This window comes from Ptychodera flava, chromosome 13 (assembly GCF_041260155.1).
Source record: "Ptychodera flava strain L36383 chromosome 13, AS_Pfla_20210202, whole genome shotgun sequence".
Taxonomy (NCBI): domain Eukaryota; kingdom Metazoa; phylum Hemichordata; class Enteropneusta; family Ptychoderidae; genus Ptychodera; species Ptychodera flava.
The window spans coordinates 13494320-13566408 of NC_091940.1; the positions used below are offsets into that span (position 1 = coordinate 13494320).

At 38.1% G+C, this 72089-nt stretch overlaps 4 protein-coding genes across 4 annotated transcripts; 1 reads left to right on the forward strand and 3 right to left on the reverse strand.

Moving 5' to 3' along the window:
- Positions 1 to 353: 353 nt before the first annotated feature.
- On the reverse strand, positions 354 to 11508 carry LOC139147498 (amine oxidase [flavin-containing] B-like). The gene is made up of 17 exons (XM_070718612.1): positions 11254 to 11508; positions 10941 to 11035; positions 10144 to 10281; positions 9116 to 9220; positions 8492 to 8687; positions 8219 to 8256; positions 6979 to 7042; positions 6607 to 6695; positions 6004 to 6087; positions 4334 to 4409; positions 4026 to 4113; positions 3573 to 3626; positions 3350 to 3407; positions 2872 to 2969; positions 2216 to 2327; positions 1504 to 1566; positions 354 to 1152 (listed from the first exon to the last, which is right to left on the reverse strand). Exons 1-17 carry the CDS (start codon positions 11306 to 11308, stop codon positions 949 to 951), a joined length of 1617 nt encoding a protein of 538 aa, XP_070574713.1. The 5' UTR covers positions 11309 to 11508; the 3' UTR covers positions 354 to 948.
- An 11861-nt stretch (positions 11509 to 23369) lies between these two features.
- LOC139147502 (neuropeptide FF receptor 1-like) lies at positions 23370 to 38709 on the forward strand. The gene is made up of 3 exons (XM_070718616.1): positions 23370 to 23855; positions 36425 to 36969; positions 38237 to 38709. Exons 1-3 carry the CDS (start codon positions 23633 to 23635, stop codon positions 38468 to 38470), a joined length of 1002 nt encoding a protein of 333 aa, XP_070574717.1. The 5' UTR covers positions 23370 to 23632; the 3' UTR covers positions 38471 to 38709.
- LOC139146930 (tripartite motif-containing protein 2-like) lies at positions 29740 to 34043 on the reverse strand. Its single transcript, XM_070717792.1, has one exon. It carries the CDS (start codon positions 34041 to 34043, stop codon positions 31755 to 31757), a length of 2289 nt encoding a protein of 762 aa, XP_070573893.1. The 3' UTR covers positions 29740 to 31754.
- An 8059-nt stretch (positions 38710 to 46768) lies between the features above and the next one.
- On the reverse strand, positions 46769 to 48964 carry LOC139147012 (tripartite motif-containing protein 3-like). Its single transcript, XM_070717863.1, has one exon. The coding sequence runs from the start codon at positions 48962 to 48964 to the stop codon at positions 46769 to 46771; it is 2196 nt and encodes a 731-aa protein (XP_070573964.1).
- Positions 48965 to 72089: the final 23125 nt, after the last annotated feature.

The window sequence follows — 72089 nt, forward strand, 5'->3', positions numbered from 1 at the left end:
CTGACGTGGGCCAGAAAAGCACAATATTGGTGACGTTTCAAAGTATGTGTCCTTCAACGTCCTAGTTTATCCTTGTGTGGCGACCAAGATACTAAGAAAGCTGACACGTCAGGGGAAGTAAAATTTCGAAAAAATATAATATTCTCATCAAGCTTAATACTGAATTCGCTACGTCCGACATTGAGGGTGCACACATCACGTACTATCTGCATGACCTGGGTTTGACCTATAACAGGCTATGACAGTCCCTGTCTGGTACCTCAGCTCCAAAGGGCTCTGTTTTTATTGGTGTCGGCGGACTACCATAGGGAAATTTTAATATACATATGCCGCAGCTGATCACACATACTCAATGACACTCAGTAACAGCAAAGCTTTATTTCTAGTTTCAGAGAGACTTGGAGACCTCAATTCAATAAACAATTTTATACAGATAAGAATATAGTTTGCTGCATAATCATGTAATAAAACAGATGAAGATTACGACATAAAAATAAAAATAAAAATGGCATCTATAGAACGTCTGTATTAGAAAGTTCAGGCATCCGGGGTTTTTAAAACGTAGCTTAGATTCGGCATACTTAAAATGTATGTCTTTAGTTCTTAAGGGGTCACGTACGACTGCTGTATAACAGTTCCAATAATGTAAATCCAAATTTTATGTGGACTCGACGTCTGCGTGACCATAAAATACACGACAATTATACACAGAGGCATAGGCTTATAACAGAACATGAACACTGTACTTGCGATGACGTCTTTCCTTCCTTTGCCTTCGAAACTGCAATTGCCTTTGTAACAAGACCTATCGGTTTACAAGCTATTATTTCGATTTATAGAAATTTACCATATACATCATGTGACTGGACAGTAAATTTCAAATATTGCCTTTTGATGTACATTCAAATTTTTTGCTTCAAAGTCCGACTTCGGTTTGCTAAACATCTTCTAGCTAGACTTAAAAATGTTCATTACTGAGTCTGCAATATCTCCAAGGACTTCCTTCAGTGTGCTGAGAATGCCTGGATTCTTTGCAACGATGAGGGCGCCAGACAGGATAATCGCCGACGATATGAGAAAGTTGAGAAAAGCTGGCACGGAAGGGAGCATCTTCTCGATCTTTGAAATGTGCAGAGGTGTAGCAGGCACGTCCTTATCAACAAGACGGAATAGACAACAACGTGAAGTTTGCCGTTTTGTAAAATTGCGAAATAAATATATATCAATGGCCTCGACAGAGAAATCCTGTAGTTTACATGAAGGCAAAAGGATGGTAGGTTATATCATTTCGCCGGTTTGAAGGTCTCTCTCTCTCTCTCTCTCTCTCTCTCTCTCTCTCTCTCTCTCTCTCTCTCTCTCTCTCTCTCTCCACACAGTATTAAATCTATTGAGGCTATACTGGGTTAGTATTATATGGGGAGATACCTCTACTGCATTTCCAAAGGGATTATCGCTGTTCACATGTACGTAATCTGTATTAGCATGGCTCATTTAACAACTCACCAGTGATTCAGGCTCGTCTTGCCATATTTCGTCTTCTGAAATTTTCCCATCAGCGTGAAGCACCTGCATCAGTCAAAGAAGCACACAGGTGGTCTATTTTAACCATTCCATTATTTTTATGTCGTTACTTTTATTGTCCATTTTTATTGTTGTCGTTTTTCACTTTTAAATGTAAAGCGCATTGAGTTTTTAAATATGTAGTGCGCTTCATATGAAATAAAGATAATGATGATGATAACGACGACGACGACGACGACGACGATGACGATGATGATGATGATGATCAATTGCCCTCATAGAGATAACAGGAATGGCGGCCTTTTGAATTTGAAGTTTCGGTAAATGTTAGGTCATTTGTTTCTCTAGTACCAAGGTTTGCATGGTGACCTCGATTTCATCATTGATTTCGAAAGGAAATGGTAGAAAGTTCGTTTGACCAAAACTTTAATTCATTCAATTTCAAGGCGCATTTACCATCTTAACATTGCTGTACATTCCATTTTAGCCAAAAGTCGCCTATAATATTCTGTAGTCTCTTTAAAATATTGCAGTTAATTTCGCCCATCTACAAACAGAAATTTTAATTCTGGACCACATCACTTATGATTAGCGGTAAAATTTGCTGCCATCAATGGTAGCACTATAGCAAATGTGTTAGCAAAATAAATCAACAAAACGTGTACGCACGCCTTCACAAGACTGATGGTCCTACCTCTCTGGCTGCCCTTTCACCGGCCTGTATCCCACCTTCCATATAGCCGGTCCATTCGGTCGCCGTCTCCGTACCGGCGAAGTATATCTTACCGTGGGGCTCTCTCAGTACCCTGATAGAGAGAAAAAATCCTTGCAAGACTTCCAAACTCATTACACAGACAAAAATAATATCTTTAAGTAGAATGCGCCCAAGGACTTGGACAAATATTCGAACCTTCGATTTTTTACAACACATTTATGTGGAGACTAATTTTTAAGTTCCTGGCATAATATCACCGGTTTAGTTCTGCCAAAATTTTATTTTTCCAAATAGAGTTAACACTGCCTTTTCAAAAATGTCGGTAAATATTGGGTTATTTGTTTCTTTAGTACCAAACTTTGAACGGTCACCCCTGATTTTTGTTCTTGATTTAAAAGAGCGTTGTTTAAAGTCTGATCTCGGAAAGTTTGAGCAACAAAAGTTTAAGACTGCCAATTTCAAGGTGAGGGGCGAACTACCTTAAAATGCATAGATGTATACATGTAGATAGTTTCACTCTGTCTAATTGGGCGTTTGTCTGGACAATTAAATGGGCATTTGAGAATACAATATTTGGAATCAAGAGAGTCAGTATTCTCTTAGCTATTTCACGTAAGTTATAATAGATTGCTCACCTTCCGAATTGCGTGAGTACTCCCGGTGACATCACACTAACATAGCAACCGCCTGAGAATTCCTCTGACAGCCAATCGTGGTCGATGTAATTCACAGGCTGTTGGAGAGACACAAAATGGTGTTAAGGCCCTGTGGGCCTTTCAAAATCCACTTAGACACCATTAATGTCACAAAATAAGACAGGCAAGCCCAATCTCAGTTGAGCGACATATTTGTTCGCCGACTCTGAGGGCGCTGTCGGTCATAATCACCATCGCTCAAGTTTGCAAAGGAAGTGATCTTAAAGTACATTTACAAGTACACAAAAAGATTCCATGGTGATTCATTCAGTAAAGCTCATAACGAACGTTATCACAAGAATGAAAGATGGTGTATTTAAAAGTCTTGTCGGTTTTATAGGACTGTAATAATCTGATTTTTAATAAAATATTACATTTACTTTGACAAGTTGTAACGGATTTTGTTTCATCAACTTACGTGTAACGCTTCCTTAGTTTCAAACACGTCGGCATAAAACTCACAGAGTTTCCTCTTTCTGGAGAAAAGTCAAGAGAACAAACAAAGTTTCATAGCAATTATACGCCTCAACTGAATTATTGGTCGACACAATCATTTGAAAATTTTTGCAGGGATACTTTAGCGCAATACAACTTTATCAAAATTACACAATTTAAAGAGATTGGAATGCCTTGTTTTTTACCGTTCTTCTTTGGTCAAAACCGACATCTCACGCGCAGGCTTTCCAGTCACAAGTCTGTGGAAAGAGTAAGAAAAGCGGTGAAATTACGGCGAACTCTGTATTCAGCGGAACATGACAGAATAATTCATCATTATCTAGGCTTATCGACGAAAACTCCCTTGTCGGAATCTTCTCTTACCATTTCACCATCATGGTTTAGCCCAAAGCAAATGTCTTACATGGTGAGTTTGAACCTGTTTACCGGAAAATGGGGTGGCACGGTGTATACTCCTGGAGGGAAAGTAATACGGTGTTTTTCCCAGAGCTTTTTACCCTCATTTATTGATCCATTCTAAACATCGGGCTTACGCTAGACTGAAAAATGTGTCCCTCAAAAATGACGGACATCACATGTACAGACTAATCTACCATACGCGACCAATGCCATATATCGGAACCATTTTTAATACATACCCGATGATAGCTGGATGTGAACCGTCTGGTTTTGTATCGTCAAACGCAGCAACTACAAGCCCGTCCGTTGCAGCCATGCCGCAAAAACCTGTAATCAATGTGGTAAAAATGAAAGAAATCGAACGCAATTTACCAATAAAGACATTCGGATAATTTATACTTATTTCCAGGTTAACTATCGGGTGACCGTTACAAACGTCTTCCATAACATGAAACGTGTACTACTTGTACATTTTTTGTACATTTAGATTTAGTTCAATGTAAATAGAGTATATCACTTTTAAGTTACGAACTCAGCATTAACCTACCTTTTTCCCTCCAAAATGTTTTTTCGTAAAAAACTACTGTCTTGACCACAGATCCCATCGGCACTCTTTGAATAAGCTAGAAGAAAATACATATGCTTTCTTTATACCTCTTTGGCTGTGTACGGAAACGAAATCCCATTTCGAAAAAGAGCATTTATTTTGTTTCATCTGTATATATTCTGTGGCTGTACGTAGCCTGCCATTAAAGTAACCGTTGATAGATCGTTCAGTACGGTTTTCGGCTATTATCATCGCTACAATAAAACTTCTTTCGTTATGTCACAGTTACTGCGGAAGAAAATTTAAATCCATGAGATAGCGTGCCCAAAGATAAATGATAATCTTATAGTATTTGACAATCAATATAAGTCATACTTTCCGCCGTATAGTTAACATCCTTCTAAAACTGCTGTATTGTTTCCGAAACAAAATAAACCTTGAAATCAATTTAATAAAAGTAATCAGTAATACATGATGAAAAAGCACACATCTCTGAAACTATTATGAAAATGCCTCGTGTATGTCTGTAGTGCATGTTAAAGTTGTCACTTCGTTAAAGGTATCCTGTCACCTGTTCCAATTTTACCACAGTTACCATGGGAAGAGAAAATCTAACCAATCACAGATTTTAAGCGGGTGGCCGCTTTTTAAAAACAGCGCCCTAACATGGCATTTTGAATACCAAGGAACGCCCTTTTGACCATATATGGGCATATTTGGATTACAGGTGACTGTATACCTTTAATATCATATAGGGCTCAGCCAATGTTACTTGTATTGATTCATGATAAAATATAATTAATTGTTACTTCATATACATTTATATGACAACTATGCCCACTTTCCCTCTGATGAAAACAGTTCACGTACGTACACTGACGTACACGACGTCAAACCCTGCAGCAGTGCAGGAATAGATTTTCTGTAATGTGAAAAAATGTTGGACAAAAATTGGCAATTTTTACCATGATAACAGCCTATTGCGTTAAACAAGGGACGTATTATGCCATCGTTACCATTGCAATGGTAACCGCACTGCCCACCTTCCACTTGCAAGCTGAAAACTAGAGCGTTCCGTCTAAAAACGGGCAATTTTTGAATCTAGTTATTGACACAGGGGGCGCTTTTCTAAAATTCAATCCCAGCACTCTTTGCGTATGCCTCCGTTCATATGCACGACAGTTTTCTCCCATTTTCTACTTTTTACGCGTGATATTAACGATATTTGGTATCAGCGACGAGGTGGATAATAACACTAACTGGCTAACAAAAGATATATTTTATAAATGGCATGTTATAAAATAATAATTTGCACGTTTTGTGTTTGTTTATTTACGAGTACTTAAAAAAACATGGCGGCGCCCATGAAGGTAGGGTACACTTCCGGTTAGTCGCATAGTATATTATGAATAAGCGCATGCGTAGTCAGTAAGCCGCTGGCGCGACTAATATATGACAGCGTCGTCTCTTGAGTCAATTTTGTCAGTTTTCTTTTAATCTAAGTTTTTTCCCCACACTTCCGCATTTTCTTCATTTAACGTCACAGATGAACAACACGTCTAAGCTCGACTTCAAGTCGCCAAGGAAACGAGTCGTCCGTGATACAAACGACTCCCTGCGTACTTCTCCGTGGAGAGATCACGGATTGTGTGGAAGACGCCCTCACTCACCTGGATTTTGTGGGGTGACAGTGGAGGAGCAAACGCTATCCGTCCAAGCAGTGCTGGCGACAGGGCGGCGATCACATACCGTGCCTACCAAATGGAAGATACAGACTCTCTGATTGTGCCTTAATTTTACATTTTTACCAAAATACACGTATCAACGTGGCTGTCATGCTATCTTCGACTCCCTTTTACTGTGTGTTCCGCACTATTAATTCGCGGGAAAGCAGTTGCATGTATAACTGACAATACAGCATCTGTGACAACCGTTTACTACGATGGTACTGAATACGTATTTCAACATAGTGACACATTAGAACTTATTTTAGCGGAGAAATACCCGCATTATGTAGGACATGTGACCTTCCTTCTAGGTTGAACAATCTGCAAACCATTGGCAGTGTTCCATAATGATATAAGCAAAATCAAATTCCAAAATGAAAACCATATAGCCATAAATCAATGAGTCAAGTTCACTGCAACTGACTAATCCGTATTTACCGCTGCGGTCGATAACCTAAGACGGTGGTGAACAGTGATCCTTCAAGGTGCGTTGACCTTCAGTTTCGTAGAATTTGTTGTGAAATGATAAGGACGATTGATTCGTACCTTGAAGAGCTTGCCATCAGCCGTGCCCACTGTAACACCATTCTCAGTCTGTTCAATCTTTATCACCGGGCTTTTATATATAACCTTGTCTGAAAACAAAGTAACAGAAAACGAAAAGAAGGGAGATGACGCTGACATAGGTTTTCTGCCAGTTTACAATGGATGAAAACTTTTTTCATTATCCTGTTTGATTCAAAAGGTTGCCACACTCTCGTTTCGATATTGAATTATTATACATTACGTCAATCGCATATTGCTTCCTTTCTTTGCATTTTCCTATAAATGTAGTTTGGAGAAAGACCGTAAGACATAAGTGATCATGAGTCAACAGATTCTTCCCTCTCTGTACACGGCAGTGGAAGGGTTTCTCACCTTTGCCAATCACGTCAGCGATTTTCTCGCAAATTTGTTGACTGCCACCGACAAATTTTCTCTCCTGCAAAAGTGAGTGAGGTCGGGAACTTCAAACATACAAATCAGGACGATTATTATCAACGCAGTTACTTTTACTTGTTTAAACCCGTCTGGAATCACGTCCCCCCCCCCCAAAAAAAAAATAAAACCAAAAAATACACGCACTTGTATATGTTTTCGATCATCACAATCAATGTGGTCAAACCAATTCAGGAAAAAAATTGAGGGGAAAGGGCCTACCAGTAAGGCTTATCGTTCAAATCGTGAGATGGAAGCTGCAGTGATTAAAGAGGCACTCCCATTTTGTAACATTTTTAAAACACATTTTTTTAATGCCAACGGTCGATATTTGACTTGGCGACTGCGCGCGGATCGCGAGATATTGATAAAAACATGTCATTTCCCCGAGCGTATTTTTCACATCCCGAAGTTTTACGATCGTTCTAATTTTGATTCGAAATCCCCCGAAGCTTTGTTGTTGTGCTGATTGACGATATTCTATGGAGTCTACAATAAGTTCGAACGACGCAATTAATTTACTTCCTACTGCAAAGACTTTCTATACAGCATTATGCCTTCACCTCAGGTAAGTTTTTAAAAACTTCTCCTTAGTTTTTTACGTTTCCATTATTCTAAATCGGCTGTATTATATTTTTAACCGATACCACATAAACATCGGGTTTTACATGTCAAATATTAGCCGCCTCCGATGACTACATTTTGTCGTCTGCCACACAGTACGCCGCGCGCGTGGTATGCGCGCGTGGCATGCGTTTATGCATATCACGCGGCGGCCGCTATGTATCAACCGCACGTAACTGTGCTAGTCACCTTTGCCAATTCTGGTGGAATCAGCAAAAATTTTTTTCGTTTATACGCCAAGTCAGTAAGACTCAGCTTTCTCCCACAGGCCATGACCGATCGCCGACACCAGTGGTACTGTGGCGTGCAGCAGCGTCAGCGTAGACTCGTACTCCATAGCTTAGTTGACAATGGCCCCAGTGCTGAACGTTCGATGTTCGGAAGCTGAATTTAGGTGGGCCACCGGAATTCAAACTTTTACTTATTTGAAGACATGTTTTTATCGATATCTCGCGATCCGCGAGCAGTCGCCTCGTCAAATATCGACCGTTGGCATTAAAAAAATGTGTTTTAAAGATGTTACCAAGTGTGAGTGCCACTTTAATGTTGGTCTTACCTGTCCCCCGTCTTCGGTCTGTGTCACCCGTAAAACCCCTGAAATATAGTAATGTACGCCCACATTTGAAAATCACTCAAAACAACGAGTTGAGCTATTGTCCATGCCTTTTGTCTGACATCCGGTACCTGATGTTTGCAACGTTTTTGTCAGAAAGCAAATAGTCTCTCTCTCTCTCTCTCTCTCTCTCTCTCTCTCTCTCTCTCTCTCTCTCTCTCTCTCTCTCTCTCTCACACACCCACCACACACATACACACACACACACTCACTTACCGTGTCCAACCCTCATGTACCACAAGAAAAACAAGAACGACATCTCCTCCGGCTCCACGGCGTTGACGGCGCGAGAAATCATGCACACAAGGTTTTTGGTCTGATTGGTCCAACAGACTCTATCAAGCCATTCTTTGACTGTGATGCTGTCCCACTCCTTGGCGTTAACACTTTCCCAAGGGGATGACAGTGGCACCTGCAGATAAAACAACATAAACAAAGGATCAACGTCAGACTTGTCGGTGGACATATACTTCATGAAAATTGACAATTGCTGCCGTGCAACATTTGATAATATATTTATGATTTTATGGCGGAAACACGTGTAGTGTTCTTCGCAAAACAGTATGATATGATAATACAAAATATTAAAGTATCTCCAGCAAAACGTATTATAGTTGATATTGAATGAATTTAAGACTACAAATGGTTATAAACAATAACATTGGTCGTTACACACTTAAAGCACGTCTTAGAAAGTTTGACAATGAGCATTTCGACACGAATTTGGAAGTAGAAGAAGACTATTTTACATACGAAGCAAAAAGCACTGGCAAATACATACAAGACATTATGGCATAGCATATTTCAAATTTGAAACCGAGCGTCAAAGACAATACTTACTGTTTCAACCAGTTCGTCCATCATTCTCCATACGTTGTTCAGGTCCAGCGCCACAATTGGGTTGTACACGGGCGGAATGAGCCCCTTGTAAATCCATTTGGAACCCTGAAGGAACAATATGGGTACGTTTCAACTAACCTGACCTGTATTACCAGAAAACCAGCTGATCCTACAAACACTTTCCATAATAAATGTAAAAAATTCCCCTGGAAATTTGTTTTAAATATTTTGCTATTTTCCTTTAAGGAAGGGATCCACCCTAAACATGATAAATTCTCATTCGATAAATTCTCAGGCTTATTTTTGTCGTACATTTTTCTCGAATTGGCATCACACGTCTTGTTATCTTGCGCAATATTATCGTCTTTTTGTTATTCTTCAGTACCTCTTGAGTTGGATCCCAGTAAAGCTTATTTTGTTTTGCTGGGCGCACTTCCAATCGTCTATCACAATTGTCACCATTTCATACTCTGTTCAAATAAATATCGTTATATATTTCAAGACAACGAGCTGAGAGCCATTATGTCGATTATATAGAGTCAATAATGTCAGCAATGGCAGTTAGAGCTTTGGATTGAAAAGTAAAGAAATGCAACAGTTGTACAGACTGGATCTTTTCCTTACAATAACTCAAAAGTTGTGACAAGACATTGGGAAGACACCGAAAACTTGTAAAAAGCTTCATTAATTCAAGTCTTCGAACAGTTATGAGTTATTTCGAATTGCTCACGAAACTGAACGATAGACATCGGTGTATGAATCGAACTCCACGTACCGAACTCCGAACTGTACCAAATGAAACTGTAGAGGGCGTGACAACGAAATGTTTCGGAAAGCCCGTTTGCCCCTTCTATTTAAGTTTGTTCAAAATTGGGAGACGACCATCACGTGTATATAGGGCAATAAGATGGCCTTCGTATACATGTAGTTTCTGTTTTACAGTCTCAGTTAATGAATTTTCAAAAAATACAACAAAATTGCAAATTTACTCCCAGGTATGTTTGCGATGGCCGCTGTAACTCGCTTACCAAGGACTTCAAGATTGTCCGCTCTTTCATGTTGACTTTGTAGTTTTCCACACCGAACTCTTTGGCCATTCTGAAAATTCTGTTCTGTGTGGGGCCTACGTAGGCCCCACCCATGTCAGAGTACTGGAAAGCTGGATCCTATGAAGACAGATCAGCGACTTAATGTTTACATCAATCGTATACCTGGTCATGTGATAAATGTCCGCGAATATTGTTTTCGTCAGGTGAGAAAACTGACGTAAGAGCTAAAGCATCATGTTTGAGAGAAAAACAATGATTTTCAGCCTTCGAGTTTTATTGAGAGTTTACATGCCTATTTAATCACGGACAGAAGAAGCTAGACTATACACTGCCTATGATTTAATTAAGATAGATTTCAAATTTCACGAACTTGTGTCGCATTGATCCACTTTAAATTCAAGAATGGACTTTGAACTCATCTCACCTTATCGTGGAAAATACCGAAATAGTTGAGGTTCAGTAAACATTAACCCTGACATTGAAGTTTTTCAAAGCACTCTATTTCTATAATAATTTTCTGCAGTCGATAGTAATATTTTATGACTGAATTGGGCGAAATTTTATGACTAAAACAAGTGACGCAATCGGACAAAATCAACAAATGTGATGTAACTATGGTGAATGGTAACTGTTTGGGAGCCGCATTTCCCCTAAGTCACTTGACTTTGTTTGTCCTTCGCCAATCCCGGGCAAAATTTACTCATTTTAGACACATATAATCCAGCGTCAGGCTCCGTGAACTTGTCACGGTGGCCTATAATTGATACAAGGCATACCTTGACCGTGTAGAGTCTTCCACCGACCCGGTCCCTGGCCTCCAACACCAATACATGTTGCCCTTCTTCGTGCAGAAGTTTGGCGGCTGACAGCCCTGTATATAGAAATGTATATACAGCTATACAAAACAATGATCAAACAAATCAGTGAAACGGGCATTGACATGCCTCGAAGAAACATCAGCAGTACGTATTTATTTGGAACCAACATTCTTAAGCGAGAACGTTTACGTTTTCGCTGTCAGCTGCTAACAATCCAAATTATCTGTTCTGATATGTAAACCTGTCCACGCGCGGCCGGACGATTACTCACCACTGATTCCGGCGCCAACCACAATGACATCGTAGGTTTTGTCGCTGTCATCCATCTTGTTTTACGGTATAGGGACAAGCCCGACTGCTCTTTGCACGTAGGCACCTTGCGGAGGCTGGCTGATTTCAAACGACGTCAATCGGTTGGACGAAAACGGAAGGCCATATCACAAGCTGCAAAGTCCAGGTCTTCCAGTCCTGCACTGCACAGTTTGTTGTCCCGTCTTTATCGATCGACCTGTGTCATGTGAACAATGACCTTTACCCTCTCACCTACTTTAACTCCCTGACACCGGGTTTGTACAGAGTTTACGCTTTGCGAACGAGTTAGTACACTTGAATCTGAACCTGGCTTAATTCATTTATTACAACTATAAGATGCATCATATCTTGAATTACATTCACCAAATTAAGATCTAGGCTTCAAAATGGGATAGGGTTGTTTACTAGAAATATAATTTGTTTTCTCGGCCCAACACTAATTTATATCAGAGCGACAAACTGCTATTGAGAGAAGATTAAATATTCGAACTTAAATGACAAACAGTTTTATTAGGCGTAAGGAAAAACATTGTATGTTTCCGTTAACAAACCCTTAGGAAATAGTGAAGGTCGGTCGGAAACTTTTTTATTTTACATATTTATTTCAATGTGACCCACAAAAAGCAGCAAAATGCGGCAATATCAGGGCCGACTCGCAGCGATTTGGAAGCTGTTATCCCATTGGTTGGGAGAATCTTACCATTGTAATCGAATAATACAAATAAACTCCCTGAGTTGCTGTGAATAGTGACAATCGACCAATAAGATATAACCTTGCAAACACGCTGCAAAATCATGCATGGCTATGAAAATGGGATACAAAGGTTTAGGGTTGGAGTGTATTAAATAGGGTAGGTCGGGTTACCGAAAATACATATTTTTTTATTCGGCCCTACCAGTCCACATCGCTATATATATTCTATAATTTGTGGCCAAGATTTTTTTAACTGATCTGGATGAGTTTCATTCGTTCATTCTCTGAACGTACGTGAAGAACCCATTCTTCTAGCATGCCAATACACGGTTCTCAAGATGTAAATACTTCACAGTAGTATTAATGGAAAGTCTAACGACCTCTGAAAAACGTTAACACATCAGCGAACGTAGACTGGAAGATCCGTCGCTCGAGGGCGCTCTTTAAGAGGAGGGGCGCGTAGGGAGTGTCCTCGAGCGACGGGTCTATCAGTCTACAGCGAACCTAGGATTCGTTAATTGTTTATTAACAGTTCTATAGCACCGATATCGAGACCTCTTTGAAATAGCGATTGAAAATGTTTATTTGAACACCTTATTCAGCCGTTTATCTTAGAGGAACTTTTTTCTTGTTTTTTTCCCACCCGATAAATGGTTTCAATAATATTGAATATATGAAATATACTACAGAATTGTATGCGAACAATGATGAGGTGCGCATAAAATTAAAAGTGCCAGCGGGCAATTTGTTCATTATGATGAACTAAGCGTTATGGATAAAAGCATCGCATGTGAATATGAAAGGAAACAGATCTATTCACAGATTTGTCTAAAAAAAAGATAATCAACGTTGGCTTGAAGAGTCTTTCACGATGTCATCGACCGTTACACACTTTGGCTTCAACGAGAGTTCCATAGACCGAATGCATTTTTTGTGATACTGCAGAAACCTAGTGTTGGTGGAGGGAAGAGATAAGTTCTTTGAATAAAAGATGAGGAAGATTTTCCTCGCTTCGTTTTTTTCTGTGAATCCTCTAATACACAATCATATTTTTATAACTTCAAAATGATTGGTTCTCTGTGCTACATATCAAGAAAATATGCCGCCAACAGTGATGAGTACTGTTCACGTGATGGAAGGTTAATATGGCGCCATGCACAATAAAGGTAACAATGTTTATGTTTAGCCTTTGTCTCATATTATGGTTAACAAACAACAAGCGTCGACAAATTATTTGTGACTCACGTTCTGTTACTTTAAGCATGGGTGTATCTATTTTTTACACCCATGCTTTAAGCATATCTAGAATGGTCTCCCTTTAACTTTATTCTGGGGAGAAAGGATCCTTGATAACGTCATTTTTAGTGTAGGTGAAATAATAAACGTTTCACTCGCAACAAGTTAGATAGACCGAGTCATTTCGCCCTTCATTCACATGTTAATCTGTTTATATCACAAATAAGGCTGTGTTATATGCTATGCTTGACTTTTGTGACAGCAAGGGTTCATTTGTTTCGCCTTCGTTTGATCGATTTGATGCTCAGTGACTTCCACTGGCAGGGCAGCGTCTGATTGGGCTATTGTGCTGCACGATGCCGGCAGCAATAAGGGGAAGAAGAAAATACTGTCGTGCCAAGTCGTCTCCTTGATTGCACCAATAAATGCCATTGCAGGGGAAATCTACATCTATAAGTGTTTGATATTTACAATAGTTCCGCTTCAGATATGGAGGATGAGTGGAAAGTGAGATCTCAACTCGATGGACATAACAACCGTTCTAAATGTTATCCGCAAGGCATGCTTCAGCAAAGCCAGCTAGAAAACCGTCTTTGTCATTGTCATTGTAAGTTTGACGTTGTATATAAAACACATTAGTAACGTGTTCCGCTCTCTCTCTCTCTCTCTCTCTCTCTCTCTCTCTCTCTCTCTCTCTCTCTCTCTCATATTATCGCTCCTTGCCATCAGCTCTCTTGAAATTATCGTATCTACGAACGGTCTTCAAGCATAGCTATGAGCAGAGGAAACTTTCGTGGGCCAATATTTTAAACTGCATCTAAATTCTTTTTGATCATTTGTGACAGTGTGAGAAAATGTGATCTCAAACAAATCTTATAAAGGGCGATGTTTGGACCTGCCGAGTCTTTCAAGCGAATCTTATGTTTAAAATATTTCAATGTCTCCCACACCTTTATCGATAGGCTGGGAGCAAAGTTCTATCAGAGTGGATGGATTCAAGATACTGCATTGATCAGCGATTGAAGACGATTAAAGAATATGTTTATCCATGTAGACCCTACCCTAATACCGTGCTCAAGTGGCTGTCCCAAGGCTGGGTCGCTAAACAGATCTGCCAGAGCTGAATGATTCAGAACTAAGGAGTTCCCGCGAGATTTAACTGGGATGAAAACCGAAAGTCTGTTGGGATTGAGACATAGTATTTTGCACCTCGGAAGTGAAAGACTTAAACTTTTACTTAAATTTTCTTAGAGGAATCTTTAGACCACTCTCTTTCAAAATCAAGAATGAATATTTGGAGTCACCGTGCAAATTTTGGTACTAGAGAAATTACCCTAGATGTACAGATATTTAGAATTCAGAAAGGCCGCTATCCCGCCTGTGTTAACTCTATGGAGAAAAATAAAATTTTCGAATTTCGAAAAACTAAACCTGTGAAAAGTTTTCATACACCAACAGCTTTAAAATGAATCCCCACAAGTGGTATATCAGAAAAGAATTGTAAAAGTTTGAGAGTCCGAATATCTGCCCCCTCCCCCGAGGCGCATTCTACCCTAATACACTGGTTGAATGCAACTATACTGTGACACACATTGACTTACAATGAGAACCGAGACTGAAAGATTCAGTCGTGTTTTAGTCTCCGCCTAGTCTAACCAAATTTTGAGTTGGCACAGAGACCAATACATTCCATGATTAATCTTTCTGTCTAACCACGAGGGTAACAGCATACATTTGTTTCTCCAGTCGCCGCAAAACAATCTATTTTACGGGACCGTAGGCTGAGCGAAACACTTTTCTTGGCGACTCACTGGCCCGAGGGAAATTAGCTCGTCCATGGCTATAGGCAACATTTTATGTAGCACTCCATCCAATTTTCTCACTGAAAAATCAGCCATTCACTCTTTTTTCACCCATTTCGGTTACGGACGACACCAGATTCACCGACATCTCATTTTACGTGTTCCAAAATGCGCATGCGTAGAATGCTTTTTCAAACTTACAAAGCTAACTTTTGTCCGAACTGATAACCGGTCGGTTATAGTTTCCAAAAATGTATCGGCACCAAAATCGACATATACTACGTAACCGTAAAATGACGAATCACGACCGAGATTATTAATGATGTGTATACAACATTTGTTTTCCTACATCAAGTCACTGGGAAGTTCCAGGTGTACTCTAGCTTATATGACCGATAAAATTATGGAAAGCAAGTTGAAGGCCCGATAGCTGTATCTTTTAGCATTATTTTTTGTGATTTTATTTCCAAACTAAAACAAGTTCATTGGAATTTGCTCATTGAGGGGTGTTTATACAGGTAGAATAAATTGTCCGCCATCTGACCACATATGCAAATTTTAGCAAGATAAATAATAAATGTTTGCCAAAACATAAAATGGCGCCCTCGTGCGAATAAAGCAAAAACACAGTACGCAGTGCATATATGAATTGGAATCTTCACAGAAACAACAGAGTAGTCAAATATAATGCATAGTGCTGAATGATTTCCACTGAGACATCATATGCTACGTTTTCTTTGTAATATTACTAATTTTTAAAAATGGCGGGAAATCAAAAGAACAGTTAAAATTTAAATTTACTTGTCCAATGTTTCAGTGGTAAAAGACTATATCCTTTAAATCTGTAGAATTTAAAGAAAATCAAAGGAAATAGAAAGCTTCTTTCAGGTCGACAAATTTACTGAGTTATAGCTACAGGGGCTTTAATCAAGTGAACACTGTAGAGTCTAAGAAGTCTCTTTTAATTGAACCAAAGACACGAAAGATTTACTATCGGTATGGCCTCATTTATGTCTTAAAGTGTACTATGAATTGTATATCTCACAATCACTTTCCCATTTTTAAACGTGGAATTCACTGTCCAAACCTCAGCTTCAAATATACATTGCAGAACAGTGATTGCATATTACTATTACCACAGGATTATAAGAAATGGAGTTATTCTCTGATAGTTGAAAATCTAAAAATTAAAAACACGTGATCAATACACTTTCGTCATCTTTAGCTGACCTAATTTTCAGAGAATCTTTATCTTCGGGTCAATCATCTTAGAGGCGCAAGAAATGGACAGGCAGGCCGATCGTAGTCAAAAGTTGAAGTCATATATACCCTCTGTATCTTGTTATCTGTAAATGAATCCCGATGTTTTTAAACTAAGCAGCCCGAAAGTCTTAAGAGAAATGGATTGCAAACAAATTATTCATGAACTGATATCACTCACAGTGAAGTTTGCTTTGCAACAGTGTGTTTTGCGCTCTCCCTCGCCCTTATCACTACTTTAAGTGTGCAGGTAAAAGACCTGAAGCTGAGCTTAACAGGGAGGAAAATCGTCGAGGCGGACACGCGTCTAGCTTCAGACATCTCTGGAGGTAGGTCTGTGGATTGAGAGGTACTGAATAGAATAATGTAGTTATCAGTATTCAGCTTGTCCTCCCTTAAGATTACTAATGTAATGTCAAGGTGGGAGATTTGTTACAGGAAACGAGTACTGAACACTGTACCGGTCCTTTTTATGTATCAATGTACAAGGTTTAGAGAGAATTACTTTCCTTCGAATGAAAAATAAATGGATTATACTTTCAATAACTTATATAAAATATAAACAGCACTGCCGTATTGGATGAATATCATCTGCCAGCATTGGTGTGAATATCTCAACCCAAACGAAATTCTCGGCACACTCGACGCGCGTCTCCAGCTGGCACTAGTCGTCTTCGTCATGTAATTGGCGCCTTGAAACTGAAGCGTGCCTGAATCAAAGAACACACCGCCGTCTCTTGTTGGTGCCAGAAGCAGTACGCTGACTAATTGAATACCATGGTAATCAAATTATCAGCTACTGCTCAATCATCAGTCACTTGCAGACAGCATCGCCATTTTAGAATAACAGTGAATATAATATACATTAGACAAGACTGTAGTCCAGTATTCACTATTCGAATACCATACCGTCCATACCTACCTACCTTCTTACTTACCTACCTACCTACCTACATACATACATACATACATACATACCTACATTCCTACCTACCCACTTACCCGCACACCTACCTACCTACCTACCTACCTACATACATACGTACATACCTACCTACCTGCCTACCTACCTACTTACCTACCTACCTACCTATCTACTTACCTACCTACCTACATTCCTACCTACCTACTTACTGAACACCCACCTACCTACCTACCTACATAAATACATACATACGTACATACCTACCTACCTGCCTACCTACCTACTTACTTATTACCTACCTACCTACCTACCTGCCTACCTACCTACCTGCCTACCTACCTACTTACTTATTACCTACCTACCTACCTACCTGCCTACCTACCTACCTACCTACCTACCTACCTACCTACATAGATACATACATACATACATAGATACATACATACATACATACATACATACATACATACATACATACATACATACATACATACATACATACATACATACATACATACATACATACATACATACATACATACATACATATAATTTAGACCCTAAGGAAGAAGAAGCGAAGGGCCGCCGCTTCTACCTGTATGATAATACTTAGCCTTGTCGTGGTAGCAACACATAAAACATTTGTGCCGCTTTGAAAATTACTGATGCTTTGCTCGGCCAAAGTTGCCCTCCTAGTATGAATCCTCCATAGGACCAAAATAATATCGTTTACACGTATGTGCTGCTAGGAAGATCAGAAAGGATGGGGGCGACGGATCGGAATGCTACACGATGGGTACATTTGGCGTTCGTCCACAGTCGTAGAGGAGGATCAGAATGGAAATCTTGCTCTCTTTCCATATCATTAGTGTCCTCAAAAAGGTCAATTACTTATTCTATAGATAAGACCGAATGTCTTGCCATACACTTTATTCATTGTATACCATGCATATATGTTAGCAATAGGGTTTTAGACTCTTTGCCGGGATTCTCCCCAAAATGTGCGTCGAACATAGTTCCAAATGAGGGCGCCTTTTCTGCGACTCTTGCCATCTCATCCTGTCGCGAGAAGCATAGTCAAATTGTACTACCTGATTTAATTTTGAAGTTTCGGTACTAAAATGATGCAATTTGTCAGGTAGGCCAAGAACAACTCCTAAATTGACATGCTCCAGTCAACACAATTAACAGCAGATCTTTGAAAAACAATCGAAAGTGCATGTTTTGTGTCGCCATCAATTATCTGATAGCCATTATAATGTAATAAGCAAATCATTATTATTACAAGCTCTGCCCTCCTATTATATTTGTTTTATTTGAAGGATGTGACGTAGGTTAATAACTTCCAAACAAACCCAATAGTATGATTGATAGCTTCCCTGTGTGGAATGTAATGAAATATTTATTGAGAGTCCTTATGCATTTCAATTGACGTGAATTAGTTGATCCAGTTAAATGTCACCGACAAAAAATTGATGTCGACTGAAGAAAACGGAGACATGACATCCTTGCGTGGTTTCATATTAAGGTAAGTATGCGTCTCGAAAGTGAAAAAGTTCAACTTGTGCTCAAACTTTCCTCAAAGAATATTTCAACCGTCCTCTTTCAAAATCAAGAATAAAAATCGGGGGTCACCGTGCAAATTTTGGTTCTTGAGAAACAAATTACCAAAGATTTACTGATATTTGAAATTCAAAATGGCCGCCGCCCTTGTGTTAACTCTATGAAAAAAAATACAATTTTCTTAAACCAAGAGCTTTAAAATGAAGCCCCTCAAATGGTAGATCAGAAAAGAATTGTAACAGTTTGAGATTCTGAATATCTGTCCCCGGGGCGCATTCTACATTAAATAGATAGGTCAGTCCAGCTTTAGTAATTGTCTCTCTTGGATGTTATGATGGAAGCCAACACTTGAAGGATATTCAATAAGTTTAATAATCCTACAATACTCTTGCTACAAGTTACAGATAGAATCGCTTATGTTACGTTTCGCTCCTTCAAAGAGGATCTTCGCCTGGAATCTAAAAACAAATAGAAACAAAGTATATAAATAAGTTAAAAATGAAAAAACAGAAAAAGTGGAAATCAAATGGTGATTGAAAATTGCGTAAGATAGGATAATTCCTAGGGTCGGCAAAATAAATAACTCTCAGTTTGGAGGTTAGTATTGATGGAGCGAGCCATTTTATCAAATCAGGATAATTCTTAGTTCAGCAGTGAACAAAAATAGCGTCCTTTGATGATATTAATAAATATGTTTAACAAAAAAAGCTTTTTATATCACAACTGGGCTTAGTTACTCGACGTACTGCTATAGTACCTATAAGCCGCTTTGATGTGTACATACGGATACTTTAATTTTCATTGAAGCAGATAAACTTAGACAGACGTGGGTTCTCAAAACCTATCTAATGTCTACTATTCAAATTTAATATTGATAATCATGGCCAACAGGTATTAGAAATATCTCACTTTCTGTAAGCCTGTATTCATATTTTCTTTTAAGTCGTTCCTGTATTGACGTCGGTCATATGGTTTGAGCATCAAATGTTAAAAAAAAAACGCTGTCTCCCAAAAAGAACAAGCACTACTTGTGTACAAGGAGAATAAAGCAGAGTCTGCTCGAGACTGCTTCTCAAAATTTGTAATCTTCCGTTGGCATCTTCTGTACATATAGAGACGATTTGCCTGACTTTATGGAGAAATATCCTTTAATACAAATCATATTGATTCATGTGTAGCCTCAGGTAGTGTGCGACGTCATCCGGTCTTTCTTCGCCATTTTCCCTCTTAGAAAGTTACATCAGCCAAACGATTTACTGCATTTTTGGTTGTTTGCTTATTTCTCATCTGGATATCCTGGGTTTTGAATCCATTTGGGCGGCACATCACAATAATATATAGCCTTTCGACAACATCACCATAACATTCTCTCGTTCATGCTTAGTTGCATTCACTTGTATGTCTCTTCACACATACGCATGAGTTTTAACTGTGAGCGGTTAATTCAAGCCAAACGTACGCCGTTTTGTAATTATCGACGCCGTCTCACGGGAATATATGCGCATTGAGGTAGAAGTGACTTTTTCTCTCGCCAATTCTATTCTTCACGAGTACGATGAGTGACTTTGTCTTGTGTCTAATCTATCGGGAACCGATATAGAAACTTGATCAACATAATCTTTCTATCAGAAAACAACTAGCCTCCCATGACTGCAAAAATTTGAATTTGAAACAGATGAATAAAATTTCACTTTGATGCCTACTGACCTGACATTATAAATTTACTGTTTACAATCAATATCTTATATGGACACCTGTTTTACAAAGTCAAATATAATTGTACCTGCGTCGCGCTATTACGAAAATGGTGAAGGTCATGGTTAACTTGTGCGTCCATTCGATTGTTCGACACAGACACAGGGGTATTGCAGGCAATATTCGTCAATGAGTTATGATCATTTAATATCATGTATTAAACTTCTTTGTTAGGGTCTATGCTGTGTCGTATGAGTGTTCCTATTACTTTACCCTGGCTATCTCTGCATCGTATTTCAAAGAAAGCAGTCCAGAGCTGTTAATTACTCCCCTAATCCCCTTCATTAATTTGTTCTACCGATCACCAACGTTGAGGCTCAGAAGGCCTTGACCCAATAACTCGTTAGCAGCTCATAAGCTACTAACGAGTAATTTGGTAAGGGCGATAAGCACCCCCCTCTTGCGTTGATGATAGGCAGAATAAAACTAATGAAGGGAATTAGAGAGGGCAATTAAGAGATATTGACTGTTTTGTTTGAAATACAATACAGAGATAGCAATAGTAAAGTAAAAGGCACAGTGAGACTGACAACAATAATGTCCACAATCATTCTGTACAAACAACGAAATAACGTTTTTCAAGTGACCGTATTTGTACTTTGGATGAACAGTTCTCTTCGCAATTTACCGAATATACGCATCATTGGTTGGCTTTCATTTGCTTGATTAGTTTTGGGTTTGGGCCACGGTTTAATCGAAAGGGTTAATTTATGCAACGATTCTGTGGAATTCAACGTGCTGTTCTTTATATTTAGAGGTTACCCCAACATTGTCTGTTATTATATCGATCAGCATGAGTGTCATTTGTGCTGCGTCAGACACGAGACAAAGTCGAGTGTCTGATGCAGCACAAATGACACGAATGCTGATACGACACAAAGAACTGGAGATATTTGGGTACTAACCGGTTAATCATATACCCATGCCAAGAATTCTACAAACGATAGGAAAACCCATAAAAGTTGAGGTTTTACTTTTACTCCACCTTGTGAAAATATTAGTGAAAACAGGCTCTGTAAAGTTCAGGCCAACGGCCTGGTTTTCGTAGAACCAGCACAAAGCACGACCAATTCTCCATATCTCAATGAACACCATGATAAAAGATGCCAGGTCTCAAAAATAGTCACACGAGAAGAACTTCGTATAAAACGATATGTTACTACACTCCTTACAGATCAAAAACTTTTCCACGCTTTCCCGATTTTGATCGAGCTCGATCGTCGTTCTGTACGGAGAGAAGCGGCCATTTTGTTTCTTTACACAGAGAGTCGCCAAGTCAACAGGTGTCGGGAACGCGACATGACTTACACGCCACACACGCCCGCGCGCCCACTACCTGTTCGGAGGCAGACCCTGCCGAGCGAACGGTACAGTGTTTGCTAGAGCTTATCTAGAAACAAACAAGAACCACAAGAACTTTAATAAAATAATCACGGGATAACATTACAAGATTTAACATATTATTCCCATATTCAGCCACCCGAAATATCTTTCTTCCTCTCAGCCCTTCAATTCGGCAACATCGCATCGTAGGTGGAACTCAAAACGGCAGACATTATTTTTGTTTACTTTATTATAGAAATAACGGGCGACGCGCTGACCATTAACGTTTATTTGTAGGCAAGGGCGAGAGGAAAACCTTGGCTTTCCTCGAGCCCGCGCCCACAAATAAACATTAATGGTCAGAGCGGAGCCTGTCCATTATATTATCAGCGAACCCGAGAAAACCGTCAAAATTTGCGAAAATTTCCGGAGCGAACGACAACTGGGCCCCAGAAACTGGGCCCCAGAAAACTGGGCAATACGCGACGAAATGTTTTCAGAAAAAAGTATCTCAACTTGACATACAAGTGCTCCAATTTATTTTGTGATTGATTATTATTTACGTTTGTGCTGTAAAGTCACGATACTTTGAGTTGTTAGTCTTATTATTCATATTTATATTCACGGGCATGTTAAACAAACCACTATGAGTATTTGTGGTCAGTCACATGGTTCAGCTCGACCAATCAAAATACGACGGGCAGGGCATGGTAATATAATGTCTATTATATGGCAAATGTAGTTCGGAAACACTCCAAAACTGATGACGTTTATCGTGCATATCTCGACGTTTACCGTAAAATATCGCTGCTGATATTTACGGTAAACATCACCAGGGTGCAGTGATATGGACATATATTATTAGGTATATGATAAAGATATATTTTGAACGTCTGACAGCGCCTCGCTTTGCAATTTTATGGAGAACGAAACCACGACAGATATTTTCTTAATTAATTAATTAAATACCATCGGGAAAGTGCAGTCGTAAGGCACGACGTTTTGATCCCATGGGAATTAGAACAATAATCATAGGGTATCCCGGACTTTTTCCAATCCAACGGTGCGACTTTTGGTTAAATTGAACACGACGCAAAGGTATCTACGACTAATTATCGTTCAGTCGTGATCCATCACTGTGGCTGACACTCTTTATTCATTTACACAATTATCAGGTCAAAATAAATTCCCGTTTCCATGCATACCGACTTTCGAGCAAAAAAAATGAAGTAGTTTCGACTTCGTCACTCGGGAACAATTTCCATTAATCCTTAAAACCCAATCGCTCTTTCAAACTGTGTTATTAATTTCCAAACAGCAATTTGCAATTCCTGTGCGGCTGAAAGGTATATGTCAAATCCTTCCGCGCTAACGTGAAGCATCATTCGTCATGAGAAAAAAAGCCTGCTGATTTGCAGCTGGCCAGGTAGATATATCTGATAGGAATTCTACTGTGTATAATTCAATGATAACGGTACGATTTGGCCGACCAATTGACTAACAACCTTCGAGATGCTTCACATTAGCCCAAAAAGGCAGGTTGCGGGAACTCACTTTCCGTGTACCAATACGCCGTCGTAGTGTAGGCGTTGCCATAGTTCTATAAATTACCGACTTAAGTTTGTGGCCTGGCCAGCCCTGAGCGTTGTCACAAAGCGGGCGCAGTCTCGGGCCACGTTCTCTCCGATTCCTATATACGAGACTCGACTACACGGGCAGCACCTTTGAAAGATCAGTGTTACTATTATTCGCGAACGTATCCACGGATCTGCTTTTCAGCATGGAGAAAGAAGACCTTATTTTTGTCGTCTTCATATCGATCTTCGTCTTTGTGTCGGTGGCTTTGAATGTCGTCATAATTTTGGTCATTGCCACGAACAAGCATATGCAGACCGTGACGTACGTGCTGATAACGAACCTGGCCGTCAGCGACTTGCTGTTTGCTGGGATCGTCGTACCGCAAAATATCCACGATATCTCCCACAGTAGTGATTTCTACGAAGGTGAGTCGAAATGACAAATTTAAGGAGTGTGAAAAAGATCACATTTCTGACAAGTCTGGCAAAGTCGGGGTTTGTCAGGTTTGTCTCGAAATGGGATAGACCATTGCACGACTTTGAGTGTTTCGCTCATCAGTCAGTGCCATTTGAGATGACGAGCGAAACCCTTCAAGTCCGTCAATTTGTATAAAAGCGTTAGACAGCAATGTATATTCTCGAAGAGTCGTTTTTATTAATCGACTTGGAATTCTCTGGTTCCCGGATAGTTTACATGGCAATTTTTATACAGAGGACACGGTCTTACTGTGTTTTTAATTACAAATATTGACATTGTCTGCATGATTGCGTACGATGTAGGCTGCCGAGAATATACACCATACACATACGATGAGAAGAGATAGTTTTACAGTCTTACTTTTCATATAGAAATGCACCATACCCTTTTGTTTTATCTATTATAATAATCGCAATCATACAAATCCATAATCCAATGACAGTAGGTCAGACTTCGCAAGACAATAGTTGTAAACATAGACACGAAACAGCACAGAACAGACAGTAAATAGACGGTACACAAACAAAGTCATATTCATGAAAGAAAGATATATGGACCTCTGGCCAGAAGACCAAGAAGTGATGTCAGGTGTTTCGAAAATAGTAAGCGCATCCTGCCCCACATGTGGCACCCGCCATATATCAATCTTTAAGTCAGATAGGTAGTGGTCACTAACTAAGGCCCAATGTCACCGATGCCATCAGTGATCATTTGTCGAAGAGAGATATTGTATTTATCTACAAGCTTGCGATACCTGCCAAAAAAGCGTTTGAATGTAGTGACAAGTCTTGCTCTGGTGTAACCTTGATTTAATAGTTTGTAGGAGAGATGGCCATGTCTCTCTACAAAATCACCATATAAACTGCATGCTCTAGCATATCGAATAAGCTGGGAAATGTATACCCCATAAGCTGGTGAGAGTGGAATATACCGGTACACTTTCCCTTTCATTCATTTTATATTCCATGCTAATATAATCACTCTTGGTTATAAATTCTGTCGCTACGCCGGCTTGAGTCATGGATCATCGCCGTATTTCGTCGTTATCTCGTATTGAATCATTCTTTTCGTTCGTGGGAGGGTGAAGAAAGCGCCTCATGGCCTTTAAAAATAAAACTCAATCACTCGGCACGGTATTTCCATAATATTTTCAAGTTTCCAATCAGTTTTTACCACACTGTGGGATCGAGGCTATCAATCCAGAGGGTGAAGTCGATGTGCCGTCAGCGTTTCTCGTGATTTACTGCATGGAGATTATGCCATGATGACCGGCTCGCTTTCCTGCGGCGTTACATCATGTTTTATCGTCTGTCAAGGAATCGGTGAAGTGATACAAAATTCATTTCTGCATTTGGTCTACTGTGAACAGCGAGGAATGGTCCGGTTCCTGATAATACAAGTGTCGTTCCCTTACTGCCGTAGATTGGTGGCTACTAAACGTACTACTAAAAACTAACTTCACCTGAAAATAATACTCGCACCCTAAAAAGAGTGAAAAATATTCCAACTAGCGCCATTTAAGGTCAAGTTCATGCCAAATTTAAGAGGCAATCAAGGTCCAAGAAAAGCGCCCTCGCATACGACAGTGTTGTCTTAAAGTTTTTACACTCCCGCCACGAATGAAAAAGTTAAATATCAATGAACTTTTTTCCTGCACCTTTATGACAGCAAATATTTAGACAGCAGACTTCGTGAAGATTTTATGAACTGCCGTCAGCTATTTTCAATTGAGTTAAACTAACGATAACAAGTTTTTTAAAAGTTATGCTCGAGAAATTAAATGGGAGAAGGCTTGAGAAAATGTAGCACATCTTAAACTTAAAAGCCAACTAAGCTGCCTGCGATATCTTGCGTATTTATGATGTAATTGTGATATAAACAATCGTTCGGTGTTCGGAAGCGTTCACAAAACTCCGACGGAATCGATATATGCAGACTGTATGCGCAGGAAGAAGACTTACAAGAGCAACCAAGCTTTTCTGTGCATAGCTTTTTAAAAATTCCTACCCTTTGTGGGTCTTTCAAATGAAAACATAAATGTCCTGGGACAATTCCTTTAGAAGACAAGGTAAACTCACTTTCACGCCAGAAGCTTGACTCTTTTATAAAGAGAGATTCTGTGTTGTGTTCTATCGTTTCCATTTCAAGCACTCATTCACAGGTTGCATGATATATTCACACGCAAACCTGCTGTTCAGTATGTTTTGTGTCAAGTATGAGACTGTGCAGTTTAGCGTCGCAGAAAGGACTGAAACGGCCATGTTTCAACAAATGACATATGAATATTTTATGTTGGCTGCGGATCATTTGACACAGCCCACTAGACTTTTTGTCAACAATATTACCGAGGGCAAAATTTCGTCTTTTTCCATTATACGTTCTTACCTTTCACATGGAGACAATAAAGATATCGAAACAAATCTTGATGAGTTACACCGTCTAAGATGTTTCAGATCGTAAACGCATTCATAGTCACCAAACAGACATTAGCTCTAAAGTTTTCATAATATCTTCATTATTTTTTTAAACAGTGAACAAAATATTCTCATTCTTCTCGCCTTGGATAAATTAAGAAAGAATTACCCTTTCTAATACTTCTCAATTTATTGTTTATAATATCTAGTACTATCTTGATACATGAACTCTTGAGCATACACAAACGATAGCTGGCAACAATAATATAAAGATGTTACAGATTGTGTTAAAGAGCTGAATGGTGGAAATACAATAAGAAACTGTTCTAAAGGAAGAAAATACTGAAAGATGCATCAATGGCTTAAAGCTTGTGGCGCTTTGAAATACACCATTCTTCTAAAATGGCGCCAAACACGAATCTATGGTGGCGCCCCATTTAGTCAAATATTGCTACGTAACTAAAACACGTCAATTGGAAAGTTATTTATTCGACATGGAAATGGAGCGAGTGGTTCTGAGTGCTGCAGTTTGCATGAGTAAGAGTGTCGACATCCATCAGCCAATACCATGACCTAATGTTCCGAATAAATGAACAGCACAGTTGAATGACTGCTTCTCGTCACAGCATATATTATTTCCTAATATTTTTCTTCGTTCAGCTCGGAAAATACGAATGACGTAATGACCGTGTCACCACTCGTCTTTGGCTCATGGTGACAGGGTCATTACGTCACGAGTATTTTCCGAGCTGAACGAAGAAAAATATTAGGGAATAATATACTTATCACATACACAAGCCAAGAATTCGTTATTTTTTTTGCAAAGTACAAGAAGTTTTCCTAACGATTCCGCGTTTAAACTTTTGAACTACTTTAGGAATAATATCAATACGCCGTGTGCAAGTTGTGAATTATTTCTAGTCGTCCGTCGCGTGATTGAGGAACACGGCGTTCACGTTCGTATACGGAGCAAATGCCAGACGACCTCTCGGTCTACACGTACCTTTCGCAAAGTAATACACTATTTCAAAGATAGCATATGTCTACAAATTTACATCAGACGCTGTTTTCGAGAACAGAATCCCCTAAATCTTGACGGCGCGAACACTGTGTGACCTCGTGCCTGACCTATAGGTGGTTACCATGTTTACGCAACACACGGTAATGCGACCATGACCAGCTCGAGTTCGTTGTTTCCGCAACTTATTCACGTGTTTCCTTAGGAATATACAGGCGGTACACTCTTGTATTTTCTTGTTCGGATTATTATTATCGTAGTCTATTTTGAAAATATCGATTTCGCTATATGACTATTGGAGGCCTGGACACTGCACTTGACCCCTTTATTGCAGTGGAAACCGTATGTCTACCGCATGAAAGTACACACGCTATATACGTCGAAAAGTTCAGGCGGCGGCAGGGTCAATACGGATACAAACGCCCATATTGGCGACAAAACTAAAACACAAGGACTCAAAATTTGCCAAGAGGGTGTATTTTGTCAAATTCTGATAATCTTGACTATTTTTTACGATATATTCACGTCAGGCACATTTTTTATCAGGATAAATAGCGGCAGGCCGCAATGATGTTTGTTTACATTGACGAGCGAGAACGAAGGTCGACGCAAAAAATAGGTCCGACACAACAAAATTAATGACACAGACGCGGGTTGTCTTGACGTAGAACGACTGGAGTATTAATCCCGTATTTTTTGTTCAGAGACGACAAACTTGGCTTGTACATTCAGTTCAATATACAATGTTCACAGCGCAGAAAAATAACGAGACGAAAATTCTTTCCTTTTATTGTATATAGATGTCATACAGTCCAACGAATACACATGAGGCAAACTAATACAAAGGAGATCGTTAAGAATGCAAGCTCTATTTATTCGCTTTTGGTTTGATTTTTCGTGAATTGTCCTTCTAGAGTTTAAAAAAAATTCGCAGCAAAATGCAGTGGTCACAAACTTAAATGAAGCCGAGATGTTGATTGTTGGCGAGTGGTGCGTGCTTGCTTCCATACGACCGAACACGTAAAATTGGGGCTACGGAATCGATTAACAATCCAAATATTAATGATCTATTGTCCAGTTTCAACAAGCCTAGCATTTCACAGCGATTCTGGAAAACAACGCAGATGTGGCAGAAGATTATGGCTGTGGTCTTGCGATTCAGTACATGCAGTTGCAACAGGTTTACACGAAATGTTTTGAATAGCAACTGTCCTATATTGCAACACAATATTTCGCAAGCACTTTTTGTCTCTGTATTGGAATTGGAAGATGTAGGGCAATGATCTCTCTACAATTTGTAGTAAAGTGTGCATAGTCTTTGTCATATAATTTCTTTCCACACAAAACGATACAAGAAAATTGAAACCGTGGGACACAGGTACATGAATTACTAAATAAGTTTCCAGAGGTTAGCATATACTAAAGACGACAGGGTTCAACTCACACGTCAGTCCGTACCCTTTTAGCATAACATATTTTAACAATGAACATCATAAACCAGGGTTGGACGGAATGCGCCACTCTCTGAATTTCATATGATAATCTCTATCGTTGCTGCCTAAGGAAAAACATTTTCATAATTTTGATTTGCAAATTCTTTAACCTTTGGTCTGCAGAATTCCTTTTGTTTTTAAAGTCGGCGTATTTTGATGGAAGAACTGCGCAGACACGAGTTTCCCTAATATTGATCTTTGTCTTTGTGTCGGTGGCTTTGAATGTCGTCATAATCCTGGTCTTTGCTGAGTGCAAACAAATGCAGACGGTAGCTTAAGTCGGACCTTGTCTCATGAACATTTCCACATCGTTGACTAATTTTGTTCAGTATGTGCTATTTGTGATGACGAGAGAAGCTCTTCAAGAATGTTAATTTGTGTAAAACTGTTATAGGGCAGTGGATCCCCACTTTCTCGCAGTCATGTTATTTATGTATTTACAATGCTCTAGCTCGAAAATATTTTATACCTCAAATCTTTTGTAAATATCATATTTAAACTAACTTACAAGCAAACAATATCTGGTAAGTCCACGAAGCCACTTGAATGAATCTCTACCAAAAAACCCCCCGATATTGTATGGATGTGGCGTATTTTGCAAGCCGGTGAGTTCAGTCAGTGTGTATGTTACCCACAAAGCCCAATATCAAGTGCGTGCATGACCGTATATTGCGCATATCTTACGCCCCTTATCGCAAAACATGATATGTCGAGACATTTTGGTAAAGCATTTCATATTTCAAAGGAAGGCCTCGTAGCATTCTATAACTACAATGATACGGATTAGCGCAAACGGTATCAGTAAGTCGATTCTAACTTGCCATCTGTTCGCAGCGGAGACTGGCAGTAACAAATATTGTTTTTTTATTTAAAATGTTATGAGAAAACACGCTCTTTCGATTACAAGTTTGATTTATACTTAATTTATTCGCCCCATCAGTCGTTGACATCTATGTAACTATTTAAACTTACACAGTGGGCAGCGAAAATTATTGCTACATTGTGGTTAATACAGATCAAAGTTCAAATAATTCTGAGTCAGATTATCGATATGCAAACTGTACAAGGTGTACCATAGCGTATTGTACGTTTCGGTGTTTGCAAGTTACGACGATAGGTCAACAACGATATATACTTTCAAGTGAAGTAACTTTTGCATTGTGCATGGGATAGAAATAGTTTTCTCGAGAAAAAAAAAGGCCCATTGATTTTATGTGATGAAGGCAGTGGTTTCATGTATGCGTGAAAATCAGATCTAGTGATGCGCAAACTGCTTATAGTTTAAGTTACTGATAAAGAAGATCAGTAAAAAATAATGTCGTTATTTTTCATAACATTTATTTATGCATTATAAAAAGAACGGGCACATGTATAAGTATTTCAAAAGGCACAGTTTCACCCCAAATATGTAGCTGTTGGATCGAACAGCATTCTCCATACGTATTGCTAATTTGTTTATGATTATTTGTTGCAAATGTTATTGCTTATCATGATCCATTCAATCAACATTCAATTTAGACATGTGCTACAAACCATCAAGAGCGAACATTTCAAATTTACATACCATTGTAAAGATGGTTAAATTGATGACATCAGTAGCAATGGGTACAATGTTGTGGTAAATTTTCTATCAAAATTATATCAAAATTCGGTACAAAACTCTAAAATTTCTTTCGTGGTTCTTTTCATCCTATGAACATTTACAAATACGATTTATACTTAGCTCGATATAAAATGACATTTAATGATGCTTGGCTAGACATAAAAAGGTGTGTTCTATGATTCGACTTAAAATAGATCAACAATTAACCATCAAAGTTACACTTTCAAGGCTCCCATGTCGTATGGTTGTGATGATGAAAACGTACAACTAAGAAGATTTTTCTCGAACTTGTCCATGGCACCTACAATCAAATATGTAAATAACTGAAAATAGTACATCTTGACTTTTTTCACAGTAAAAAGAAAGTATCGTGCAAATTTTATCATCATTTGCTCAAAAAATGAAAGCAGACAGGCCCTTTAAGCTAAATCTAAAAGTTGTTAAACTATCTTTTTACGAATAATAAAAGAAAGAGAAAGTTGCCCTAAAACTTACATATGCAAATTTCATCATAACATTCGAAATCAAATTACCCTTAAGAACCCATTTGTACCGATTAAAGCTATGACTATGAGCTAGTTCTGAAAAATATCTTTCCAAAAAAGTGACAAAATTAGGCCCACATATTTACATATCCACATTTCATCATCATTTGCACATGTCAATAACGTCATTCTAAGAAACCTAAAATCTAAATCATGACCTATCCCACGTCATTCCTAAATAGAAAGTTTTGAAAAAAAATTACAAAAAATAAATTATCAAATATACAAATATCCAAATGTTATGCTAATTTGATCAAAGATGTAATGCACTGTCCCCTCCAATATATAAACTAATTATCATAGAAAGACTGTGTATGGCAAATCATAATTACATATTTTTTCTAATTCTGCAGGCTGTAAGTGTACGATTCCATTCAGATCTATGTAATCATCAAACAAATCCCCATTACAAAGCTTTTCACATATGATGCAACAATTTTTGAGTTATTAGCTCCACAAATTCAGTTTACAGACGAACGGGTAGCCAGACAGACTGACTGACATACACAGACTGACGAAGAGATGATATTTGCTCTAAGTTTGCCTCCGGCACACAGGTGCCAATAAACCTTACAAATTGCAGACAGTTTACTACAGAAACGTTTCTCCTGTACTTATCTTACTAAATTACTTAAGAAACACTTCCTTTATTCAGAATGATAAATGTGTGCCAGAAACACCCATTTTTGCTCAGCTTATTGAACATAATTTCATCTCTGATCATTGTTATTATCGTGATCTGAATTAAAGCTGGGCAAATATCGGGTTATCACCTCACTGAGCGAATACTTCGATGGAGTTACCAACATAGTCAGACACGATGACCCTCCCGAATGGTTCATCGTCAGTGACACAGACACCACTGACTTTTTTTACCTCTCCATTATCAATACGACAGATGTAAACACCTTTAGGATCGAATTTCAACACTCGTTTGTTTCCCCGATCACACACATAAACATTGTTGTGTCTGTCTGTGGTGACTCCAAACGGATTTTGCATTTGACCCTGGCCATCACCTTTACTTCCGAAGGCAAACTGAAACTGCCCGTCTGCATCAAACACCTGGATGCGATGATTACGATAATCGCTGACTATGACATTGCCATCCTTGTTAATGCAAACATCTTCGGGAGAATTAAAATATCCGTCTTCATTACCCTTACCACCAAATGATTTGATTTGGTTACCATCTTGATCAAACGTATGAATGCAATGTAAACTATCATCAGCGACATAAACACGTTTGTTAGTTGGATTGACGGCAATACCTCTTGGTGTTTTAATCTTTCCCTTAAAGCTTCTGATAAATTGTAGATTCTCATCAAAGACTAACACTTTCTTATTTTTTATGTCCGTGACAAAATGCAACTTCTGATCTGCTGATATGCCAACATAAAGGGGTTTGTGGACTTTTGAATATTTTCCATGTGTAATCTCCATTTTACGGTGGAAATCTTTATATGGAGACAATCGTGTAATCACTTCCCTTTTAAACTCACACACCACAGTATTCCCTATCTGATCCACAGCAATCCCATATGGGCCATCTATTTCCACCAAACCCTGACATTTTCTGCTTAATTCAAACAACAGCCCTTTCTTTGGAATCACCTTCACTCGTGAACTACACACTGATCGCTTCCAGAGGGAAACTAACACTTCGTGTTCACCTTCTATCATTGTACGACCCTTCACCGAGTACGTTCCGTTTTTGTGATCCTCTATTGTCATCGTCTCCCTCTGACTCAGTGGACCTATCATCTCAGCTTCGATCGCATCTTTTAGACCCTTTAGGTCTACCTCAAGGGTCAGGCAAACCCCGAGGCAAACGTCATCACCGCAGCGACAGAACTCCGGTATTTCCGTTAGGGAACATTCAACCAGGTGAATTGATCCAAGTGATTTTGTCTCGCAATAGTCATCACACGGCGTAAACATCATTAACTCATCAGCAACAGGATCAGACCCTGTCTCGACTTTATACAGTTCCTGTGTTTGTGCGTCCACGTTTTTCTTAGCAGACATCAACTGTGCAGCGTTTCCATACTGTATCAGATTTTCAGTAAATTCACGTGCATTAGCAAGGTCATTTGCAATAATATCCAAAGCTTCCAGTTGTGCAGTCAAGTCATCCTTTCTGGTTTCATATTTGTCCTTAAGCTGCTTCATCAACAGTCTGCCATTTTCTTCTATTCTCCTAGTGATTTCTTTTATTGTCTCTGTCACGTGATCTTGTAATTTCTTCTCTTCTTCAGAGAAGCTGGCGTCTAATTTATTCACCACCTTCTGAATTGCAACTTTCCAGTCGTCATTCTTTTTCTCTTTCACTTTCAGTTCTTTTATCGTCTTTTCTACAACCTGTTTGTATTCTCCAGCTGCGTCTTGCAGGTATCTATGTTTGTGTTCAGGAATGCGGTGATCAATCACGGTACAGTCTGAACAGATTGGTACTTCGCACGTATCACAGTAGAATTTGACCTGGTTATCGGTGTGCCGATCGCAGTAAATACCTGCCTGTATCAAGGATGGGTCTTTGTCCTTTAGGCTGACGTATTCGTCCATGGCTATGAGGCGATGCGACCGACTGGCCGCCAAACGTTTATGAGCGCCAGCACAATTCCCGCACAGTCTAGCCGAACATTCGACACATCTGACGTCGTCTTTGCCACCTTCGCCAAGACAGGCATCGCAGGTTGATTTGGACGACCCAGAATCGCGTCGATTGAACTCTTCAACTAATTGATCTAGGAAAAAATTGCTCTGCAACTTTGCCACCCCGCCCTGAGGAAGTTGGTGTGAACGGCGACACACTGGACAATCCAGCTTACAAGTTTTCTCAACCCAGCCAAACAAACACTGTTCACAAAAACTGTGTAGGCATGGTAAAACCTTGGCAGTCTTGTATCGTTCGGAGCAGACGCCACAAACGAGGAAGTCCTCGTTGATTTTCTCAAGGAACTCGGATTCTGCAGTCGCCATGGCTCTCATCCAAAATTTCTGCTCTTTAATGACCTGACACTGCACTGATCTGCAATGTGACGCAGTATTCACGTGATACATGTTTCGTAGAATTCTCTTTGTGTTGGCAATGCTCTTAATCACGGTTAGTATGACGATAAGATAACAAGGGGGGTGACAACGATTTGCTATATGTTGTAAGTACTAGTACTTCATGTTGGTCATGATTTTTCAGCCGTTATGAAAACACTTTTAATACTGTTGACTTTGTAGAATCTGATGTGCTAGCCAACATTGGAGAGTCGGTCTTCAAGTAGATTGTGAGTAGACTGACATTATAATAAAGTTGAACATTCAAGCTTGTTCAGTATGTGCAGTACAGAAGTGACGGAAACTGCAATGATGCAACACGCGGCCGATAGATATTACGTTTTGCAGTCCAGATTATTGGACTCATCAAAATAGAACATTTGCAACGCTATCACCGGAGGTAATATTACGTCTTTCCTGGTTGCACCCATAAAACTCATTTCAAATCTTCCTCGCCGTTGGCAAAAGGAACGAGGAATGAGGGAAATCCTAAAGAGTTTCGCCATTCATGTTTTACTCAGAAAACTCAATCGTTGATGTAATTTCTATTTTGGCAAAACTTTAAGGGACTGTAACTCGAACTTTTTTCTTACATTTTCAATATCTTTTCAATATTTTTTCAATATCCACAAAATAATCCAGTTCCTTATGCTCCTCCCAAATGTACGTCACACCGCAAAATATAAACTTTAACCAAAGTGTGGTCCTTTGGTCGAATCACTGCATTACTGAACAATGCCAAATGGAAAAGATGTTGTTCGACATCCATGGAAGTGGAGCGGGTTGTTCTGAATACTGTGCTTTGCTCGTGTGCCAACATCCATCGACCCTCATCATGATGCAGTTGGCCAAATAACATGAACTGTACAATTGCTTTACTACTTCTCACTACGGTAGGCAGTTCAATATTATACTGTCCATACGTGTATAGTCACGGTGCAGAAAATGAAAAAAATGGAAACTGTTTTCCAATTATAACTGGGCAAAAATGTTCACAGAGAGACTAATAAACATAATATGGACTTTATGGACTTCCATACAAACTTCTACAAACGAAAGCATACGACACGCAAATTGTACTGATGCGCTTTGGGTTCGATTTTTCGTGTATTGCCCATCTAATGTTCTCTCTAAGATTGGTAGTCAGGTATTTATCGTCCAACTTTAATGTCACCAAAATTTCATTCCCCACAAAATGATGAGAGGAAACCGTGGACTACAGGCATATGAATGGTTTACATGAAGTTCTCGAGGTTAGCATATACTACGGTGACATAGTTCCATATACACGTCAGTCAGTACCTTTTAGCATAATCTTACACCTTTAACAAGGGGTAGATAGAACGTATTACTCCCTGAATTCCATGCCATCCCTATTGTTGCTGCCAGAGGGAGAAAGCTTCCATATTTCTGACACTAGTGTGAGCTGTATGAAATCTTTAATTTGTTCATGAGCTGTATCACGTTATTCCTAACCAACATATGTGATGTGCAATTATACTCAAATCTAGTGTTTCTTTCATTTCTGGCAACACACTTATTCCGTCATTAATCGGGTTCTTGGAAAGCCAACAGATGTGATTATTTGAAGATTCCCCGAGGATGCTCCAAATGCTCCCAAGCCAGGATATCTCTTCAAAGACACCATTCTGTTTCGCTGATGACGTTGCAACCGGATTTGCTCTAAATCCTCTTTCCATGTCTTAAAAATTGTTCTTCGTTATCAGGAAGCACATACTTCATTTTAGTAATGCAAAACAACGATTATAATTATGAGAATGGCAAAGGGATTTCAGTTTGTCTGGTTCCCCCTTAAGTTTTCGAAAAATGCTAAAACGCGACATGTACACTTCTTTCAAAAGTTCGAATTCTCAGAGTTAATGTTGGAATCGTCTTCAGTCTATCATTTAAGAACATGGACGATGATTTGGTGCTATTTAAAAAGAACATCAATACCAATATCAATATCGATATTGATATTACTCGATTAATCTTTTAATCCCATTTTTCTTGTAGAACTGCTACGTGTCTACGCACTCTCGTAATACGTTATGTCCTTAATTTCGTTGTATACACAACAATAAAGTACAGTATTGCAGATCATTACGACAGTGTTGTGTTTGCGTATACCGAGTATACATAAATCTTTCAATCAGAGTTCATGACGCACACACATACATACATAACACACATTCATACACGGCATGCATACTTACATACTTACATATACACATACAAAAGCTTTATATATCCTAGGGACATATGGTATCGATGTTCATAGTATGGAATATTATTACTGTTTTAAATTTATTTGCAGACAAGGAGTAAATTGGTGAAACATTTTCCTTGTACTTTCGCTTTGTTATTCGTATCTTTTATCTTTTTTCTTTCAGGTCAGTTTGCGTGTAAACTAGTCAATTTTCTGCATCTGTTTTTCATTGCCAATGCCACATACTGCCTTGTTGTCCTTTCCTGGGAGCGATACCGGGCTATCGTAAAGGCCACCAAGACACAGTTCACCATGAGAGATTGCAAGTTTCTCGTTGCCGGGACGTGGGCTTTGGCCTTTGCAGTCGCCTTGCCAACCTCCATAGAGTTCGAGGTTACCTGGGAGACCGGTCACGATGGCAACATGAACGTTACTTCTCTGTCGTGCTCCAACCAGGACGCCTCGAATACGTTCATCGTGTTCAACACGCTGCTTGTTGTCGTGGCAACATACCTGCTGCCGTTCATTTTGATGATATCGAATTACTCACGGGTGATGATGTTTATATGTCACGTGGGTAGAAAGGTGAAGAGCGAGACTGGAACCTCGCCGAACAGCACCAATTTTGTGGTCCAAAGGAAGCGACTCCGCGTTGTTGCTATGCTGGCGACAGTGACCGTGCTTTACGGGATATCATGGCTACCGTATTTCATCGTATACTTGCTCGCCGTGAGTAATCTGTCACATACCTTTTACACTGGCAGAATATCAATACATCACAGTAAATAACTGGCGTTAAAATCGAATTCGGTGACAATTAATCGCACAATCTAATACAGAATGCTATCGATTAGGCCAGAAGTACATTAATCACACGGCAGGCTTGTACCTGTAAGATGCACAGTGGAAGCTGTCAAGTGTTTTCCACACCTACTACAAAGCATCTAGTCAACTCGTTTGGTATAACTTGATAGAAAGTTTCTGAAGAAAAAGTACGATCAGACATAGTTTATTTCTGTATGATTGTTTGTAGAAATATGATTATATAAATCACAAATAGACCTATGGGGTATATATGAAGTAAATTGCAGCAGCTGAAAAATCACCTATTTCCTGTGCTCTGAGATCGTCGACCAATGAATGTAAGATATCTGTGGGGGTCGAATTTTGTACCCCACATTTAATGATGAAATAATTGCGACAAAAATGTTTTTATGCACTATGGTGTTGCCTATTAGGTTCACGCCCCGCAGGTGCATGTGCCAACTCAGAGTATTACATGCAATCATTTGCAAAATATAAGAATTGGCGATCCTGCGGATGTTCATTCATCATCAGTAAAACAAAGCATCCAGACGGCTCATGATCGATACACTGATTAGTTTGGAGTTAAAAACTGTATGACATGTAAAGTCGTGTCGGCTAGACGTCAAACCTCAAGAAGAGTCGACCTCTATACAGACAGAGCTAACAAATCTTATATTGCGACAACTCTATGACTGCTTTAAATCATAGACAGTATATACCCACATGCATACATACATCGTACGTACGTACATACATACATACATACATACATATACATACATACATACATACATACATACATACATAAATACATACATACATGCATGCATGCATGCATGCATGCATGCATGCATGCATACATACATACATACATACATACATACATACATACATACATACATACATACATACATACATACATACATACATACATACATACATACATACATACATACATACATACATACATACAAACATACATACATACATACATACATACATACATACATACATACATACATACATACATACATACATACATACATACAAGTTATTGGCAGCAAATATTTCGTAAATTCTACAGAAAGCGGTTTAATGATGAATACACAGCCGATCAGCCTTTTAAAACAATAAGCAAACTCCCGATTTATTTCGTTTCTCACAATTTCTTTATTTTTCTTCACCTCAGAAGCTGACGGGGAACAGCGGCAGTACACACAACGACACAGCGTGGTTCCAAGCACGATTAGCGCTAGCCGTCTTCAGCACTATGTACAACTTCGTCCTCTACTGGACATTCAGCTCCCAGTTCAAGGAGGGCCTGAAAAGTTTGGTAGAAAATACAAGACGATATTTCATAAACAGACCGGCAGATGAGACGCCCAATATTTCGATCAGTAGACGCGATGAAACCTGTTCCTAGTGTACAAAATGTCTCGTCCCATTAAAGATGTGTTCTCAAAGGGCAATGAGAAGTACACTTCAAGTACACACGTAATGAATACTAACGTTGAAAGCAAGGGTTCAAATAATACAATTTATAGCATAATTTACGTAATCCTCATGGCATTACAAGATATATAGACTGTTTTACTGTGTTTGCAAGAAAATTGGAAAATGTCTTTAACTACGGTAACCAAAGCATAAGTCTAAGGATTGAAGGATACACGAAACTTAAGTAAAACATTTTGTTACTTTGTACTTAATTACTTTAAGTTTATATATATATATATATATATATATATATATATATATATATATATATATATATATATAAAACACAAATTACAAAGTAATAATATGTGTTACTTAAGTTTCATGCGTCCTGTCATCTTCAGACAGACTATACCAAATGTTATAATGGTTGCATGAAACTTATGTAACATATATTATTACCTTTATGTAATTTAAGTAATTTGTGTAAGTATTTAACGCTCTGTTTTTGGCATCGAGCACTGAAATTACCAATGAGGATATCCGTGTACTGTGTATATATATACATATGTATTTATACACACACACATATATATATATATATATATATATATATATATATATATATATATATCACAAATGATATATAAATTAATGATTAAATATATCAATTTATTTATTTATATATTACTTGGCTTTTTTCTTAGTAAAAGATTTATTTGATGAAATCATTTCATCAATGATAGAATGGCAGCGAAGAAAACCTGAAACTTGTAAATATGTCAACAAAACACTTTTGTAATTTAACTCAATTAAAGAGCGGAAACATGTACGGTATTCAATCACCATTTTAGCCTGATTATTCAGTCTGAATTCAAAGTTGTGTCATTTACATATATCTGCAAAACAATGAGCGAATGCAATGAGCGAATGAAGATATTCAACTGACGGGGAAGTGAAGTATCGTGTCTACGTATGCTTCAAAAACATTCAAATCTATTTATTTCTATCATACATAGCAGCCAATATGAAATTTTTCAAAAGGTTAATAAGTATAACTGCTCGTGGGGGAATATACATTTTATATTCTTTACAATATAAGTTCATTTTTCAGGACATCCGATCTGCTTATCATGTTGCCATCTTCACACTTTTTGACGAAGCGTAACTTCAACCTTTTATACACATTATTTGATCATATTATAAGTATTACTCTGTTTCGTGTTTGTGGCAGACATTTTCGAGTAAATGTAAGGAAATGTATTTTTACGTACCATTAAACGTGGAAAACTGATTAAGGGGATATTTAATTATATAAAAGGACCAGGGGTACATTTTATGACCATTTGCAAAGTCCAATGACGTAGTGAATTGTTTCTCGCAAATGCACACCGTGGCCTGTCCGGTTGTAAACCGGGATAACATCCATTGGACGCATTCCATGGGTTTAATGGGATGCATTCGGGAAATGGACATGTATACTGACGTCAGATTTAATCCTTTATTGCTGTGTTCAGTGATCACGGTGGCGACGTGCACCCGTCTCAGAAGAGGTTCGGTTGAGTGATCGCATAATAATTGTGTAGCGTATGTGTACTCAAAAACTTCGTTGAACGTGCAACTGCTGTGTAACTGGACGAAGTAAATTGAAATAATAGGGTGAGAATCATTGCTCGAGCAGTTATCACATGATTTAGAATTTGAGTCATCATTTCGTTGAATATTGTCTCAAACCTCACCTAAAGATAATTTAAAAAACACACTGGTAATAAAAACATACGCTATTCAAGGAAGAATTTCCTCGGAGACATATTCGGACTCTTAAACTTTTACGATATCTTTTGTTGTACGACTTCTAGGGCTCATTCATTATGAAGCTCATTGAGTAAATAGTTTTCGCGGGCTTAGTTTTGTGAATTTTGAAAATATGCTTTTTCCCCGATAAAGTTAACGCAGGGAAGGCGACCATTTGAATTTTAAGTGTCGGTAAATATGGGGTTATTTGTTTCTCCAGGACCAACCTCTGCACGGTGACCCCCTGATTTTTAAATCTTGGTTTCGAGAGGGAATGGTCTAAATATTTCATAATGTTTAATTTTTTCTAAAGGTTTAGAAAAAGTTTAGGTCTCCCGATTTCGAGGCACGTTCTGCCCAGTCTCGGATGCCAGACATCGAATCTAGGGTTTGCGCTTGACTTGCGCCACCAGCGGCGCAGCTCGTGCAACAGCAGGTCTCCCTCGTCGTTAATCAAATCAAACGTAAACGCAGGTTCGAGGTCTGGCATGCGAGACTACGTTCTACCTTGATGGAATGTTGTGCGAGTGTCAGGGGTATCATTGCCTAGCTTCGTCCAGCAAAGGCTGGTGTTCATAAAATTGACTAAAAGACACATCTCGTCCTTCAGTGAAGATGTCAGTAGCGTGGCTCTCAAAAACTAGAGATATCTTAAGTCGGTACCTTAGAATAAGGAAAAACAAGCAAACCATGAAGTCTTGTACGTCTCCCGACGACAAAAAAGAATACATTGCTTTTCTCTTGTGCCAGTTTAAGTGATTAAGTGCACCGTGTATAACAAGCAATACCATTATATTTGGCAATTAAAACGAATTTCAAACAATTGTTCTAGATTAAATCTACACCAAAGCTTTTGATGTGTTTCCGTTAATTTTGATATGCTTGTAAAAATGTATTTTTCTCCCCATAAAATTGTATCTGAATGATCAATCTTCAATTGGTCAACACAAGTTATCATTGTGTAATGGCAATGGTAGAGTTTACGACGGGATTTCAGTCCGGACTCGAATTCACTTTTCAGCGTAAACATTTTTACACCGCACAAACTTTATGTTTACAGGGCTATGAATGACACAAAATGTCGTTGTTCACTGGAATTAAAACAATGAAAATTTTGTCAAAAGTAAAAGCGATATTTTCCTGCAGCCAGACGTTTTAAGCTGTACAGGTAGAGTATCACGGAGTTACACAGGCGCCCTCATACGTCTACGGACAACGATAGTTAGCACGCTCAATTCGGTGAATGAAAACTAATTAAGTGAGACTTGTCCAATTCTATAAATAAAAACTAATGTAGCGAGATCAGATTTCCAGTTCAATGAATAAAAACTAATTTAGGGAGCCTTCAGTAATAACAGGTTAGGGTGGGACCGGGGAATTTGGGGGGGGGGTCACTTTTTAGACTCTGATGTATAGTGGATCAACATTTCAGCGAAATTCAAAAATCGAATTTCTTGATCACACATCCACTTGTAACCACCCTAGTCTAATCAAATACATTAATATCAATAATCAAGAGTACACAAATGCACAGATAGGTCAGTTTTGTATTGAAAAGAAAACTACTTATAGTTTTCATAGACTACCGAGTATAGTGAATCAACATTTCGGTGAAATATCAAAATCCAATTCGTGTAACTTACACACATGCATGTTTTACTTCCAACCAAAGCAAAGTACATTTACATAAATTATCAAACATATATGAATGTAGAGATACAGGATGTTTTGCGGGGGAAATTGTCAAAAGTTTTCCTGATAGACTCCCATGTACATTTATGATTTGATATTTTTATCAGCCAAATCTTGCCACCTTATAGTTGCGCATAATATGGTGACCCTCCCGAAAATGTAAATTGCGACCCTCCCCCACAAAATGCAAGCCTTCCCTCCTGTTATTTATGTCCCTCACTTACATCTTATGAGTAAGATTTCTAATATTCAGGACAGAACAGCATACTTTAGGGAACTTTACTTAGCATCTCTGCAAGAAAATGTAACACCGAATGAAGAAATCATCAAGTTATGCTACGGGAAGCCAACGCCGATCTGAAAGACGATTGCGAGCAGCAACGATCCCGTCCAGTCACCAATCGGTTAACGACCAAAAAAACAACAACGACAACGGCGACATAAACTGGTGATCATACTTCTCAGTCACAAGCCACGCGTAGTTTGCACGATCAAGAGAAACTTTGTCCAAAGCAAGCTTTATGGGTGACTCTCTACTTCGCTATATATCACCTAAGAATAGTTACACTGTAGTACAGTCCTTACCAGGTTCTACCGTCAAAGACATCACTGATCACTTATCATCTGTCACTCCTGACTTCATTTACAACAAAATATTTCTACAAGTCGGTACTAATGACATCAGCAAGATGAACGCAACAGATACAATCACAGGCGACTACTACAATTTGCTGTTAATTGCCAATTGTTAATTGATATTCTTCTTTCTATGACAAACATTAAGGATTTTCATAGTTTAAAACTCGGTTTGTAATTTTCTCCACAACAAATACATGAATGAAGGTTCTTCTCTGGATTAATTAGTTTTTCCTTTGTCTCATGCTGTATTTCAAAATACGTTTCTGGATTGTATCAATAGGTACTCACTGTTTTTCCAGTGATTATATCTATTCTCTTGCTTATAATAGTTTGTTATCTATTTGTATAATGTCCTGTGTGAGAGCTCTGATGTAAATTACATTTTTGTAACTCAGACTACCCTCTTGCAATGAAGAATAATAGTAAAATCGCATACGATGCAGGCAACCAAGAATACACACCATATATGTAAGATAAGAATAGGTCATTTTTCCGTCGTACTTTTCATATAGAAATACAACATACCCTTGGATTTTATCTACTATATATATTCCATGCTAATATAATCACTTTTTGGGTATAAATTCTGTCGCTACGCCGGCTTGAGTCACGAATCATTGCCGTGTTTCATCGTTAACTCGTTTTGAATAATGGAGAGTTCACGGGAGGGTGAAGAAAGAGCATCAAGGCTTTTAAAATGAAACTTAATCACTCGGCACGGTATTTTCATAATATTTTCAAATTTTCAATCACTTTTTACCACACTGTGGGATCGAGGCTATCAATCCAGAGGGTTATGTCGATTTGCGGTCGGCGTTTCTCGTGATTTACTGCATGGAGATTATGCCATGATGACCGGCGCGCTTTCTTGCGGCGTTACATCATGTTTTATCGTCTGTCAAGGAATCGATGAAGTGATACGAAATTCATCCTGCATTTGGTCTGTTGTGAACAGCGAGGAAACGTCCGGTTCCTGATAATACAAGTGTCGTTCCCTTACTGACGTAGATTGGTGGCTACTGAACGTACAACTAAATCTAAACTTCACCTGAAAATAATACTCGCACCCTAAAAAGAGTGAAAAATATTCCCACTAGCGCCATTCAAGGTCAAGTTCATGCCAAATTTAAGTGGCAATCAAGGTCCAAGAATACCTGCCTCGCATGTGACAGTGTTGTCTTAAAGTTGTTTACACTCCCGCCATGCACGAGTTAAATATCAATGAACTTGTGATATAAACAATCGTTCGGTGTTCGTAAACTCCGACGGAATCGATATGCAAACTGTCTGCGCAGGAAGAAGACTTACAAGAACAACCCAGCTTTTCTATGCATAGCTTTTTAAACTACCTTTTGTGGGTCTTTCAAATGGAAAAGTAAATGTCGCGGAAAATAATTCCTGTCAGAAGACACATAAACTCACTTTCACGCCAGAAGCTTGACTCTCGTATGAAGAGAGATTCTGTGTTTTGTTCTATCGTTTCCGTTTCAAGCACTCACATACAGGTTGCATGATATATTCACACGCAAACCTGCAGTTCAGTGTGTTTTGTGTCAAGTATGAGACTGCGCAGTTCAGCGTCGAAGAAAGGACTGGAACGGCCATGTTTCAACAAATGACAGATGAATATTTTATGTTGGCTGCGGATCATTTGACACAGCCCACTAGATTTTTTGTCAACAATATTACCGAGGGCAAAATTTCGTCTTTTTCCAGTACACGTTCTTACCTTTCACATACGGGGACAATGAAGATGTCGAAACAAATCTTGAAGAGTTACACCAACTAAGACGTTTCAGATCGCAAACGCATCGTTAAAGTCGCTGATTATACATAAGACAGACAGTAGCTCTAACGTTTTCATAATATCTTCATTATTTTTTAAAACAGTGAACAAAATATTGTCTCATTCTTCTCGCCTTGGATGAATTAAGAAAGAATTACCCTTTCTAATACTTCTCAATTTATTGTGTATAATGTCTAGTACTATCTTGGTACATTAACTCTTGAGCATACACAAATGCTAGCTGGCAACAATAACATAAAGATGTTACAGATTGTGTTGAAGAGCTGAATGATGGAAAGACAATAAGAAACTGTACTAAAGGAAGAAAAATACTGACAGTACATCGAAGGCTTACAGCTAGTGGCGCTTTGAAATAGATCATTCTTCTCAAATGGCGCCAAACACGACCCTATTGTGGCTCGCCCTTTTTAGTCAAATTGCTACGTAACTAAAACACGCAAAATCTAAAGTTATTTATTCGACATGGAAATGGAGCGAGTGGTTCTGAGTGCTTCAGTATGCATGAGAACGCGTGTCGACATCCATCAGCCAATACTGTGACCTAATGGTCCGAATAAATGAACTGCACAGTTGAATGACTGCTTCTTTTCACAGCATATATTATTCCCTAATATTTATCTTCGTCCAGCGAAGGAAAATACGAATGACGTAATGACCGTGTCACCATGAGTAACAGACGAGTGGTGACACGGTCATTACGTCACGAGTATTTTCCTTCGCTGAACGAAGAAAACTGTTAGGTAATAATATGCTTATCACATGTACAAGCCAAGAATTCGTTATTTTGGCAGAGAACCAGAAGTTTTCCATAACGATTCCGCGTTTCAACTTTTGAACTACTTGTAGGAATAATATCAATTTAGACATGTACTTAAAAACCACCAAAAGTGAACGTTTCAAAATTGGCATACCATTGTCAAAATGATTCAATTGATGGCCATTTAGGTGCCATAGGTACACAGTTGAGGTAAATTTTTCTAATCAAAATTCAGAAGGAAAACTATCCGTAAGTGTGTGTAAATGCAGTACAAATACAGTACACTCTAAAATTTCTTTCATTGTTCTTTTCGACACACGAATATTGACCTATCAATCAATCAATCAATCAGTCAATCAATCAGTCAGAGCAATAGCACCAAGCCATAATCTACTTCATGGTCAGAAGTTCCATATTGACAAACTATATACGAATGACACGGTTTATACTGCTCGGCTAGACATAAAAAGGTGTGCTCTATGGACAACCACCAGATTACTCGACTTAAAATTAATCGACGATTCATAATCAAAGTAAGACTTTTATTGCTCGCATGTTATATGGCTGGAATGATGAAAAAAGAATACAATGTAACAAACAAGGTTTTTTCCGGAACTTGGCCAGTCCATGGCACCTACAATCAAATATGTGATGACTGAAATTACTTTCTTCACTGAAAATAACAGAGAATTGTTAAAATTTCATTATCATTTGCACAAAACAGAAAGAAGACAGGCCTTGAAACCTTAAAACTAAAATTAGCATAATACGGGAAATACGATCTAGAGTCAAAAGATAGAGAAAAATTCCCAAAATTTTACATATGCAAATTTAACTATAACTTTCAAAATTAAATAACCCTAGGAGTCTATTAATACATTCAAAAGCTATTACATCATAAGTCTTGAAAAATATGTTTTGACAAAAAGTGTCAAAACTAGGCCCACTAGATCCAAAGTCCATTACCATTTGCACATATCTTGATGTCTTCCAAAGAAATCTAAAATCCAAATCAAGTCTTATCCCACGTTATTCCTCAAGAAAACTTTTGACAGAGAACTGACAACAAAACATATCACAAATATCCAAATTTTATGCTAATTTGAACAATGATCGAATGCGCTGTCCCCACCAACATATATACCATAGAAAGAACAGTTTATGAAAAATCATAAAATGTTATTTTTTTCATGATTCTGCAAGTCGTGTGCATAAGATTCAATTCAGATTCTATAGAATCATCAAAACATTCTCATACCAAAGCTAGTCATATTTGGTGTAATAATTTTTCAGTTATGAGCGCCATAGATTCCGAAGGACTACAGACGTACAGATGGTGATCATGAGACAGACTGACTGACAAACAGACTGACAACTAAAGATATGCAATATGCCAATGAACCTATCAAAATGCAGAATAGATCACTGCAGAAACGTTTCTGCTGTACATAACCGATTCAAAGACTAAAGAAACACACCCTTCCTTTAGTGTCAGAAGCACCTCTCTCTTTTGCTCATCTTATCATACAGAATTTTATCTCCGATAATTGTTGTCATTGTGATTTCAATATCCTGTGGGCAAATATCGGGTTATCACATCACTGAGCGAATACTTTGATGCAGTTACCATCAAAGTCAGACACAATGACCTTCCCATATGGCTCATCGTCAGTGACACAGACATCTCTGATACTTTCTAACTCTCCATTATCAATGCGGCTGATGTAATTACCTTTAGCATCGAATTTCAACACTCGTTTGTTTCCCCGATCACACACATAAACATTGTTGTGTCTGTCTGTGGTGACGCCGTACGGATTTACCATTTGACCCTGGCCATCACCTTTACTTCCAAAGGCAAACTGAAACTGCCCTTCTGCGTCAAACACCTTGATGCAATGGTTACCAAAATCGCTGACCATGACATTGCCAACCTTGTTAATGCAAACACCTTCGGGCAATTTGAAATTTCCGTCTTCACTACCCTGACCACCAAATGATTTGATTTGGTTACCATCTTGGTCAAACGTATGAATGCAATGTGAATTATCATCAGCGACATAAACACGGTTGTTAGTTGGATTGACGGCAATACCTCTCGGTAATCTAATCTTTCCCTTAAAGCTTCTGATAAATTGGAGATTCTCATCAAAGACTAACACTGCCCCTTTATTTTCTTCCGTGACAAAATGTAAATTCTGATCTGCAGATATGGCAACATAAAGAGGCCTGTCAGTTTTAGAATAGTTTCCATGTGTGCTCCTCATTGTATTGTGGCCGTCTTTCCACGGAGACAATCTTGTGATCACCCCTTTTACATATTCACACACCACAGTATTCCCTTTCTTATCGAAAGCTATCCCAAATGGCATATTTAATACCTCCAAACCCTGACACTTTCCGCTTAATTCAAACAAAAACCCTTTCTTTGGAATCACCTTCACACGTGAACTACACACTTGTCGCTTACAGAGGGAAACTAACACTTCGTGTTCACCTTCTATCATTGCACGACCCTTCAGTGAGTATGTTCCATTTTTGTGATCCTCTATTGTCATCGTCTCCCTCTGACTCAATGGACCTATCATCTCAGCCTCGATCTCATATTTTAGCCCTTTTCGGCCTACCTCAAGGGTCAGGCAAAAGTTATCACCGCAGCGACAGAACTCCGGTATTTCCGTCAGGGTACACTGCATCAGACGAACTGATCCAAGTGATTTTGTCTCGCAATATTCATCACACGGCGTAAACACCATGAACTCATCAGCAACAGGATCGGACCCTGTCTCGACTTCATGCAATTCTCTTGTCTGTGCATCCACGTTTTTCTTAGCGGACATCAACTGAGCAGCGTTTCCGTACTGCATCAGATTTTCAGTAAACTCACGTGCATTAGCAAGGTCATTTGCAATAATGTTCAAAGCTTTCAGTTGTGCAGTCAAGTCATCCTTTCTGGCTTCATATTTGTCCTTAAGCTCCTTCAACAACAGTCTGCCATTCTCTTCTATTCTCCTGGTAATTTCTTTGATAGTCGCTGTCACGTGGTCTTGTAATTTCTTCTCTACTTCATAGAAGCTGGCGTCTAATTTACTCACCACCTTCTGAATTACAACTTTGCAGTCGTCATTCTCTTTTTCTTTCACTTTCAGTTCTTCTATCGTCTTTTCTACAACCTGTTTGTATTCTCCAGCAGCGTCTTGCAGGTATCTATGTTTGTGTTCAGGAATGCGGTGATCAATCACGGTACAGTCTGAACAGATTGGTACTTCGCACGTATCACAGTAGAATTTGACCTGGTTATCGGTATGCCGATCGCAGTAAATACCTGTGTGTATCAAGGAGGAGTCTTTGTCCTCTATGCTGACGTATTCGTCAATGGCTATCAGGCGATGTGACCGAGTGGCCGCTAAACGTTTATGAGCGCCGGCACAATTCCCGCACAGTCTGGCCGAACATTCGACACATCTAGCGTCGTCTTTGCCACCTTCGCCAAGACAGGCATCGCAGGTTGATTTGGACGACCCAGAATCGCGTTGATTGAACTCTTCAACTAATTGATCTAGGAAAAAATTGCTCTGCAACTTTGCCACCCCGCCCTGAGGAAGTTGGTGTGAACGGCGACACACTGGACAATCCAGCTTACAAGTTTTCTCAACCCAGCCAAACAAACACTGTTCACAAAAACTGTGTAGGCATGGTAAAACCTTGGCAGTCTTGTATCGTTCGGAGCAGACGCCACAAACGAGGAAGTCCTCGTTGATTTTCTCAAGGAACTCGGATTCTGCAGTCGCCATGGCTCTCATCCAAAATGTCTGCTTCTTAATGACCTGACACTGCACTGATCTGCAATGTGACGCAGTATTCACGTGATACATGTTTCGTAGAATTCTCTTTGTGTTGGCAATGCTCTTAATCACGGTTAGTATGACGATAAGATAACAAGGGGGTGACAACGATTTGCTATATGTTGTAAGTACTAGTACTTCATGTTGGTCATGATTTTTCAGCCGTTATGAAAACACTTTTAATACTGTTGACTTTGTAGAATCTGATGTGCTAGCCAACATTGGAGAGTCGGTCTTCAAGTAGATTATGAGTAGACTGACATTATAATAAAGTTGAACATTCAAGCTTGTTCAGTATGTGCAGTACAGAAGTGACGGAAACTGCAATGATGCAACACGCGGCCGATAGATATTACGTTTTGCAGTCCAGATTATTGGACTCATCAAAATAGAACATTTGCAACGCTATCACCGGAGGTAATATTACGTCTTTCCTGGTTGCACCCATAAAACTCATTTCAAATCTTCCTCGCCGTTGGCAAAAGGAACGAAGGAATGAGGGAAATCCTAAAGAGTTTCGCCATTCATGTTTTACTCAGAAAACTCAATCGTTGATGTAATTTCTATTTTTGCAAAACTTTAAGGGACTGTAACTCGAACTTTTTTTCTTACATTTTCAATATCTTTTCAATAGTTTTTTCAATATCCATAAAATAATCCAGTTCCTTATGGTCCTCCCAAATGTACGTCACACCGCAAAATATAAACCTTAACCATACTTTGGTCCTTTGGTCGAATCACTGCATTACTGAACAATGCCAAATGGAAAAGATGTTGTTCGACATCCATGGAAGTGGAGCGGGTTGTTCTGAATACTGTGCTTTGCCCGTGTGCCAACATCCATCGACCCTCATCATGATGCAGTTGGCCAAATAACATGAACTGTACAATTGCTTTACTACTTCTCACTACGGTAGGCAGTTCAATATTATACTGTCCATACGTGTATAGTCACGGTGCAGAAAATGAAAAAAATGGAAACTGTTTTCCAATTATAACTGGGCAAAAATGTTCACAAAGAGACTAATAAACATAATATGGACTTTATGGACTTCCATACAAACTTCTACATACGAAAGCATACGACACGCAAATTGTACTGATGCGCTTTGGGTTCGATTTTTCGTGTATTGCCCATCTAATGTTCTCTCTAAGATTAGTAGTCAGGTATTTATCGTCCAACTTTAATGTCACCAAAATTTCATTCCCCACAAAATGATGAGAGGAAACCTTGGACTACAGGCATATGAATGGTTTACATGAAGTTCTCGAGGTTAGCATATACTACGGTGACATAGTTCCATACACACGTCAGTCAGTACCTTTTAGCATAATCTTACACCTTTAACAAGGGGTAGATAGAACCATAGAGAAAGATAGATAGAGTGGCAACAGGTATTGTTTAAGGCGTGAAGCGGTTACGTAACCCATCCATGTTCGCCTCGCCTCAGGTTGCTCTCGCCTCTCTTTTCCGAAGAGTGCCGACCATGAATCCTTCGGTAATTTTCGGATTTTCGCCAATTGTTAAGCGAAAGTATGTTCGGCAAAGTTTGTGTTGTTGTTGTCGTGTGGTGCTGAGCAGAATTGACGTGCTGGCGAAAACGGGAGTGTTTTGAGCTTCAGGAAAATGAGTTTTACCGTTTTAAAAATTCCTCTCATATTTTTATGAATATATAATGAGTGTGTTTGAACGAAATTTGAAAGTCTTTTATCGATACTGACTGGTTTTACTCAATGGTTTACGGTCAGTCATACCTCTTTTACACGTGCGTCAAGGAAGGACATGTTTATGAAACTGCTGGCGTGTTATGTTTTGATTGACGTGAAGCAGTGTTTCTGGCCTGAGAGCTCACGAAGTAACTATGGTTGCTACGCGACTGGCAGTACGATGCCATCTCGTCGTATTTTTCGCATAATCTCGTGTAATTATCAACCACAAACAAAGCCTCCAAAAAGTTTAACACCTTTGGAGCTCATTTTAATATGAAAAGCCAATAGTCTACCGAGACGACCATGGAACAAAAGACATGCAAGTGTTGCGACTCTGTCTATATGTTATTCTGTGATAGAACGTATTACTCCCTGAATTCCATACCATCCCTATTGTTGCTGCCAGAGGGAGAAAGCTTCCATATTTCTGACACTAGTGTCAGCTGTATGAAATCTTTAATTTGTTCATGAGCTGTATCACGTTATTCCTAACCAACATATGTGATGTGCAATTATACTCAAATCTAGTGTTTCTTTCATTTCTGGCAACACACTTATTCCGTCATTAATCGGGTTCTTGGAAAGCCAACAGATGCGACTATTTGAAGATTCCCCGAGGATGCTCAAAATGCTCCCAAGCCAGGATATCTCTTCAAAGACACCATTCTGTTTCGCTGATGACGTTGCAACCGGATTTGCTCTAAATCCCCTTTCCATGTCTTAAAAATTATTCTTCGTTATCAGAAAGCACATACTTCATTTCTGTAATGCAAAACAACGATTATAATTATGAGAATGGAAAAGGAATTTCAGTTTGTCTGGTTCCCCCTTAAGTTTTCGAAAAAATGCTAAAACGCAACATGTACACGTCCTTCAAAAGTTCGAATTCTCAGAGTTAATGTTGGAATCGTCTTCAGTCCATCATTTAAGAACATGGACGATGATTTGGTGCTATTTAAAAAGAACACCAATACCAATATCAATATCTATATTGATATTACTCGATTAATCTTTTAAGCCCATTTTTCTTGTAGAACTGTTACGTGTCTACGCACTCTCGTAATACGTTATGTCGTTAATTTCGCTGTACACAACAATAAAGTACATTATTGAGGATCATTACGAAAGTGTCGTGATAACGTATACCGAGTATGAATAAAGCTTTCAATCAGAGTTCATGACGCACACAAATACATACATTACACACATTCATACATGCATACTTACATACTTACATATATACATACACAAGCTTTATATATCCCAGGGCCATATGGTCGATGTCCATAGTGTGAAATATTATTACTGTTTTAAATTTATTTGCAGACAAGGAGTAAATTGGTGAACCTTTTTCCTTGTACTTTCGCTTTGTTATTTGTGTCTTTTATCTGTTTTTCTTTCAGGTCAATTTGCGTGTAAACTTGTCAATTTTCTGCATCTGTTTTTCATTGCCAATGCCACATACTGCCTCGTCGTCCTTTCCTGGGAGCGATACCGGGCTATCGTAAAGGCCACCAAGACGCAGTTCACCATGAAAGATTGCAAGTTTCTCGTTGCCGGGACGTGGGCTTTGGCCTTTGCAGTCGCCTTGCCAACCTCCATAGAGTTCCGGGTTACCTGGGAGACCGGTCACGATGGCAACATGAACGTTACTTCTCTGTCGTGCTCCAACCAGGACGCCTCGAAGGCGTTCATTGTGTTCAACACGCTGCTTGTTGTCGTGGCAACATACCTGCTGCCGTTCATTTTGATGATATCGAATTACTCACGGGTGATGATGTTTATATGTCACGTGTGTGAAGACCTCTAAGTGGTCCCTGACTTCAAAGTGGTCCCCGTAGTTGTAATTGAACTGAAATTTTACGCAGTCCAGGGATTTTTCCATTCCTATATTTGCATAAAGTTGTTAAACTTTGTAACATTGCCAATACTAATCTGTTATTTTGGTCCTTTTTGATATATGCGCTCACTTTTATTACTTTTTCTAAATTCCGATGCATTTTACCAGTCCAAACTGCGCGTCCAATTTTTTCACCTGGTTAGGGTGTCTCATATTAGCATCATGGGAGATTGCGCTGCACACGGCACGGTCGAGACCAGCGACCGCGACCCACCGATCACTTGTACGGATATGCGGATGTCCATACGGCCTAGCAGTTTACTGAGTGAGTACCAGCTCAAACAGTCATTAATTTCAATCTTGTTGCTCGACGTTATATTTCATACTCGCATACAGGCGTTCTGTTTACTGGGTAGCTCTGCATGGCAGGGCTGTGTGTTACCGGCGTTATACGGCCTCCCACCACATGTGTTGGGAGGTCGAGGTCGTATACTATAACGCCGCGCCGCTAACACACAGCCCTGCCATGGCCATGCAGAGCTATATTTACTGGGTAGTTTGTTTTATGCTACGTTCCGACCATTGTTCCGACGTTCTGTTCCGTAGACTTTTACGGAACAGAACATCGGAACGTAGCATAAACTACACTTATACAAACTATCCAGTAAACAGAACGCCTGTGTGCGAGTGCTGATTGTCTTCGTCCAAAATCAAATTACACTGTGAACTTACAGTTACACAGAAACATCGCACAATGAATGATGGCCCTGCTACGATGCTGTGTTTCCGGCGTTATATAATGCAGAGCTAGAACTGCTGTACCTCTCTCGGGGGAGGGGGAAGTACTTGTTCAGAGAAGTGGTAGGGGTGTGCGGCCGCAGGTATAAAACCCAGGGCCCATTTTAGACCTAAAATCTCGTTGTTTTAGGACCCCATTGTAGACCTTTATGACCTTTGACCCAGGTCAACAGTCATAGCGTCAACATTTTTAAAACGGAAAAAGCAAGTATTTGCCCCGGCAAAGCCTACCACTGTAAGCTTATACTGCGTTTAGAGCTATTTTGTTGCTGGCCAAGCCATGATTTCAAAAAATCATGAGGAAATACCAACAAATTTTGTGAAAGAAAATGCCTTTCACTCTCACCAAATTTTGGTCCAGCTTCTGCAAATTATCAGTTATCTGCAGTAGTCTGAGTGGTGTTTTTTTTAAAATTACAATTGACAACAAACCTCGCTGTTTGTCTGTAAAGCAATAGTACTTCATATGGCCATGGTCGACCTGAATAATACTAGGAGCAGTAGAGCCACTTTGTTTGGGTATTTTCTATTGGGCAAAAATCTGCCATATGTAGAGTTCTGACAAATCAGTGACAATGTTTTAAAACAAAGTCCATGTTTACTTTAAGCCAGGGGGTCTCTGTAATGGTTCCCCTGCCACAGAAAAGATATCCATGCTTATTGAGTGCAGCTCAGAACCCTGCTAGCGAGATGGGAACAGACTGTTGAAATTTGTTCTTGTGTGGCACTCAAACTTCAACCCCATTTTAGACCATGGTTTACAGTGGAATTGACCCCCCCCCCCCCTATTTTGGACCAAGTTGCTGAAATACCCACCCCATTGGGCGGCGCATATTCATATTGGCAAGTAATAGAAGTGACCCCCCCCCCTGATTTTTTTACCTGTCCGTGGTATTTTGGGGAAAGGGTTTAAACACAGTTTGTCAGGAATTTATGATGATACTTGAAAGAATAGAAATATACTCCAACACCCGACCCTGGCCCACTAAGCCCCAAGGCTGTATCATGTACGCACAGGAAAGCAAATTTAGCACTTGGAGGCAGCCATATTGTCTAGTTTCCATGTGTTGAGTTTGTACTCTACATGCCTTGACATTGTTTTCATTGTAACTTAGTCATTTCACATCATTGGTACAACGTACATTTCAGTGACTTTGAATGACAAAGTTCTTTTACGTCAAGGACTGTGTCATCAGTCTTAACTGATGTCTAGCTGTAAATTCAAGCTGACAATCTAAACTGAATACAAGACATGGAATTTGTGTCCATACACTTTTGTAATATATTGTGGTTTCAGTCGGATTTGAACTCACAACATATGGCACCAGTCACCTAGCGCAGAAGCCATAGATAAAACCGCTGAGCCAAATCCCAAATCTCAGCCTCATGTGTGTTCAGCACACAATTTGAGTCTTACGGTTACACCTATAGTGTACTCATTTATGTATTTTGTTATGTCTCCATTTCAATACTTACCGTAGTCATAATTTTACATATGTGCTTATAATGAACAGACCTGCTTTGAGTCGGTTTTTAGCTCATATTTGGTGTGTATATAAATACCAAAAAGAGATTATATTTGTGTTTCTTTCTTAATTTGCATACATTTTATCTTCTGATAATGATGACTGGATTGATTTGCTTACTGGTAATAAATTTTTCAATTTTAATCTCTCCAGATAACAGAGTTCTTGGAAATGATGTGGAAAGATCAGAGTTATAACTGCTTGCTGATTTGGACCATGCCTACACGTTTTAACAGGCTGAATAATAAACTGGTGACGTACTCAAAAATTGGCGACCAACAGAAAATTAAAAAAAGAACAGTTTTTCCCCGCACATGCACACCATGATCATACCAGAAACAAGCATGATGCCATTTACTTAATGCACAACACACGAATGCCAACTATTTGTTGTAATCTTTATTTTCCTGTCATATGATTATTAGTCCCCAAGGACACAGTCCGGGGGGACTTATAGGTTTGGTCATGTCCGTGCGTCCGTCCGTGCGTGTGTCCGTCCGTCCATTCACACAGATATCTCAGAGACGCCTGGAGCGATTTTGTTCAAACTTGGTACAAGGATAGTACCCTACCTCATACAGATGCACGTCAATTTGTTTCACAATGTGATCAAATTTGGCCGTGTTAGAGGACTTTTTAGTTTACACCTCCATAGACTCCCATGTATAAGGCAGCTCTCCATAGACTCCCATGTATAAGGCCAAGAAAAATAAAAATTTAGTTTCTCATCGTATTCATATTGCCAAAAGGATGCAGTGACACAGTTTTTAGTCCCCACAGATAAAGTCCAGGGGGCTCATAGATTGGGTCATGTCAGTCCGTGAGTCCATCCATGTGAGTCCATCCATTCACGCAGATATCTCAGACACTTCGACAAAATGTCACGTGACCTTGGTGACCTTTGACGTCAAATATACATATTTGTCCATAACTTAGTAACCACAAGTGCTAAACCTTTCATATATGGTATGATAGGACACCTTATGACGCCACATATCGTACCTCATTAATGATGTGCATATCTAATTTTGAGCGAGCCAACAGAGCTAGAGGTCTGATTTTTGGTATATAGGGATAACTTAGCAATACAATTTTTTTGACAAAATGTCACGTGACCTTGGTGACCTTTGACCTTGATTATACATATATATGCACAACTCAGTAACCACAAGTTCTTTACGCTTCAATTTTGATAGGATAATAGACCTTAAGATGTCACATCTTGTACCTCATTTATTATGCGCATATGTATTTCTTGGCTGGCCAATACAGCTAGAGGTCTGATCTTTTTTCCTGATTTAGAACCATAACTTAGACATGCCTCTTGTTTCAAATTCGGAACAATGACATAGACCTATGTGCCCATAGATCTGAACATATACACTCCAGTTATACTTCTTAATGACCACATTTCCATGCCCCATCAAGACTAATACTCCTATTACAAGTGGGGACTATGTCATTGTCAATGACTTGTTTTTTGAAATTCTCGGAAAATCTAAAATCATGTTAAAGTTTGAATTTAAATGCTACTCTTAGGCTATCGACAGTGTTGTACACTTTTTTGGTCTTTAATGTGTCTTACTTGAAGAAAACCCTTGGAAAACTGAGGATAATTTGAGATTGGTTTACAACACATTTGCTGCTGTATGGGGCTTTAAGGTTTGGCTGAAACAAAATAGAATTTTTTACACCAAAACCCCTTGTCTGACAGCACTGATATTTGTTATACAGATTCATAGGGATGATCAAATTGTGTGAAATATTCAAATTTTGATAAATCCACAATTTTATATTTTCAGGACAATTTTTAGCTCACATTTAGTGTGTACATGTATGTATATTATACCAAAAAGAGTTTTTTTATGGTAGGTCAGCGGTGTCTACATTTATGTATGTTAGTATGTGTGCATGCTATCTTCGTGCACATCGAAAACTCAAAACCCGCAGCACTACCATTGTAGTATTTGGTGTTCTGGTGCACCTGGGGGTGGAGATGTGAATTTGTTCAAATGAAAGTGTCAGTCTTCAAAATATGATGATGAGGTAAAAAAAAGAAATGTGGTAGAAAACAGAGAAAATCCAGCAAACGCTTAAACTCTGTAACGGCAGTCTAGATTTTGTTGAAACTCTGTATGCGGGATGTTTATGGTGATTTTCGTTAGTATTGTGGTGATATTTTCATTTTTAGCTACTATACGATAGTCTTTTGAAGCTATTGGGATGGGTATCTTTCCGGCATCTGTTGTCAGTATGTATGTATGTCCGTTTGTGAGGCGTCCAGTCACTCAAATATCTTGATAACTGCAGTACTTACTGATTTGCTATTTGTTGCGTAGATGAAAAAATAGATTTGAGAATATATTTTTTTAATTTTTAGCTCACATTTGGTATACCAATGTGAGGTTTCATATAAGCTGAATCAGTTCATTTGCATCCGATTTGCATGTCTGTATGTCTGTATATTTGTGGGTATATGCAGATGTATGTCCATCACACACAAAGGCTCCCATACCGCCAAAGCTACCATCTCAGTATTTGGTGTACAGGTAGATGCAGGGGTTGAGATGTGAATTTGTTCAAATGAACACATCAGTGTCAAAAATGTGCAAATGAGGTAAGAAAAAGTGAAATCCAGCAAATGTGCAGGAGGCATGCCAGTGAGAAACAGGCAAACTCCACCAATCTTGACTCATTTCCTGTCATTGTTTATGAACCGTTACATATTAACAGACCAGCTGCAACCATAGACAGTAGATGGGGAAGACAGTTTATACTAAACTAGGAGGGGCTTGTTTCTGCTATGCATGTTGCTAAAGTTGACCTCCAGTACCAAAAGTTAGACCTTAATTACTTTTGTCATTCTTGTTTTTCTGGTTTAAATATTTCTTGTTGTTTTTCTGGTTGTACTGTGCAGAAATCATTGCCATAACATCAACGTAGAATTTTCCTCCACTGAACAGATAGAAACAACATTTGTTGTTGATCATTGGTAACCCATACTGGTATATACCAATTCTGATCAAATTTGAGCGACACCGTATAATTGCGGTATTTTTTCTGAAACCACTCATCTGATTATTTTGAAAGTTGGTATACATGTTCCTCAGGATGACCTCAGTCAAGTTTATACAAATTGAATTGAAATTTTCATATTTGTAATTTTAGGGCAATTTTCCGAATTTTTGGTCAAATTTTTTTTTTTTCAAAAACAACAAATCTGATAGCTTTGATATTTGGTATACAGGTTCCTCAGGTTGATGAAAATCAGTTTTATGAATATTGTGAAGATATCTCGAATTTTGTATTTTTGCTGAATTTTTTGTTATTTTTCTCATTTTAAGTAAAATTTCTTCTTTTCAGAAACCGCTAGCCCAATTGCTCTCAAATTTGGATTGGATGTTTACAAGGGTGTTACCCTTCTAATTGTTGAAGTTACGACAAAATTGGAAATATTACTGTTTTTGGGCAATTTTTGTCATTTTTGGTCAAAAAATCTTAAAACAATATTTTCTTTTTAAAGCTCCTGGACAGACAACTTGTTCTCAAAATTACTTGTCTGATAGCTTTGTAATTTGGTACAAAAGTTCCGAGGGATGTTATTTGATAAAATTTCTGCTCAAAGTGTTGGGAAACCCCCAAATTTTTATATTTTAGGTAATTTTCTCAGTTTGTGACCTTAAATGACTTACACCAACCCAGGATATGTTGTGAGAGAGTTTCGAAGGCTGTGAACATAATTTTGTCATATTTAATATCAATTTGTAGTAAAATTTGATCCAGAAAACAAAGTTGAAGTAAATATTTTCATTGCGAACCAATTTTTGCAACTTTTGCATGTTAAGACCCATAAGAACTGATGAGAAATTAGGATCCAGGATAATTCCAGATGTTGTAATCCCCCCACAGTGGAAGGCATTTCACTATCTGTAACTGATTTAAGTGTTGTTTACATTTGAATGATAGCACTCATAGCATTATTAATTAAAACATCCCCAAGGTTGTAAATACATTTCCTGTCAGCTGGTTTTATGTAAGGGGTGGAACATTTGATATTCAGGAGGGGTAGGGGCTAGAAGATTGATGAGGTAGCATTACTTTTTACCAGATCCCTTGTACATTTTTTCCCACTCTTTATTTTTTCCCCACTCTCCCACCTTTTCTTTTTGTCAAGCTTCTCTGGCTAATTTTTTTGTTGACATTGCTTTCTGTATGTAGGATCTGCTTGTCCCGTTGCTATAGAAGATGATATGCATGTTCCCAAAGACGACCTCCAGTACCTAAGTTGCAGACCTTATTTGCTTTTGTCATTGTTTTTTCTTGTTTAAATATTTCTTGAATTTACCAATTCAAACCGAATGTGAGCACACTGTCCTTGACGGTATTTTTTGATATTGTTGAAAATATGCAAATTAGCGCCAAAAAAGGCGTTTTTGGTAAAAAATCTTCTTCATAATCGCTGGTCAGACAGCTTTGTTATTTTGTATATAGGTCCCTTGGGATAACCCAACTTAGATTTGTTCAAATTGTAATGAAATATGCAAATCTGTACTTTTAAGGAATTTTTTTTGTCATTTTTGGTCAAAACTTTATTTCATCAAAACCGCCCATCTGACAGCTTTGATATTTGGTATTGGTATACAGGTTCCTACAGATGAACTAAATATGATATCTTGAATATATGATGAAATCTGCAATTTTGTATTTTTGGGGCAATTTTTCCAGTTTTTGGTCAAAAAATGTTTTTCTCTCAAATTTCTTGTTGGATTGCTTTGAAACTTAATACTCTTGACTCTAGAGCTGTTTTCTATATGATTTCTTAAATTGTGGTGAAATTTTCATCTTTGTGTTTTTGGTGTTTTTTGCATTTTGGGGCAATATTTTGGTCAAAAATAATTTTCTTTGAAGTAAAATGTTTTGATTGGTTTGAAATTTGTTTTTAATGTATCTAGAGGCAACCTCGGTTGAGTGTCTTCAAATTTTTTGTGAATATTTCATATAGGCATTTTTGCGCAACTTTTCCATATTTGGTCAAAAATCTTTCTCTGAAATCCCTCTTCCAATGGCTATGAAACTTTGTATGCATGTTGCCAAGGGTAAACATAGTTAAGTATACACACTGTGGCCTGCCTCATCAAATCAAATGAGAGCCAAGTGTCATTGATGCTATGTTTTCCATTATTGATCAAAAATCTCTTTCTCTAAACACTACTCATCTCATACCACTGGCTGATTTGTTCTCAGGGATAATCTTACTGTGATGTTCAAATTATAATAATATTTTCAATTTTGTATTAGTGGTAATGCAGCTTTTTTGACATTTTTTGAAATGTGCTATCAAAGGTATCTATCTTCATAGACATATGTGTCACAAAAAGCTATTCTCTACATAGCACAACAGGACTGTATTGGCCTTTAGGTAATGTGCTTTTATTTTTGTGAAATTGATGCCCTTTATCTCATTTTTCTGGTTATTGAAAGTAGTTATTTTACTTTATAGAGAAAAACTGCTCTCGTGCTTTACTCTACTGTTAAAATTTATGTACAGTTAAATAAAGATTTTTTTGGCTAAATAATGCTCAACGTCCATTGTATGTGGTATGAGATTGAGTTTATAAGACAGAGTTACTTGTAGGATTATTCTACATTTCTACTGATTTATCACACATTTGGTATTGTATTGAAAAAATACACATGACACTAAAATGTCCGTAAAGATGTCCACGGAAATTCCACTTGATTACATGCTCCATCTGTTATGTTCAGCTTCGTTTAAGGAAAATTAAAAAGAACTGTTGACTTGAAAAATGTAACATGCCAGCTGTGAAGTATCAGGTATAATAGGCCTATAGTACACTTCCTTGGATTTTTGTCAACTTTTAGTATTGAATAAAGAAAATCAGTTTGACTCCAAAAGTGTCCTTTTGACTTCAAAGTGGTCCCCGAAAACTTGGGATGATTTTACGGTCTCTCTGCTGTATTCCACATCGTTTAAGTTAAAGACAGAATGTGTTGACTTGAAAAATGTAACATGCGACCTGTGAGGTATCAGGTGTTAATAAAACTATAGTACACTTTCCTTTTTGTCCATTTTTAATATTGCATAAGGAAAATCAGTTTGGCTCCAAAAGTGTCCTTTTGACTTCAAAGTGGTCCCCGGGAAAATCGAATGATTGTACACTCTGCTTTATTCAACTTCTTTTGCGTAATTGAAGCAATGTTCTAACTTGAAAATTGTAACATGTGACCTATGAAGTATCAGTTATTAATAGGACTATAGTACACTTCCTTGGATTTTGTCAACTTTTAGTATTGTATAGAGAAAATCAGTTTGACTCCAAAAGTGTCCTTTTGACTTCAAAGTGGTCCCCAGGAAAATCGAATGATTGTACACTCTGTCTGCTTAATTAACTTCTTTTGCGTAATTGAAGCAATGTTCTAACTTGAAAATTGTAACATGTGACCTATGAAGTATCAGTTATTAATAGGACTATAGTACACTTCCTTGGATTTTTGTCAACTTTTAGTATTGCTTAAAGAAAATCAGTTTGACTCCAAAAGTGTCTTTTTGACTTCAAAGTGGTCCCCGAAAACTTGGGATGATTTTACGGTCTCTCTGCTGTATTCCACATCGTTTAAGTTAAAGACAGAATGTGTTGACTTGAATGTAACATGCGACCTGTGAGGTATCAGGTGTTAATAAAACTATAGTACACTTTCCTTTTTTGTCCATTTTTAGCTCCCATAGCCATATGTATATATGGCAATGGAAGCTATTCTTATAGGCTAGGAAAATGTCTGTATGTATGTATGTCTGTATGTCTGTACGTCTGTACGTCTGTATGTCTGTATGTCTGTATGTCTGTATGTCTGTCCGTCAACATCAAAAACTCCAAAACCGCTGTACATTTCATCTTGATATTTGGTGTGTACATGGATGATGGGCTGTAGATGAGATTTTGTTCAAATGAAGTTGTCATTGCCAAAAATATGCAAATTAAGTGAGAAAATGTAAAAACAGTCAAAATTGAAAAAACTCAATAACCACTGAGCAGATTACATGAAAAATTAGCATGTAAGTACTTTGGGCTGACATGAAATGATTGTGCGCATCTTGGGTCAGTATCTTGGACTTGCTATTTTTCATGAATTTTTTTGTAATTTTCTCCCATTTTTGGTCAAAAAATCTCCTGCTCTGAAACCACAAGTCCGATTGATTTGAAACTTGGTATGGAAGTGCATAGGAGTGACCTTTCCCAAATTTGGGCAAATCGTGGTGAAATTTGCATATTTTTAGTTTACACGTCCATAGACTCCCATGTATAAGGCAGATCTCCATAGACTCCCATGTATAAGGCCACAAAAAATAAAAATTAGTTTCTCATCGTATTCATATTGCAAAAAGGATGCAGTGACACAATTTTTAGTCCCCACGGATGAAGTCCAGTGAGCTTATAGATTGGGTCATGTCCGTCTGTTCGTCCATCCGTGAGTCCATCCGTTCACGCAGATATCTCGGATATTTTGACAAAATGTCATGTGACCTTGATGACCTTTGATCTCAAATATACATATTTGTCCATAACTCAGTAACCACAAGTGCTACCACCCTTCATATATGGTATGATGGGACAGCTTATGACGCCACAAATTGTACCTCATTAATTATGCACATATCTAATTTGAGCGAGCCAATAGAGCTAGAGGTCTGATTTTTGGTATATAGGGATAACTTAGCAAAACAATTTTTTTGACAAAATGTCATGTGACCTCGGTGACCTTTGACCTCAAATATACATATTTGTCCATAACTCAGTAACCACAAGTGCTACAGCCTTCATGTATGGTATGATGGGACACCTTATGACGCCACATATTGTACCTCATTAATTATGCGCATATCTAATTTTGAGCGAGCCAATAGAGCTAGAGGTCTGATTTTTGGTATATAGGGATAACTTAGCAAAACAATTTTTTTGACAAAATGTCACGTGACCTCGGTGACCTTTGACCTCAAATGTACATATTTGTCCATAACTCAGTAACCACAAGTGCTACAGCCTTCATGTATGGTATGATTGGACACCTTATGACGCCACATATTTTACCTCATTACTTATGCACATATCTAATTTTGAGCGAGCCAATAGAGCTAGAGGTCTGATTTTTGGTATATAGGGATAACTTAGCAATACAATTTTTTTGACAAAATGTCACGTGACCTCGGTGACCTTTGACCTCAAATATACATATTTGTCCATAACTCAGTAACCACAAGTGCTACTCCCTTCATGTATGGTATGATGGGACAGCTTATGACGCCACATATTGTACCTCATTAATTATGCACATATCTAATTTTGAGCGAGCCAATAGAGCTAGAGGTCTGATTTTTGGTATATAGGGATAACTTAGCAAAACAATTTTTTTGACAAAATATTACGTGACCTCGGTGACCTTTGACCTCAAATATACATATTTTTCCATAACTCGGTAACCACAAGTGCTACACCCTTCATGTTTGGTATGATTGGACACCTTATGACGCCACATACTGTACCTCAATAATTATGTGCATATCTCATTCTGAGCGAGCCAATAGAGCTGGATGTCTGATTTTTGGTATTTAGGGATAACTATAGGAGAGAAATTTTTTGACCAAATGTCATGTGATCTCGATGACCTTTTACCTAAAATATATGTTTATGTCAATAAATAAGTAACCACAAGTGCTATGTCCTTTGTATTTAGTAGGATGGGAGACCTTATGACAACACACGCTTTACCTCATTAATTATGTACTAACATCTAATTCTGGGCAAGCGAATAGAGCTAGAGATCTGATTTTTTGGCATATAGGGATTAATTAGCAATATAATTTTTTTTTTCAAAATGTCATGTGACCTCGATGACCTTTGACCTTGATTATACATATATATGCATATTTCAGTAACCACAAGTTCTATACCCTGCAATTTTGATAGGATATTAGACCTTAAGATGTCACATCTTGTACCTCATTTATAATGCGCATATGTATTTCTTGGCTGGCCAATACTGCTAGAGGTCTGATCTTTTTTCCCGATTTAGAACCATAACTTAGACATGCCTCATGTGTTTCAAATTGGGAACAACGACATAGACCTATGTGCCCATAGATCTCAACATATACACTCCAGTGATACTTCTTAATGACCACATTTTCCTGCCCCATCAAGACTAATACTCCTATTACAAGTGGGGACTATGTCATTGTAAATGACTTGTTGAGTTAATGGTTGTATCACAGTATTCGATATATTTAATTCTGTATTTTTTCCATTTTATATTCTGAATAATTACATTAAACATATTTCACTGTCTCCAGTACATTTCATTTAAGTATTTTCACTTCATGCACTTTATCCCTTTCACACATGTTCAAATATCTGACCAGAGAACAAACACTAAATAGTCCAGGATGGGAGCTACAGTGTCATTGACGCTATTTTTTAATATTGCATAAGGAAAATCAGTTTGGCTCCAAAAGTGTCCTTTTGACTTCAAAGTGGTCCCCGGGAAAATCGAATGATTGTACACTCTGTCTGCTTTATTCAACTTCTTTTGCGTAATTGAAGCAATGTTCTAACTTGAAAATTGTAACATGTGACCTATGAAGTATCAGTTATTAATAGGACTATAGTACACTTCCTTGGATTTTGTCAACTTTTAGTATTGTATAGAGAAAATCAGTTTGACTCCAAAAGTGTCCTTTTGACTTCAAAGTGGTCCCCAGGAAAATCGAATGATTGTACACTCTGTCTGCTTAATTAACTTCTTTTGCGTAATTGAAGCAATGTTCTAACTTGAAAATTGTAACATGTGACCTATGAAGTATCAGTTATTAATAGGACTATAGTACACTTCCTTGGATTTTTGTCAACTTTTAGTATTGCTTAAAGAAAATCAGTTTGACTCCAAAAGTGTCTTTTTGACTTCAAAGTGGTCCCCGAAAACTTGGGATGATTTTACGGTCTCTCTGCTGTATTCCACATCGTTTAAGTTAAAGACAGAATGTGTTGACTTGAATGTAACATGCGACCTGTGAGGTATCAGGTGTTAATAAAACTATAGTACACTTTCCTTTTTTGTCCATTTTTTAATATTGCATAAGGAAAATCAGTTTGACTCCGAAAGTGTCCTTTTGACTTCAAAGTGGTCCCCGGGAAATTCGAATGATGGTACACTCTGTCTGCTTTATTCAACTTCTTTTGCGTAATTGAAGCAATGTTCTAACTTGAAAAATGGAACATGCGACCTGTGAAGTATCAGGTATTAGTAGGACTATAGCACACTTCCTTGGATATTTGTCAACTTTTAGTATTGAATAAAGAAAATCAGTTTGACTCCAAAAGTGTCCTTTTGACTTCAAAGTGGTCCCCGGGAAAATCGAATGATTGTACACTCTGTCTGCTTTATTCAACTTCTTTTGCGTAATTGAAGCAATGTTCTAACTTGAAAATTGTAACATGTGGCCTATGAAGTATCAGTTATTAATAGGACTATAGTACACTTCCTTGGATTTTGTCAACTTTTAGTATTGTATAAAGAAAATCAGTTTGACTCCAAAAGTGTCTTTTTGACTTCAAAGTGGTCCCCGGGAAAATCGAATGATTGTACACTCTGTCTGCTTTATTCAACTTCTTTTGCGTAATTGAAGCAATGTTCTAACTTGAAAATTGTAACATGTGACCTATGAAGTATCAGTTATTAATAGGACTATAGTACACTTCCTTGGATTTTTGTCAACTTTTAGTATTGCTTGAAGAAAATCAGTTTGACTCCAAAAGTGTCTTTTTGACTTCAAAGTGGTCCCCGAAAACTTGGGATGATTTTACGGTCTCTCTGCTGTATTCAACATCGTTTAAGTTAAAGACAGAATGTGTTGACTTGAAAAATGTAACATGCGACCTGTGAGGTATCAGGTGTTAATAAAACTATAGTACACTTTCCTTTCTTGTCCATTTTTTAATATTGCATAAGGAAAATCAGTTTGGCTCCAAAAGTGTCCTTTTGACTTCAAAGTGGTCCCCGGGAAATTCGAATGATTGTACACTCTGTCTGCTTTATTCAACTTCTTTGCGTAATTGAAGCAATGTTCTAACTTGAAAAATGGAACATGCGACCTGTGAAGTATCAGGTATTAGTAGGACTATAGCACACTTCTTGAATATTGTCAACTTTTAGTATTGAATAAAGAAAATCAGTTTGACTCCAAAAGTGTCCTTTTGACTTCAAAGTGGTCCCCGGGAAAATCGGAATGATTGTACACTCTGTCTGCTTTATTCAACTTCTTTTGCGTTATGAAGCAATGTTCTAACTTGAAAATTGTAACATGTGATCTATGAAGTATCAGTTATTAATAGGACTATAGTACACTTCCTTGGATTTTGTCAACTTTTAGTATTGTATAAAGAAAATCAGTTTGGCTCCAAAAGTGTCCTTTTGACTTCAAAGTGGTCCCCAGGAAAATCGAATGATTGTACACTCCGTCTGGTTAATTAACTTCTTTTGCGTAATTGAAGCAATGTTCTAACTTGAAAATTGTAACATGTGACCTATGAAGTATCAGTTATTAATAGGACTATAGTACACTTCCTTGGATTTTTGTCAACTTTTAGTATTGCTTGAAAGAAATCAGTTTGACTCCAAAAGTGTCTTTTGACTTCAAAGTGGTCCCCGAAAACTTGGGATGATTTTACGGTCTCTCTGCTGTATTCAACATCGTTTAAGTTAAAGACAGAATGTGTTGACTTGAAAAATGTAACATGCGACCTGTGAGGTATCAGGTGTTAATAAAACTATAGTACACTTTCCTTTTTTGTCCATTTTTTAATATTGCATAAGGAAAATCAGTTTGGCTCCAAAAGTGTCCTTTTGACTTCAAAGTGGTCCCGGGAAATTCGAATGATTGTACACTCTGTCTGCTTTATTCAACTTCTTTTGCGCAATTGAAGCAATGTTCTAACTTGAAAAATGGAACATGCGACCTATGAAGTATCAGGTATTAATAGGACTATAGACACTTCCTTGGATTTTGTCAACTTTTAGTATTGAATAAAGAAAATCAGTTTGACTCCAAAAGTGTCCTTAGACTTCCAAGTGGTCCCCGGGAAAATCGAATGATTGTACACTCTGTCTATTCAACTTCTTTTGCGTAATTGAAGCAATGTTCTAACTTGAAAATTGTAACATGTGACCTATGAAGTATCAGTTATTAATAGGACTATAGTACACTTCCTTGGATTTTTGTCAACTTTTAGTATTGCTTAAAGAAAATCAGTTTGACTCCAAAAGTGTCTTTTTGACTTCAAAGTGGTCCCCGAAAACTTGGGATGATTTTACGGTCTCTCTGCTGTATTCAACATCGTTTATGTTTAAAAAGAATGTGTTGACTTGAAAAATGTAACATGCGACCTGTGAAGTATCAGTTATTAATAGGACTATAGTACACTTCTTTGATTTTGTCCAACTTTTGGTATTGAATAAAGAAAATCAGTTTGACTCCAAAAGTGTCCTTTTGACCTCAAGGTGGTCCCCAAAGACTTGTGATGATTTTACGCTCTCTGTGCTTTATGTTAAAGAAAGAATGTTTTGATTTTAGAATTGAATATGCGACCTGTTAAGTATCAGTTATAACTAAGACAAGAGTACACTTCCTGTTTTTTCAAACTTTTAGTAAAGAATAAAGAAATCAGTTTGACTTCAAAAGCGTCCTCTTGACTTCAAAGGTGTCCCATGAAAATTCGGATAATTTTACGCTCTGCCTGCTGTATTCAACTTCTTTTAGGTAATGTATTACTTCAATCGCGTCACTTAATATGGTAGGTATTGGATATCTTTGTAAAAAAAATTAAGAAAAATATCCCTCTAAAATATTGGCCTCGATCCCTATTGTCTGTGCATTCGTAGCATAATGCTGAGGCCTATAGATTGCATTCGTGTCAAGGGATATCGCTTCAGAACCGCTGTTAATCTGTCCATAGACCTTTTCTGTAGTTTACTACGACACCAATCGGTTTTTTTATTTACCTCGCAAAATAATGAAATAGCTTAGTCTTTGAATAAATGAACATGTACCTACTTTATCTCTGACTATCTATGACTCATCTCCACTTCCGTTAATTATGTTGAATGTGGCAACATCTATAATTTCAGCTTTTTTTAAGAGCCGTCGACTGTTTCTGCTCGGTTCTGAACTTTTGACAGACCCAAAGTATTCAATCACGCGAGAGGGCAAACGTTGCAGAATTTGTGGACGTCGGCTCACGGGAAAACGGTTGAAAATACATGTTTATATTATTGAGGTAGCTAGCAGAAGTAGACAATGGGTCGTGAACTGACCAGTGTTATAGTACCGGTCGAAATAAACTACCAAAAATGTCTATGGGCTGGCTTGTGGCAATGAATTTTTGACCCGCAAGTGCGATTGATACGCCACAGCAATGCTGCAAATTGTATTTCATATCCAATTATGTATTTACGAGCAGCGATTAGAATGACTTCCAAATATCGATATGACTTCAAATGAGTCATTTTATAGATAAGTCATGATTGATATAGACACTAGCCCTCCCCATTGTTAATTCTGTGATCAGCCCTTATTTTGTACATTTTTCCCAACTCTAGGTATTAAATACTAAAATAGCAGCTGATATTACATCGGAAACGTCCGTGTGACAACAAAAGCGTCCATTATGCGGTAGGTGTCGTCACACTTGAGTTTGACCCCCTATCTTACCGGACATTTAGGGTGGGGACCACTTTGAAGTCAGGGACCACTTTGAGGTCTTCACACACGTGGGTAGAAAGGTGAAGAGCGAGACCGGAACCTCGCCGAACAGCTCTAATTTTGTGGTCCAAAGGAAGCGACTCCGCGTTGTTGCTATGCTGGCGACAGTAACCGCGCTTTACGGGATATCATGGCTACCGTATTTCATCGTATACTTGATTGCCGTGAGTAATCTGCCACATACCTTTTACACTTAGTCTAGCAGAATGTCGATACATCACAGTAAAGAACAGGCGTTAAAATCGAATCAGGTGACAATTAATAGCACAATCTAATACAGAATGCTATCGATTAGGCCAGAAGTACATTAATCACACGGCAGGTTTGTACCTGTAAGATGAACAGTGGAAGCTGTCAAGTATTTTCCACACTTACTATAAAGCATCTTGTCAACTCGTTTGGTTTAATAACTTGACAGAACGTTTCTGCCGGGAGAAAAAGTACGAATCAGACACTTTTTTCCTATATGATGCTTTGTAGAAATATGATTATATAAATCACAAATAGACCTATAATATAAATATAAAGTAAATTACCGTGTTTTCTGGATGAAAATCAACGTTCAAATGACAGGGATGTTTATCCCGAGCCGCTGACGAAATAGTGTTGGTATATTCTACCAAGTCTCAGAAAGGTGCTGACATATACTCTGCTACGGTAGAATACGCCTCGAGGACAGAAATTGGGACTCTCTCCATTTTCCAATATTTATTACCATTTGCCAGGGGTTCATTTTGAAGCCCATTGAGTGGCTACCGTTTTCATTTACAAATTTTTGTAAGATTTGAAAATTTTATATTTCTCAAAATGGCGGCCATTTTGAATTTGGTAATTTACGATTTGCGTATACGTTTTGTGAATCTCATCAGTATATATACCCCTTTCCTTACCCTGCCAAGTTGCCGACTTTCTCCAGATCCCGGTCAGTCTGACAGTCGTCCTTGTGTTATGAATTCTGTTAAGTTAGAAATGTCATCGCGATAATGGGACAGTTCATCGGTCTTTCAGACTTTTATATATCTCAGCCTTTCATACAATACAGCAATAGATTTTGTTACCTTTTAGCATTATTAGTTTTCCGTGCCACGGTCGATGAAATCCATATCAGATCCATTATGTGCTTACGCCACACAGACAGTAGCTGAAAAGTCACCGATTTTCTGTGCTATGAGATCGTCGACCATTGAATGTAAGATATCGGTGGGTGTCGAATTTTGTACCCCACATTTAATGATGAAATAATTACGACAACAATGTTTTTATGCACGATGGTGTTGCCTATTAGGTTCACGCCCCACAAGTGCATATATGAAACTCAGTATATTACATGCAATCATTTGCAAAATATAAGAATTGGCGATCCTGCGGGTGTCCATTCATCAAAAGGTACATCCAGTAAAACAAAGCATCCAGATGGCTCATGATCGATACACTGATTAGTTTGCAGTTAAAAGATGTATGACATGTAAAATCGTGTCGGCTAGACGTCAAACGTCAAGAAGAGTCGACCTTTATAGAGACAGAGCTAACAAATCTTATATTGCGACAACTCTAGGACTAGTTTAAATCATAGACAGAAGGTAGGTACATACATATGTATACATCATGCATACATCATACGTACGTACATACATACATACATACATACGTACGTACCTACCTACCTACCTACCTACCTACCTACCTACCTACCTACCTACCTACCTACCTACCTACCTACCTACCTACCTACATACATACATACATACATACATACATACATACATACATACATACATACATACATACATACATACATACATACATACATACATACATACATACATACATACATACACGTTATTGGCAGCAAATATTTCGTAAATTCTACAGCAAGCGGTTTAATGTTGAATACACAGCCGATCAGCCTTTGAAAACGATAAGCAAACTCCCGATTTATTTCGTTTCTCAATTTCTTTATTTTTCTTCACCCCAGAAGCTGACGGGGAACAGCGGCAGTACACACAACGACACAGCATGGTTCCAAGTACGATTAGCGGTAGCCGTCTTCAGCACTATGTACAACTTCGTCCTCTACTGGACATTCAGCTCCCAGTTCAAGGAGGGCCTGAAAAGTTTGGTAGAAAATACAAGACGATATTTCATAAACAGACCGGCAGATGAGACGCCCAATATTTCGATCAGTAGACGCGATGAAACCTGTTCCTAGTGTACAAAATGTCTCGTCCCATCAAAGATGTGTTCTCAAAGGGCAATGAGAAGTACACTTCAAGTACACACGTAATGAATACTAACGTTGAAAGCAAGGGTGCAAATAATACAATTTATAGCATAATTTACGTAATCCTCATGGCATTACAAGATATATAGACTGTTTTACTGTGTTTGTAAGAAAATTGGAAAATGACTTTAACTACGGTAACCAAAGCATAAGTCTAAGGATTGAAGGATACACGAAACTTAAGTAAAATATTTTGTTACTTTGTACTTAATTACTTTAAGTTATATATATATATATATATATATATATATATATATATATATATATATATATATATATATAAAACACAAATTACAAAGTAATAATATGTGTTACTTAAGTTTCATGCATCCTGTCATCTTCAGACAGACTATACCAAATGTTATAATGGTTGCATGAAACCTATGTAACATATATTATTACCTTTCTGTAATTTAAGCAATTTGTGTAAGTATTTAACGCTCTGTTTTTGGCATCGAGCACTGTAATTACCAATGAGGATATCCGTGTACTGTGTATATATATACATATGTATTTATATACATATATATTATATATATATATTAATATATATATATATATATATATATATATATATATATATATATATATATATATATATATATATATATATTTATATATATATCACAAATGATATATAAATTAATGATTAAATATATCAATTTATTTATTTATATATTACTTGGCTTTTTTCTTAGTAAAAGATTTATTTGATGAATCATTTCATCAATGATAGAATGGCAGCAAAGAAAACGTTAAACTTGTAAATATGTTAACAAAATACTTTTGTAATTAACTCATTTAAAGGCGGAAACATATTAAGGGATTATGTCACCATTTTAACCTGATTATTCAATCTAAAATTGAAAGTTGTGTCACTTACATATATCTGCAAAACAATGAGCGAATGCAATGAGCGAATGAAGATATTCAACTGACGGGGAAGTGAAGTATCGTGTCTACGTATGCTTCAAAAACATTCAAATCTATTTATTTCTATCACACATAGCAGCCAATATGAAATTTTTCAAAAGGTGAATAAGTATAACTGCTCGTGGGGGAATATACATTTTATATTCTTTACAATA

Bases quoted from the DNA above. Each gene is read 5' to 3' on its own strand.
- LOC139146930 (XM_070717792.1), bottom strand. From the start codon at position 34,043: ATGTATCACGTGAATACTGCGTCACATTGCAGATCAGTGCAGTGTCAG.
- LOC139147012 (XM_070717863.1), bottom strand. From the start codon at position 48,964: ATGGCGACTGCAGAATCCGAGTTCCTTGAGAAAATCAACGAGGACTTC.
- LOC139147502 (XM_070718616.1), top strand. From the start codon at position 23,633: ATGGAGAAAGAAGACCTTATTTTTGTCGTCTTCATATCGATCTTCGTC. The intron at 23,856-36,424 runs GTGAGTCGAAAT...TTTTTCTTTCAG, and splicing joins CAGTAGTGATTTCTACGAAG to GTCAGTTTGCGTGTAAACTA. The intron at 36,970-38,236 runs GTGAGTAATCTG...TCTTCACCTCAG, and splicing joins TCATCGTATACTTGCTCGCC to AAGCTGACGGGGAACAGCGG.
- LOC139147498 (XM_070718612.1), bottom strand. From the start codon at position 11,308: ATGGATGACAGCGACAAAACCTACGATGTCATTGTGGTTGGCGCCGGA. The intron at 8,257-8,491 runs GTAAGTGAGTGT...ACTATATTTCAG, and splicing joins GTACATGAGGGTTGGACACG to GGGTTTTACGGGTGACACAG. The intron at 6,088-6,606 runs GTACGAATCAAT...TCCATTTGGTAG, and splicing joins CTGATGGCAAGCTCTTCAAG to GCACGGTATGTGATCGCCGC.